The sequence below is a fragment of the Parasteatoda tepidariorum genome, chromosome 11 (genome assembly GCF_982258835.1).
Source record: "Parasteatoda tepidariorum strain Cologne lab strain chromosome 11, Ptep-v5.0, whole genome shotgun sequence".
In the NCBI taxonomy this organism is placed as follows: domain Eukaryota; kingdom Metazoa; phylum Arthropoda; class Arachnida; order Araneae; family Theridiidae; genus Parasteatoda; species Parasteatoda tepidariorum.
Genome location: NC_141765.1, coordinates 41,103,094 through 41,175,182, shown reverse-complemented (window position 1 = coordinate 41,175,182; position 72,089 = coordinate 41,103,094). Strand labels below are relative to the sequence as shown.

Sequence of the window (72,089 nt, the reverse complement as noted above, 5' to 3'; positions counted from 1 at the left end):
TTAAATGCCTGTTTGAAAAAAAATGGGTTAATTTTTATTTTAATAAATATATTTACAATAAAAGTTTATTTTAGTTTGGATTTATAATTGTTTATCGACATTAACTTGTTAATCTCTTCCTCAAAAATGCATATTTTTTATATTTGAATGCTTTTTTTCCCACCTAAGTATGTCTTACAGATCTTTTGTTCACCAAAATATTTCTCACGGATTCGAAGGGGTGCTGAAATATTTTTTTTTAACTTACTCTTCCCACATTGTTGGTCAATAAGTAATAAGGTGTCCACATTCTGGGTAAATTTAGGAAATGGTAAAAGTAGAATGAAGAATCATTAATCGAATTTCTATCGATCACAAAAAATTTGAACTTAAAAGGAGATAAATATAGCTGCTAAAATTCATAAAATTTTCAACAGCTCACTGAAACATTTGTCACCACTTTAAAAAACTTTTCAGACTATGGTCACCCTGACTTATGTTAAGTATGCTTTCTTCAGGCCTAGAAAATATCTAGCAGAAGTATAAATTTGTTTATCTCAAAAAATGTTTCTTTTTTTTTCCTTTTTTGTCCGACAGATAATTTTCTTAGGAAACCTTTCGAATGAATCATTCCTTTCAATATGTAGTGAATAAATCAAGAATGAAAGATAAATCTAAGTTTAAATTAATGAAGTTGAGGATTGCCAAATATGGCCAGTTACAATTCAAAAAATCTGTAAAGCTTCCACCTATATCAGCTAAAACTGGGTCAAATAATCCTAGTCGATTAACACATTGAGCGCCACACATATTTTTAAGGAAATGTCCATCAGACCACATGCGCTGCTTAGAAGCGCTAGTATTGAGGCAAGCAATGTAAAGTAAGTGCACTACTAAGAGATTGAAATAAATAACAATTTGATTTGTAATAAAAATTAAGTAAATTTTAAATAAATTTTCATTAATTACTTAAAACAGTGTACATTTTTAAACATTACGTCATGTTTTGCACTGTCAGACATCAGTGATAGACCCGGCCTAAACGGAAAGTTCAGTGTCACTTACCGATGTCTGGCGTGGCATTCAACGTGTTCAAAGCCTGAAATCAATATCCACATTAAAAAATCCAAGCAATGACCATTTACCCTAAAAACCCTTCATTGCACGGAATACCGGGCAAGTATATACTGGGTGATAAGCCTTAACCTTAAAAAAAAAAATATTAGTATATAGAATACCGGGTTACAATTTTTAACCTTAACAGTTTAGGAATTCTCATATTATATGAGACTCGTCGGTACTATATTAGGCCGATGTTATTTATGCATTGACTAATAGTATATTGCTTTATCAACACATGAAACTTCAGACTTTAACTGACTAGGATTAGTTAGACCTACTTTCAGTAGGACAAAGTAGAAAGCACTAAAGAGTTTTCCAGGTAGGATTGGTTTTCTTCTTTAAATTTAGGTTTACCTTTTATTCTTGCTTCATCCGTCAACATCTTTTTAACCACAATATTCATTAACTTTTCAAAATGACAGTGGCGCATTAATTATAAATTTATTATTTATTAGAGTGGGTATTTCTACCCAAAAAAAAATTTTTTTTAATTATTTATTCTGTATTACTTATCCTTGGAAAAAGCCTCGCAAAAGAGCCACTTAAGATAAAAGCCTCACTTAAAGATTTGCCATTAGACAAGTGAATAAGCCAGTTTGCAGCTGTTCATATTAAATCTTACTATACAGTATAAAATGTAGAGCATTTTTTTCTAAAACTGACGTTTCCTTTAGCTGTTGCTGAATAGATAGTTTTGTTAGTCACAATATAATTTTTTTAACCTCATTTTCATCTCAAGCATAAGATTGGATTAATATAAAAAAAATAAGAAAATCTAAAGTAGAAATGCAGAATGTATTGCAAAATTTTGATGAATGAATCTTACAGAAAATATTAATGTCCAAAAAATTAAGTTTTTACTGTGAAACCCTATTCCCTTAAATATTTCTTGTGATGATAGAATTTCCGTTACATTTTCTTGTAATAACAATTTTAAATAGAAAATGTATGGTGTGCAGCACTATTTAGCAAAATGATTCCCTTTAAAATTACTTATATACAAAACATTTATGTTTTGTATCACAAATTATAAATTTAATTTTTAAACTGTCCTTTGAAAGCTTCACAGTTTACTCACATTTTTATTGAAAATTTTCTTTTGGAAATTATTATAGCCTAAAACCACAGTGAATTATAAAAATTATTTCTATCATTCATTCATTTTAGAAATTATTTCTGTCCGAAAAATATCCATTTCACGTTGCAAATTTGCAAAAATAGTTTCTAAACAGTTCGTTTAAACTTCAAATGATAATTGTATTCTCTTTTAAATTGAAGAGTCGATTAACTATACTTGATAGAATTTAAGTTTAAATACGAAATGTATGACCTCATTTTACAAAATGACTTGTGTATAAAATATTTAATTTGTCAAAAAATATGGATCTGACAATGCAAATTTGTGATATAAATTTCCACATTGTCCCGTGTAGCGTTCATAATTGTTCCTTATAATATTCTCCGGAAAGTGTGGCTTGTGTACTTTTCTTTCATTCAATTCAATTTTTTTTACAAAGATTTTTCCCTTTCAAAAAACTACTAATGATTTCTAAATACTATTTTTAACTTATTGTATCCTAAATATCACGACTAATACCTTAATTTAAATGTATGAAATGTCAATTATATCCCAACCCTTCGAATCAGACGTTTAAAGAAAATTTTCAATTAAGTATGATGTATATTAAATATATATTGTGCAAACTTTTTGTTGATGAATAATTTACCTACAAGAAATGTATATCATGTTTTTAGGTACCTATTTTTTTATTTTTCATAAAACAAAGAAAAACTTTGCCCATCACAATAAATATTGTTGTAAATTGGCCACTCGTAAACCACAAAGGGAATCGAATAGTAATTCGATTAAATACGCGATTTGATTCGAAAAACATTAATCAGGTTATTAAGTTGTTGTTGTTGTTCATTTACGTCGCACTAGAGCTGCACAATGGGCTATTGGCGACGGTCTGGGAAACATCCCTGAGGATAATCAGAAGACATGCCATCAAAATTTTGATCCTCTGCGGAGGGGATGGCACTCCCGCTTCGGTAGCCCGACGACCTGCACGCGAAGTCGAGCACTTTACGGTAGAACAGTTTAACGAGGACCAATACCGCACACCCTCGGTCCCTACGCAGGCTGATCCAAGTGGTCACCCACCCGCTCACTGACAGCCTCAGGTTATTAAGCCCAACTAGATTTAAACAGCATCTTACTTTTTCAAGATTTTAACACTTTATTCTTCTATCACTGTGATCCCTTTTAAACTATATTTAATTATTGTTCCTTGACTCAGTTCACTTAATTGATTCACAAAATATACATAAAATACGTTTCAAAATTTGTTTCGTAATCGCTAATATTTTGAGTGTAAACTTTATTAATACTACCATTTTTAAAAAATATTTTAAATAAATCATGTTTTATACTCTTGAATACCGTACTTTCAGAGGAAAAAACCTGTAGCTTTAAATTTAGTCACGTTATTGTTAGAGAAAAACTCGAGATTCAACTAAACAATTTTAGAAAAGATTGAAACTTAAATTCAAAAAAAATATAGTATTATTTTAAGGATGACTCTCGAAAAGAAACATTAAGATCAAAATTAACAGTTTCATAGTGCGCATTTGAAAAGCAATTAATTAAAAGACGAATATTTTTTCCAAAATATAAGGCCTAAATATATATTAGTTATCAAGGCCTAAGCTTTAGGTCTTAAAAGTAAAAAGGAAAAGTGCTAACTTTAAAATACTCAATCTTCATCTCAGACAGGAAATTCGACAGCCAATTTCAGAAAAAAAATGAAAGCTCAAACGCATAGTTAATGGCTAGTTTTTATGGAATGAAAAAAATCAGATTAAGTCTAAAAAATATTGGTTTCGAGGGGCAAATTTTAGAGATTAATTTCAAAATGTTCAAATATTATATTTTCATCATAATCTTCAGATTGAATGGACATTTTTACAAAATATTAAAGTTCAAATTTACTATGTGTTGCAACATTTTGTATTATAAATTTTGCAGAAATTGTGAGTGCAAATAAATATACGATTTGTGTTGGATTTTTCTGAAATAATTTTTCCTGAAACGGTAAAATTTTAGTAGCGATCTCAACTGAAATTCGAAATTTTACATAAATTAGTTTCTAAATAACAACTAAAATACAATGCTCAAAACAATTAAAGGATATTGAGGTTGTAGGTTGATCTTGCACCTGGAGAATTGTGCGAATGATTGATACATTATCGACAGACGTAGTACGCTATATGAGATAAAAATGACATTTGTTTGGCAGGAAAAAAATTCATTTTATTGAGCATTTAGGTACGAAAGGAAAAAAACAAAATTTGTGCTTATGAGAAAAATAAATTTAAAAAAAGGTATTTCCTAGAAAGAAAATCGTATTTAGTAAGGGGTATGGTAGCCCTAGACGGTCAGCAACGTTGAACACCTTTAAGGCATCGAGTCAATGAGGTTATAAATGGAGGCTGGGGAATTCTGTCCCACTTTTAAAGAAGAGCTCTTTACAGATCTTGGAGAGTTTGTGGGGGTGGTAAGCGTCCAGCAATCAGTCTGCCAAGAATGTCCTGATTGGACTCATGTCCGGAGAACACGCTGGCTAATCCATTCATATGATTCCTTCCTCCAAAAGGAAATCATTAACCTAGTCAGCAAGATGTGGTCTGCAATTGTCGTCCATTAACATGAAGTCATCTCCAATTGCTGCAGCGTAAGGGACTACAATAGGTCTCAGGATCGCATCCCTATATCGGCGACCGGCCTGAGTCAAATGATATGGAGATCGGTGCGCCCATCAATGGAGAAATAGGTCATCCAAAATGGACCGCTGCTCTTACACCGCAAAATCTTACACTTTCAAGCGCGAACGCAGGATTGTTTTTAGTGCCACGTTCCCTCCAGATGAAAATACACCTAATATCAGGATGAACAGAAAAATGGGACTCCTAAGAGAAAAGAATATTGCGCCATTCATTTCTACTCCAGTTCACATGCCCTGTTGCCCACTACCTTGAAGGTGCTTTGCTGTTAACGTGACACACGCCATTGGTCGGTGAGCAAGCAGACGTACAGCATGAAGGCGGTTTCGGACAGTTTGTGTCGAAACTGTGGTTCCAGTAGCCGAGCGAAGGTGCTGTTGAAGATTGTTGTTGTTGCAGTTCATTTACGTCGCACTAGAGCTGCACATTGGGCTATTGACGACGGTCTGGGAAACGTCCTGAGGATGATCTAAAGACATGCCATCAAAATTTTGATCCTCTGCAGAGAGGATGGCTCCCCGCTTCGGTAGCCCGACGACCTGCATGCGAAGTCGAGCACTTTACGGTAGAACAGTCTAACGAGGACTAATACCGCACACCCTCGGTCCCTACGTAGACTGATCCAAGTGGTCACCCACCCGCACACTGACCGCAGCCAGTGATGCTTGACTTCGGTGATCTGCCGGGAACCGTGTCTTAACGATCAGTCCGCCGCAGGTCTGGTGCTGTTGAAGAAAAGTGGCATTCATATTTCGGTGTCTCCGAGTCATTAGCTTTAAATAACGGTCTTCATTTGGGTTTTGTTTCAAGTCTACGTCCTTGCCCTGATCTTCGGCCTGCCTTTCCAGTCTCCAAAAAACGGTTCCAGATCCTGGAAATCACACTTCGTGAAAATCCAATGGCCCCCCTGTAACAGGCTTTTCTGATTCGGTTAAATGACTTCGTTGAAACATCGCACTCATCGAAGCAACGCGCTTACTGAATGTCGATCATACTTTACCGCTTTGTCTATCATTAAGTTGAAAGTCAAATCAAATTCGCTGCCGTTAAAGCGTCATCTTCGACGTCAGACTCAAAATTTGCATACTACAAAATTTAAGAATTCGATAAATTTGCATTTGTGGCTCTCTTTTTCCATTTTATGCAAAAACAAAATTTTCTTATACCGTTATATTACACAAAATTTACAATATCCTTTAATAGTTTTGAGAAGTGTAAAACCATAACGACCTAAACCCTTAAAAGAAAACTGAAAAATGTTCAATTTTCTATAATAAGCAGTAGTCTACAACAAAGAAAATTCGAGAAGTAGTTGCCAATTTGAATGAAAACTGTAAAAGTTATTTGTGACGAAATTATGAAATGGTGCAAAATCGCGCCATCCATCATTCCGACATTAATTTTAGTCCAGCTTCTTGCAAAGAAAATTTTATCAACAATTATTTCCAATTGAATTAATAAATGCTTCATCGGAAGTATACTTATGAAATCTTTTTTATTCTTTTTTTATTAAGTACTTCTAAAAAGATTTTATCAAGAAAGCTTTCGATAGTAAAATTTATACACATCCTCTAGAACGAAAGAACAATTGTTAGCTTAGTAAAAAGCTATCTGTAATGAAAACATTGACACAGACTGAAATAAAAGGAAATTAGTGTAATAAAAATGGAAGAGTACAGATGAAAAACCAGAAATAGCATTTCATGGCACTCCAAGAAAATGTCATTTATTTATGCATTAACTAAATACTTATTGAGTTGAACAATTTTATATTTGCTCAATAATAAATTTACTATTATAAGTATTAATCAAATAATAACTAATTCAGTTTCAATATAATCATAATATTGAATTTATAATAATTTATGTTATTTTAAATGAGTTATTATTAAAGTTAAGATATGGAAGCAGAGAATTTATTTCATTTTTATTTATTTTATTTTTTTCGCAAAAAAAATAGGCAATAAAATTATGGGTGATCATCTACCACCACAATTCACTCAATTTAGCAATACTTCAGGCATACTACAAAATATTCAAATTATTTTTATTTTCGTAATGATATACCTAAAATTACTCCCCAAAATTGTCTTGAAAGTACTCAAATGCTGTGAACAGCATTGATAACTTTATAAATGTGACACGAGATAACTTAAACTCAAACCTATAATTCTAATGCTTATTAAAATATCACAACAAACTTTTAAATAAACATTAAAATACCCTTACCTATAAAATATTAACACGTTGAATGCCCTGTTAATTTTGCATGGCTTGCCCATCTGGCCAAACTGTAAATAACTACAAACTAAATTTGCAATTTTAGACAGATTTTACTAATTTTTTAAAAGTGGTGAATCTGAAAAAAGTGGTGAATTATATAAACCTACGAATTGTTTAGAAATAGTGGTGGATAAAAATCTACTAAATTGAATTTACTAAACCAAGAATCACAATTAATAAACTACCACTTGAAAATATTTATTCGCTGTCCGGAGTAAGTTGACATCTCTGTGTATATAAATAAAACTATTTTTGGGTGTTCTATATTACATTAATTTCTTCAAACCATTTTAGTAACTAAACTCAGTGGCACGACAGCCCATAGAGGGCCAAGGCCTACTGTGCCCATCTCAGTTTCCTTGACCTAAGGCTCTGGGGTGCAGGAGCAGATGTTCCGGTTTAGGTGGTCAGCCGAACGCGGAACCCCCCAGTGTTTAGTTCCCAAGCATGCTTGGTACTCCTTTATCGACCCACTGAAGGGATGAAAGGCTAAGTCAACCTTGCCCGGCCCGAGGATCGAACCCAATACCTGTGGCACGGAAGCGTGAAGCGCTACCACTCAGCCACCGGGCGTCATTTCCGTAGCTATAATAATATAAAAAAATTAAAAAATTACTCGAATTATGTGTTTCTAATAATCTTGGCTTCACCCGTCACCCCCAAGGCATTCAACTAATAAATACTCAAAATTGACTACATTTGGCTTTAATATAGTGATGTAAATTAGTTTCAAAATTTTATGTTTCGATTGCAACTCACCTACTTACATAATGTTTTGTGCAATTTCTTACAAACAAGAAGTTTTTTAGGAATGCCAAAATCTTACGAGCTATTGCTCAAACCTTTTTTCTCAAGAAATGTTCTAGAAAAAATCCAATGCATTCAAGTCAAGCGAAAATTGTGGTCATTTTTATGCTGTAATACAGTCAGGAATGCGCGCTTTGCACCATTTTTTAGTGCCTTCAGCTCAGCGTGATGGAGCGGAATTCTGCAGTCAGTTTCTTTTTGGTTTTCAAGCAACTTTTACGAAAGGAAACTTAGTACCTTCCAAAATAAGTTTGAGATGGGATTTCTTGTTAATATTACATCGGCAAATAAAAGTAGCTATTTCCCACTAGCACTTATCTCACACTAAACCTACAATTTGATGTCATTGATGCAGTTCAATAACGGAAGAAAATCCGTGGAAATCTGCTGACCATACTCCATTATTACGGCCATTATTATTTTATTCAATCGGGAACAGTTTCTCAGCTAGGAAAGTTGATTTCTGGCGTCGATTACTTGCAGCTCATAAAGTTCCTTAACCCTTTCGTTACCAGTGCCGTATTTAGCCAGCATTAGCATGATACAGTTTGAGAACCGGCTCAATTGCTTCATACTTTCACTGGCTAATATTACATTAACCTATAATGGATTAATATCGTAAAAAATATATTGTGAATAGGTTTGATATGTTTTGTTAGACAGAGATTTTCCTTTGGTTTTAAAATCGGTAGAAAAAGCAGAGAGAAAGTACGTCGTTTGCAATGCAAACGACAAAAGATTAAAATCTAAATATGAGTATTAAAACTGTAATGTAGGTTTGTACGTCGATTCTAGTTATACAATTTATCATACCAAAACAAATAAGATCTTTTGAATGATCCTAAATTTCCTTTTTATTCATAATACTTACAAAATTTCCAAATATAGTGTTATGTAACACTTCGAACATCAGCTTATCGACATGCAATGTGCTCATTTCGAGGCACTGTGTACCGTTCAGTGACGTCACTTCAGCGGAGCGGAGTGGATAATTAGACCGGTTATCAAAGGGTTAAATTTGAAAAAATTTATGTGTTCACTTTCGGCTTTAGATCCCAAACCTATACTCTAATCGATCATCAATAAAATTAAATAAGCTATAGCTTCACAAAAAATAAAAGGCAGTCTCGATCTTCACCATAACTTTTTAAATAATTAAATTCTCCTTAAAATGCATAAAATGAAACTAACAAAATAATGCATTTACAAACTAAGTAAAATTTCAAGTTTTCTAGATTCGCAGTATAAAAAGGACTATTTTTAATCATTTCCAGATTCCAGAACATCTGAACATTTATATTGAGAAAATAGCTTCTAATACAATTTTCTTAAATAACTGAAAGTTTCAAGATGAAAGGGAAACTTTCATTATTTCAAATTTCACCATCTATTTTTTTTTCTTAATTTTTAACTATTTCAGGTCAATTCTTGTGTCAAAAATTAAAAATATGGTTCTAGGCGAATTAGAAAGTAAATAATAAAAAATAGTCATAAGAGTGAATAAGAACAGTTTCTTTATAGAAACTAAGCCACTTGCGAAATAATTAAAATATGGATGCGTCTCTTAAGGAGACAAAGGCAAGAAATATTGTAGTTCTAAAATAGTTTCACTGAAAGTACGTCAGGCATGTCAACTTTACCGAATAATAAAATTAGTCATTTAATGTAAGGGCAATTAAGTAGTAATTTAATTTATTACTGACTATTAACAATAATGAAAGAAGACATAATGGAGCAATGCTTAGCTTTAGTTCTTTATATAATGAAACAGTTAAGTGCAGGGTTTTGGATAGGAAATTAATTTTGAAAAGATTTTAGAAGAAAAATATTTAAAAAAAGAAATAAATATGGAAAAGGGAATTTCTGTTCTTAACTTTGCTTCGAACAGTTTATCTTGTAATATAACTTTCAAAGTTTTTTTTTTTAAGCAAAAATAACAAGTGTGAAACGAAAGTTTGTGAGAGTTTGTCACTTTCTGCAATTATTAGCCAAACTCGCTGTGAAAGACCTACAGTAATGCAATTAAACCTGCAAAATTGTAAACATTTATAACCTGACCACTTGTCGCGTTGATCACTGAAATATATATGATTTATTGAATACTGTTATTAAAGGCTACTCTGAACTCTTCATAAGTTGAACAGAAAAAGTATTTTTATGACAGTATGTTAAGAATTACAACTTCTAATACTCAACTTAAAGGCATCTAAGCTAGACCTAAACTCCTTTGGAATTTGACCCTTCCATATGACCATGCAAGTATGGAAAAACTACAAGATATTTTTATATAAAACGCTATAAATTTATAAATAGCTCCAACAACCACAGTCGCAAAAATATTTAAATGAATATAATATGTTTTCCAAATGTATTTGTACTTGTGTACTTATATTTTAAGAAATCCTTCATGTTACTGGCATAGAACATTAACAAGTCTTGCATATTGGTTTGTTTTACTAACTCGTTTAATGCTAAATTTATATAATTACCAGAATGAATTAAAATTTGTTAATCTCATTTATTAAGATATAAAGAGTATTGGTTAAAAACTTTTAAAATCCTGTTAAATTTAACAACATTAATCTGTATTTTGATTGGTAACATAAAGAAAACTTGTTAGAAATAATTTTAAAAAAGAAAAAGAAACTGTGATTCTCCCCCCGCCCCCAATAAGTTAACCACCTATCTAAATCGACTACTAAAGCAATGCCCTACAAGTGGCTAACTTACAGAAGTTTCACTGTTCCTTGCACTTTCGCAAAAGCATTTTTTTTTTAAGTGTAGAGCTTATTGACTCATTGACAAATACATACGATAGTACGTGCTCAAGCAAACAGAATCAAATGAAGTTACAAAGTAAAATTTAAGAAAACTCTAGCAAAAACATAAGGATATAAAGTCACTGGGGTACCTAGGATCGTATAACTATTGTTTATTCAAAGACTTAATAAAGGGAGAGGACAACAAAGAGGCAAGAGTCAACTATTTTTCAAGAAATATAAAATATGACATTTCTGCGAATTAAGAATATTATTTCTAGGACGACCAACAGAGAAAAAAAAAACAATTTGTAGTCTCTCTCGTTATATTTCGAATAAAGTTTCGTAAATGTGCTAAAAGACGAAACTAAATATTATGAAAATTATCCAAATAAACAACAGAAACAATATGGAGAAGAAGAAAAACTTTCAAAGCTTCTATAAAAACAAAAACAGATAAATTTTTAAAAAAATCTAACACTATATTGTTAAGAATTGGATGACCACATAAGAACAATTTGAAGAATAGACGAGATGATTTTTAGAACTGAAATGCTTAAGGTTGAAAAATGTGATTAAACGAACTGGATTGGCTTCAAAACGCAATTAAAGTTTGAAAAAGTTCTTGCTTTCTTTGAAAAAAATTTTTGTTCACAGAATCACTACCAATACAAATGCTTTGTATTGGTTGTGCAACTCCTTCAGAAGAACGAGTTTCGGAATTTATTTCTTACTTTAACACAATATGAGCTTTCGTAAAATGTTAAAAAAAAAAGTTTATTTTTGGAAAAGTTTACAATATGGTCATTGTCTCAAAGATCTAAGTGTAAGGAAAGTATTTCTCAGAAATATATTTTTATAGTGGAATGGAATTTTTCCTACCGTTGGAAAATAACTTGTATATCTCAAATTAAAAACTAAGATTTAAGGAAGAGTTATGAAGCAATAATATTATAAATATAACTCTCTTAAGAAATATTCTTTTTAAAAAAAAACTTACAATTTTATTTTTCAAAAGTTAAAAATTGTTTTCACGAGTTCAAAATAAGTGGTAAAAATTTTATGACTTCTAAAAAAATTTATAAAGAAAAGCTTTTACATCGGTAATGAAACAGGGAGTAAATTAAAAAAGGGGAAAAAATATGCATATATATTTTTATGTTATTACGTATCATACAATTGGAACTAATTATCGTTGTATCGACTCTCAGGTTTGAGATAACAAATTGAGAAAAATAAAATATTTATTTGCAAATAAAAAACATATATTGAATATAAAAGAAAATGAAACATTTCAAATTTTTTGTATCTAAACAGGATCAGTTTAATAAAAACATTTATCAATACCACTAAGGTGCAATTTCAGGTTTTGTGTTCATCTCCTGCAAAACAAAGAATACAACAGAAAATTAATTTATTATCCAGAATTGATTTAATTAATTGCAATAAAAAAGTTCAATTTCAGGAAAAATAAAAATGACAAAAATAAAATAAAACTATGTACTTTAAAGTACAATATACCTTATTACCACCACCGATATACCTTACAAAATTTCAAAAATTTAGTAACAAGTTTCTGTTAATACTGATAACCAAAATGAATAAACACTCTTTAGGAAACCTTAGACATGCTACTCCAAAATATGCTAAAGTTTTGAAGGATAAAATAGCGAACTTTTGTTCATTTTGAGGTAAAGAACTTTAAATTCTAATGATTACTGAAAACTATGTGATTGCAATACTTGTTGCTATAATTTAAAATTTTTTTTTTTTTTTTTTTTTTTTTTGGTTAACTAAATTTCAGTGACGATGAATGAAATAGTAACAAAGGATATGCACCATAGATAAAATTAAATAAAATTCAAAATTTAAGATATGGTTAAATATTATTGTATTGAAAATAGTATTGTATTAATTTTCGTATTAACGAAATTCGTTTGATTTCTATTCGTATGGCCGGATATACTTGGTACCAGATATAACTTCTTACCACAAAATGTTCATGCTTCTAAAATAAAAAGTCGTATTGTAAAATAATAATAGTTACCTTTTTTGAATTTTCAATTAATTTTAAAAACTATGCGGTTCACTCTTACTAAAGAAAGTCTTATTTTTAAAAAAAAAACATTTCTATCACTGTATAGAATATTTACTTTAAAAGCACTTCCTTTATTTTCCTAAGAAATAATTTAACCGAAGTTTTAATTTTTAAGTCCATTTTAAGGTTGTTGAACTCAAGTCAAACTAAACTTAGTACATTCACATTTCTGGATTAATTCCCTTTTAGCGTGATGAACGTTTATCGATCTTTGACCATTATTTTTCCACAAAAGGTTTTTTTTTTATTTCTATTAAAACGCTTTTTTCACTGACAAAATATTTAATGGGAAATATTAAACTTTCATGAATAACAATAGCACACTGCAAAATAGAAAACAAAAACAATTCATTTATTTTTTTCACTTAGATGTTTTATTAATTCGGCAGTTCACGAACAATTTTGATTGAATATTGTAATTTTTTTTATATAATAGCGGTAAAGTAATATTTTTTTATTGCATTATTAGTTTGGGACTAAATGAAATATAAATTTGCATTTTTAAAAATTTCCTTAAGAAAATTGATTATATCATTAAATCAAAAACTATAAACGCAATAAAAAAAACTAAAGAACCGCAGAAAGCTGCATTTATACACAGTGATTAATAGGATTATTTTACCAAGATGTGACACCTGTCGAGAATACCGTTAAGTACAAAAGAATAAAATTTTGTTTAAATTTATAAGGCATGCGCAAAGCGATTATACAACTTTCAAAGTTACAATTTTCAATTTTTTCTCCGAAACATGAACCTTGCAATATAAAAAAAGCGGCACCAGGCAGATATGAAGAAAAAAGTACTTTATAGACTTTCGACGCTTCAACTCTGTGGTTCCTTGGGGTATTCATCCACTTTTCCTTCGAGGTTAATATCTTCCTTACCTGTACTATGCATGATTCTTTATCGCCTTACGAGATCATCGCCAACAAAACCAATTATTTTTATTTTTTGAAATGCCGGATGCTATTTAGGCAAAGTATGAAATAATCGTCCTGATGAGGTTATTATGTAAATGATGTGCATGTTACTGTGAATGACCAAAATCGGCGGCTGTTGACTTTCACCGGTGAATGTTGACAATCAAATTAGTCGCTTTGGTGAATGTCCGAAATATTTATTACATCCGATTTGATATTAATTTATTCGTGGATATAATTACATTTATTCGATATTTTAATACTTACTGACGATAGATTAGAACAAACATCAGTGTTTGGAGTATCGGGCAAATATATACCGGGCAATGGCACTTGACCATAAAAAAACATCAGTGTAGGATATACCTGGCAAATGTATAATGGGCAATGGCACTTAACCAGACCTAATATGACTAGACCTTTGGTAAATGTCCGAAATATATACTAGGTCTAGTGCCATTTTTGCTATAGCTTAAATATTTAAAAAAAATTAAACAAAGCGTTTGAATCAATTTTAAACTGATAACGAAATTATTGCTTTAAAATTAAAAAAATAATAATAAAAACTGCGCCTGTAAAGTATAATTGAAGTAGTTGCTTTATACAGCGCATGTGCGGAAAAAAATTTCAAAAAAAATTATCCAGGTGCATCTAAAAGTGGATGAATATCCCAAGACACTTTACTAAATATATCATTCTAATTTAAAGATTTTTTTTAACATAATAAATTTCGACGGGAAAAAGTGTTGCCATTTGAAAATTTTCAAACTGTCACTTTAACCATATTCGTAGAAGTTCAATAAATGTTGGCACACATCCTTTAATACATTTTCACAAAATTCAATTCCATTCTCCTGTGCAGCATGATTTCTTATGGATCATATGCTGGCAAAGATCAAGTAAAACGGAGTAAAGTAAAACGGAGTAAAGTAAAACGGATCAAAGTTGAAGAAAAGATAAAAAATATTGCTCTGAGAAATCACCATTTAAAATTTACGAAAGCTTTTATTATTAGATTTACACCATTAAACATTAATTTAAACTTATATTTTTAGAGCAATTATCTCTACAGTCAAAAGTAAGTAAAGCATAGATTTTTAAAAAAAATTGCAGTAAGAAAGTTCAGGGAGAAATTATTACCAAGTCTAAATTCCAACTTATAAGTTGTAAAGTTCTGAGGGTAATTTTTTTAAGTTCAATAATTAGTTTTAATTGTTATACAAAAATACTAATTAATGTTCAGTTAATAATAACTATTCCTCTAAAAAATGAGCAAAACTATGAAAACTTTCCCCCTCATAAATTTGATCTCCCCTAGTTGACCACACTGTGATCATTAATAAGAAATAGGTAAATTCTTCACAACATAAGCTCGCATTCATAAATTCCACTTCATAATTCTTTTGGCAAAATTTGCCTTTTTAATACTTACTTTCTGTAATTGGAGAGAACACATTAATCCAAGAAGAGGATTTCTTTCAATTCTGTCAATTTCAAAACAGGGATTTGGGCCGCGACCCTTCATTGATTCTCTCAGTAGCTTCGCGTCTTGATATAACAACTCATCGCTGGTATAGCCCGGTTCATGTAAATCAGTATCGAATCTGTCGACAAACAGGCTTTCAATGGACTGCTCAGACTCATTATCCTTAAATATTTTTTTATATTTTTCTTCATAGTAACCACCTTGGGGTCGAATCTGCAATATTTGGAATTTAAGGTTAGTTAAATATCAACTTTCAGCTTCGTGTGGATTAATTTCGTTAAATCGTGATTTTATTGTTATATGCTTAAGGACATCATGAATAAGTTTTTTTTTTATGATATGAATTTTTAGTTTTGATATTTAAATTATATTTTTTCTAATTTAAATGTAAAACAAGCCGGCGAGGCAACTATCAGAGAAAAAAAATAATAGAAAGTGGTCGCAAAAATAGTAATGTGACTAATGCAACAGGCATAGATTTGATTTCATTTTAATTTTACTATACCTAATCTTTTTTAATTCTAAGTATACTCACATAACTTTTATTTTTGAAAACGAAAAAAAAATAAATAAATAAAACGGGAAAATATAAAGGAAAAAGGGAAAAATTGTGGTCAAATGCTATTTTTTCTTTTCTGAATTGACATCGATAAACACCACAGCATTTCGAATCATGGGTTGCAAAAACTATTTCAATTGATGTTTGTCCTCTTGTCTTCGGATTGGTTTTCAAATCCTGCCTATGTATGTGTTTCAAGACGTCACAAAATACTTTTCCTTCGTCAGTATTCATATTTAGGGGAGGCCCCGCCCATTTAAGGAGTATCGCTTATATTTCTGTATAATATTGAGTAATAATCAATATTTTTGTATGTTTCTATTGTTTTATCATCTAATTAAATAATGCAAAAAGAATAAACCAAAAAAAGAATAGTTTACATTACAAAAATAGAAATTTAAAAAAACATTTTTTCAGCTCTTTTGAAAATGTGTCGGGTAGCCCCACCCAGTTACAAAAATTATGTTTTTTAACTGTTTTTCAGGTGTAAATGAAGATGACCTATGTATTGACAATAGATAAACCTCATTTATCATTTTTACCACAAAATTATTTTATTTATTACATATTTATATACTTTTAGTGAATTCTCTCATTTAATAACAATCATTTAATAACATCAATATTTGTTGTTAAAAATGCATATAACATTCAAATTTGAAGCAATAAAATAATAATCTTTGCAACCGTACATTTATCGACGAAATAAAATTGGGCTGTGATACCCGACATTCATGTGAGAGGGGCTACCCAAAATCCAATTTTTTTGTAAATTTGTAATTACTCGAACAATTTTTCACACATAAATTTCTTTCTTTGTGCAAATTAAACTACATACTTTGATGTTGTATGTATGGAAAAAATTATTTTTTTAGCATTAAAATGAAGTTTAATCGAAACATTCAACCAATTTTCCTTAATTTCATGACTACTGTATTCAACATATTTTCAAAACTATTGTTTACCATGCTACCAGCTGCATAAATGCTTGAAACTTTGAAAATAATCTTTTTTTAATATAACAATTAATGTCCAATGGCCCATTGACTTGAAAAAATATTCTATACATATGAAATTGACAATGGACGGGGGTAGCCGACACTTCCCTATATTAAACTCACCATCAAGATAGTAATTATAAGTTAATAATAAAAAGAATATAAAAATACTTTAAATTATTATTATGTAAATACATTAAAAATGCCTGCTGGTGAAAAAGAAATTCTAAAAAAATTAGCAAACAGCTGTGGCCATAGCAACGCATGCAATGACGACGCATGCGCACTGTTTACTATTACTCTTGAACACAGTTGAAAAGTGTGATGACGTCCAAATAAGGTGTGCACGCCATCAAACCCAAAACAACACCCATTTTGCCAATGGGTGAGGAAAAAAAACAGTGGTGATAGAATATGGTCCAAGCATGTGAACTCGCTAGCAAATAAATTGATAACGAAATAATTTGTTTACTATTTTCTTTTTTTATTTACCTTGAATCTTGCCTACTCGAAAAATAGAAAATTGAATTATGCTACATTTTTTTATCACAATAAGAATTAAGACATTTTAATGTAAATATTTATTATCAACAACAAAAAAAGAAAAAAAATTAGATTTTTGTTTTTTGTTTCTTAATCTAATATATCTAGTTCTTATTAATTTGAATAATATTTTTAGGGACTATAACATGAATAATTAAACCACTTGATTACTAGTTAACCATAAAAGCGCCAATTAAACAAATGGTGAAGTATCGAAACGTTCTTTTGCGAATATTCAGTGCTTTAGCTGGTACCATTTCATAAACTGCATTATATGGTATTCGAAACAAAAAATAAAGAATAAAATGCAAAAGTATGGAATTTCGTAATACATTAATAAGTGCCAATATTTTGATATTTGACAAGAAAGTAATGTTTCGAAATAATTAAAAAAAAGTTTTTCGATAACTTACTTGCATATCGAGCAGTCCTTTGATCATTCCACTAATAGCAAATGGAGAAAACAAAAATCGTTCATTATCTGGCATTGGATCTTGGGCATTTGTAAATGCTTGTAAGCATGCACATAACATAAACAAATATGACGAGAAACTGTAAATAAAACATGAATCATTATAATACATTTAACTCCAATAGACCTATGGAAGACATTAACTTAATCCTTTAATGAAGAATTTTCAATAAACATATTTTTCATGTTTTTTCCACTATTCAGTATTAATTTAGTGCAAAATAGGTGAAATATATATTAAATTTAACATTTTACTAATTTTGGTTTTTGACAATGTCCTTTTTTGTGTTAAAGGTAAAATTTCCCAAACATAGCTCACTTTCAAGCAATTTTTTTTTTAAATTTGCTCTTATTTGCAGTTATTTGGTTCTAAAAAAAACAATAATTAATCATTAAAATTTCTTTAATTTGCAAAATCAATTATTGATTAATTTTTGAATATGAATGCAAATAATTTAAACTTTTTTATTGAATTTTATATTTTACAACAAATATAATTCAGAAAATCTAACCAATTTTTTAGTAACTGTTAAACTTTTTATAATTAAAAATTCCAAAATATAGTTCTACTTGTAATTAGAGCATCAGAAAAAATATATGAAAAGAGCTGGTGTTCCATCTGCGCCAAAGTGTTAAGGACATCGTAAATAATGTTACTTTACTTTTGCGTTGTATAGACAAGTTGTTCACTTTTAACAACGTAAGGTGAGATTGCTTTGTGTTTGCTTGGTATGTTTACCTTCAAAAGACCTTAACTTCAAAAGTCTAACTTCCAAAGCATTAGCAAAGGTCAGCAAGATTTAAGTCTGGGAATCATGGAGGCCAAGCTGTAGGAAAATGACTGATGTCATACAGTAAGGGCTAATAATATGGGAGGATACTTTATAACAATGAAACAGTATTCCAAACTTGTCGAAGGATGTGATGAACGTGACATATTTTAAATGAAATGGAATAGTGTTGGAAAAACTGCTGTAAATGGTCTCTTGAAATTTTATAATTATTAAAAATGCTGACAATATAAAATTTTATCTCAATTTCTCTTGGTAATGAATATTTTCATTGCTGCAATAATTTTATTCCTATCGTACTTTTTCAATCATTTTGAACTTAAGGTATTAAGCTGAACCATTAATCAAGCAAGTATGCAAAACACTGACTACATTATAATTTGAAGAGATTTTGAATTTGAAGAGAGTATTTTTAAAAATATAGCGAATTGGAAACCATTCTAACTACCAGTATTCATAATTAAAGAAATAAAAATTGATATATTACATAATAGAAAATTAAGCATTGTAACACTAACTTCATAAAAATATTTTAAAAAATATTACATTTTCGGCTAAGATCCTTACTTTTTTATTTAAATATCTAGTTTCCAGAAATCAATTGAACAAGTGCTGCGGAATAGTTACTTTTATAACAGCAGCGAAAAGAATTTTAAAAAAAAATAACCGTAGGTTCTAAATATCTCATAATAGTTCAACAAATATATTTCAACAAATATAGTCCAGAAAAGATGTTATTATATTTACTTTGTTGATTTAAAAATATTTCTAACTAACAAAGTAAACATAATAATTAGCATGTTTTCCTTTCAAGTGACATTAAAACGTTAATTAAAGTTTATTAATCTTAAGAAAATAAGTTATTATTTTTACTTTCTGTCACTGCATATAAGGAAAACATAAACGCCCAAAGTCTTTTTGAAATATTGTTCAACAGAAAATAACCACGCCCAAAACGTGTGGGAGTTATCCCAAAGGATTTTATTAGGATTAGTACACGTTTTTGTTTCCAACAGTTTAAATGAAAGTTTTCTATTGGAAGTGCTTTCTGAAATAATTTACTTTCCAAACTTTAATTCAAGAATATTTAAATCAATACTATTATTAAGTTTAAGATCAAAAAAATATTTTATTAAAACTGAAATCCATTAAAAATTTGAACTTCTGTTCTAAGTATTAGTAAAATTTCAACAGAAGGTACAAAAACCCAATTTTAGAAATTAAAGCAATTTAGCAATATAACCCTTTGACTCAGAATTCTTAATAAACACGTTTTTCATTATTTTGTATTAATTAATGTCAAAATAAGGGGAAAATATTTTATTAGGATTTAAATAATTTATGATTTTTAAAGCAGTCTAAGGCCCCGGTGTCTTTTTTTGCGTTTAAAATAAATTTTCCAAACACGGCTCATTTCTAAAAACAATAATTTTTCAAATTTGCACTTATTTGCAGTTATTTATATCTAAAAGAAACGGTCATTCGTCATTGAAATTTCTTTAATTTACAAAAACAATTATTGATAAGTTTTTAAATATAAATGAAAAGAAAATTTCAAAATACATTTTCTTGAATTTTATGTTTTAGTACAAATATATAGTTCTGATAATCTAATAGATTTTTTTAGTAACTAGTACTGTTTTTTATAAATAAAAAATATCAAAATGTATTTTTGCTTGTAATTAGAGCGGAAGAAAAATATAAAAAAGACACCGGTGTCCCATCTACGTCAAAGAGTTAAAATGTCCTTCAATGACATAATAAAATATTATAGATTGGAAACAATCGCTTTTACTCTAAGGTGGAAGGAGTAAGACCACCCTGAGAATTCTCAAAGTCAACAAATGTCAGGAATTGACTGGCTTGGGACAGTATAAATTCACACTTTTTCCATAGGTGACTTTACATCAAACCTTGGTATTTCTTCCACGTAGGTACTTTACAAGTATGCAGAATCTTACTGCTTACACTTTATCTCTAAAAATACAATTAAAAAAGCTCTCTAAACTATGAAAATGTGGTTTAATATAACATTTCCTCAATTTCTTCAATTCTTTTTAATTTGAATATAATAGTGCATTTATTTCAATTTTCCGATTTGTATTATTCAAATTTCGGAAAAAGTGATTTTAAAAAGTATGATCCAGTGATTTCTAAAAAACAATCCGGCTTCAATCTGATCTTTCGTAATCGGTTGAACTATTACAATTTTTACAAACGACAACAGCTCTTAACTTTTTGCAAAGTCGCACTACTTTTTAGAACTTAACCGTCAAAATAAATTTTACATTTTTTGTAACTTTTGACGTCTAACGCATATTTTAACACACTTATCCAATTACCTAAGAGATTTTACAACATAGTACAAAAGTCTTCATAAAATGTTTGAAAACTGTAATAAAAAGCTACTTTGATAATTGGGGTTATTTAAAATAAGTAACAAAGATGATTTTTTTAACGGGGAACAACACTTTGATTTTAAAATATTTTCTAGTAGTATATCTAATTTTATGGATCGCATAGTAAATAAAATCATGAGTATTTATTTTTACATTATTCCCTATGTTTTGAAATTGATTCAAAATGGCTTATAAAATCAGTTGGGAAACGTACGCAGTGATCGATAGTGTAAAACAAAACGGTAACAAAACATTACTGAAATTCAAAGGCAAAAATTCTTCCGGTATCATTTATTACGTTGTGCAGTCATTTTGAAACTTGATGTTTCTACAATTATTTCAAATAAGTAAAAATCCCTGCTCCTTTTATGTACTATAAATACGCCTCAGTATTTAAAATTACTTAGAGGAATGCATTGTATGATTCAAAAACAATTTCAGTCTTTACAAATAAATTTTTTTTCTAAATATTTGTTTTTATTAGTAATATTGATTATTATTACATCAACTCGATTTATGCTTATAATTTGAAAATTCATTTTATGTTTGCTTCCAAAATCTAATGGCTGAGCCTTTCGGTTATTGTCTCGGTTATAGCCTTTTATTCTACCCTGATTAAGTCGAATGGAAAATTTTACCTATATAATAAATTTTATTAATTTACTTATTTAATTTTTGTGTTAAAAAAAAAACACAGTACCTTACAAAATACAAAAAGTAAAAGAAAAGAAAATACCACTTAACGATGGAATGCCTTTATTTGCAGAAATTAGAATTGTAAGGAACTATTTGCAATGCATCTTTTTTTTTTAATTTATATAAATAATGTTTAACACATAATAATACAAAAATAATCATATTACTTGAGATATGTGATAAAAACTTGTAGTATTACTTACACGCATGTTAAATTCATTTTTAAGATTTCTGAGTTACAACTTTAATTACACAACCAAAATTCTCAATGCTGAATTTTCATAAAAGAGTGTGTGCTGAATATGTAAGTTAAAAATTTACTTCTGTTCGTTATATGTTGAAAGTTCAATCGGTGAAAAATGAACGAGTTTTTGGGTTGAATGAAGAAAAGGACTGTTGATGATGATGTGGGGGGGATCTCTGCTACTCGCTTTTATCCCCCTTGCTGTAAGGTGTATTTTTGTGAGTTGAGTTGTTGATGCTGAAGATGAGGTGATGAGAGTGTACGCTGTTCTTGAAGAAGCGAAACAAGTTTACAGTAGAGATCAAAATTAAATATTTTCCAAAACACTTTTGGAGAGGAAGATTAGAAAAAGTTAAAAACTAGCATTTGGTGGTTCCAATACTTTTGGAGAAACACGTTCATCAAAACAAAAAAATAAGAAAAACATACTCTTTTTCCCAGGCGCTCAGAGAGGCTTAAACTAAAACTTAAAAATTAGTGACTGCATTTAATTATGGATTTGAAAACTGGAGGCTAGAAACGCTTAGTTGAAATTAAAAAATCCACTAAATTTTTGAGAAGATTATCGTATTGGTTATAACTAAGAAGACGGTGAAGGGAGAGTGGAAAAACTCCGATTGAGGCGCGCAGTGTTTGTCTCTGATGCTCGAACTTTTTGCATTCAAAGAGGAGGTGGATAGCAGATTCTGGAAGTTGACAATGGTCGCACAAAGGGGAGTCTACGAGCCCTATTTTTGCATAAATTTCGTTAAGTTGGATTGTGTTGCTTCGGAGACGCGAGATTAAGATATCGTATTTTCGGGTTGGGAGTTGATTGAGGGAAGTTTTATTAACAGGGTGATCAAAGGGGAAACGCTTGTGGTATTTTGAATTAGTCCGGAGGTTACTGAGTTCGCGGTTTGAGTCTAAAACTGCTGAATATGACAAGTCTTCAGGTGAGATAAAAGAGATGGCTCGAGGGGCATTGGTGGCGTGTTTGGCCAGCTTATCAGCGGTTTCATTGGGGGGGATGCCAACGTGTGCTGGTGTCCAGGCGATCGTGATTGATTTCACTTTTGCACTTGCTGAAACTATCTTGTTTTGTAAGAGGAGGATGCTGTGAGGGGATTTATGGGTGGCTGAGATGAGGGCAGTGATTGCGGACTTACTGTCCGATAAAATAACGTAATCTAGATACTCGGTAGTGAATTTTGTGACTGCTAACCAAATCGCTAAAACTTCTCCGGTGAAAACTGAGTTAATAGGATGGATTTGAGAGATATAAGACATGTTGTTCCTTGAGTTAATAGCCGCAATACCTGTGTTCGTACTGGATTTTGAGGCATCGGTAGCCAGGATGACAAAGTCTTTCCAAAGGGTGTGGAGGGTTTCCTGATAGAGAGGGAGGATTTCGTTGGGATTTTTCGTAGTTTGAAAAGGAAGATCGTGTACAAAAAGACAGAGGTTCGGGAGATCTGTGAGGAAAACTGGAATGTGGAAGGGGATGATATTGAATTTACTTATGCCTTTTTGGCTGAAGATGTCCTGAAATTTGAGGAAAAGGTGGGGTTTCTTTTTAAGTCTAGTAAAATGGAATTTATGCAAAAGGCGATTTATTGGGGAGTGAGAGCCAAGGGAACAGTGACGGAGGTAGAATTTTTTAGCTGCTAAAACAAGTCTGTGTGAGATTGAGGTAGTGCCGGCTTCTCTGTGGAGGATATGAATTGGAGTCCATCGTGGGAGGCCCGTTGCTGCGCGGAGACTAGAGTTGTAGATTGTTTCAATTACTCGGAGATGTGATTTTGGCGCAGAGAAGAGGATTGGGCTGCCATACTCTAAGATACTTCTGATTGTGGCATTTACAATCTGAATGAGGTGGTAGGTTCGAGACCCCCACTGAGTGCTAGAGATGCAGCGGAGTGCATTAATTTTTTTTAAACATTTCTTTTTTAGGTATTGAAAATGACCGAGGAAAGAAATGTTTGCAGTGTAATGGATGCCGAGAATTTTGATGGAATTAACTTGGGGAATTCGTTCGTTAAAAATTGTTAACTGAATCGTAGGTGACAGACGTTTGTTAGAGAAATTAATAGTTGCACTTTTTGAGGGTGAAATAGCCATTTTCCACTCTGTGCACCAAGCTTGAATGGTGATGATGGCATCTTGAAGTTTAGCAATAACCCTGTCAAAAGATTTTGCAGCATAGTAAATGTAGATGTCATCAGCGAACACAAGAATTTGAACTCCAGTGGGAAGGTGTTTGTGAATGTCTTTAAGGTAAAACATAAAAAGAAGGGGGGAGCGGACACTGCCCTGCGGAAGGCCCTGGGGTTGCTGGAAATCTTTAGACCGGGTGTTGCGCCAAGAGATGTAGAAGGTTCTATCGGAGAGAAAGTTTTGTAAGAAAAGTGCTGTTTTTCCAGATATGCCGACCGAGAGGAGTTTGGTGAGGAGACCATCAATCCATACGTTGTCGTATGCCGAGACTAGATCGAGTGCAACACAAACGATAAATTTTCTCCGTTCACGTGCTTCTCGTATGTCATGGTAGAGTATTGAGTGAGTTGTATTACAGTCACGAAAGGGGAGGAAGCCAGTGTGGGAGGGGGGGAGGATATTTTGCTGAAGGCAAAAATTAAGGAGCCTTTGTAAAAGCATACGTTCGTAGACCTTGGCGAAAGTCGAAGTGAGAGCAATAGGTCAGTAGCTGAGAATTTATGATGGGTTTTTTCCTGGTTTTAAGATCGGAACGATTTTTGCTTGGGTCCATGAACATGGAGGTTGGGCTGTATCTTGAACGACATTAAAAAAGTTAAGGAGCTTAGTTGGGTAACGGGAGTGAATAAATTTAATGAGAGTAGCCGGAATGCGGTCTGGCCCGGGTGCCGTGTTCTTTGTTCGACGAATAGCTGCTTCCAGTTCGGTAGACGAGAAAGGGGTATCCAAGTGGCTGTAGCCTGTACCCCAGAATGAGAAAGGGATTGGACAGGGGCTTTGAGCATGAAAAAGGTGCTCCCCAAAAAGGTTCGCTTGGGCGAGTGGGCAGGTGATAGCTGTCGCTTGGTGGGTTAAAATCAGGTTTTCGGAGGGAGCAGAGGAATTTCGAGTTGAGATACTTTTTAAGATTTTAAAAATGTTTTTTGAGGAACCTAAATTGGAACAAATTTTGTCCCAATAGATTCTTTTTCTGATTTTAATGTATTGGCGGAGTTGAGCGGAGTAGTGTTTGTATTTAAGCCAAAATGAGGATGAGACTTGTTTTTTAGCCTTACGCAAAAATTTGCGCTTTTGACCTAGCAGAAACGCGCATTTTTTATCCCACCACGGGGTCGTGGGATGCGGGGAAAATTTTGTAAATCGGGTATTATCTTTGACTACGGAATTGCAAGTATCTTCTATGTTCTTTGCGTTGAAGTTGTTATTTGACAGAGCTTGAGTGATTTCATTTTGTGCGTTTTGCAAATGGAGGTACGGGCGTGGGATGTTAGGGTTGTTTAAGGAGAATTTAACTTTGGTAATAATTGGAAAATGGTCACTATCAAAAGGGTCTGGGAAGACAGAGTAAGAAGATTTCTGGTAAAGTTCAGGGGAAACTAGGGTAAGATCTAATAATGACTGTTGATGATGTGGGCCGCCAAAGTGGGTGGGAGTATTTGTATTCAAAATAGTAATATTATTTGTTAGGATCCAGTCGAGAAAGATGTCAGCAGTTTGGGAGCAAGAGGCAGAGCCGAGGGCTCGGTGTCTTACGTTAAAATCTCCGACGATGATGAAGGGTTTTTCAATATTGGGAAGGAAATTTTCCAACCATTGTGAGGAGTAATTACCGTCTGGTGAATAGATATTAACTACCGTGATTTGTCTATTGTTAACTTGAATTTTTACACCGAGGGTCTCAATTCGGGAAGGGGGGAGATTATGGAAATAAATTCTTTGAAATGGGATATGTTTTGAAATAGCTAAGAGGGTGCCACCACCTCTATGGTTAGGGGGGTCACGATCTTGTTGGAGAGTAATTTTATTTTTAAAGTTAATTTGATCATCGCTTTGAAGGAAGGTTTCCTGAATTGCGATAATATCGGCTTCTGAAAAGATGTTTTGACTCAGCCAGTAGCGTTTATTTCTAAGACTGCGAGCATTCCATTGCACTATATTAAATATCGGAATTGACATAGTTTATAAGAAATAAAAATAAAAGTTGTTTTTTTTTTTAAAGTTTTTCTAAACGCCTGGGACAGAGTATGTATGTAGTAAGGTAAGAGTTTTTTTTTTTTTTTTTTTTTTTTTTTTTTTTTTTTTTTTAAATTAAAGCCTTTTCTTAAGGCACAAGAGATAATTCATCCTCATCGTTGTTCAACGGTATTAGAGGCATTGATAAGGAGTTGTCCATAGGCATAGGCAGATCTTGGACTATAGGGTGATCAGCTGTTAGGAGAGGATTTGTAGTGAATTGCACATAAGTTGGGGGTGAGTTCGATTTCTTCTTCTTTTTTGCCCGTTCTGGAGAGAAGTCGGACGAGTAGGATGAGATTTTTGTTTCTGTGATTGCACCCTGGGCAGTGGTGCTTCGTTGGATGTTAGTTATCGCGGGGATAAGAATATTATTTATGGAAGCAGTCAAATTCTCAATTTGGGCTGCCAGTATAGAAACTTGTTTTGCGCAGGTATTCTCGACTAGCTGTTGCATGGAACCCGCGAACTTGTTAAGTTCCGATTTTAGCTCTGCTCGGGTAATGTATTCTCCTGGCACAGACTGAGTTATTTCTGCGTATGAGGGCTTTTTCAAATAAGCTATTCTTCTAGCTTCACTCATCGGAACATGATGGGTAGACTTAATTCTCATTAGTTTCTCAAAATTTAAAAATGCAGGACAATCACGCTGAATTGGATTATGGTTGCCGTTACAATTTCTGCAGCACTGGACCCTAGTACACGGGCCCTGATGTTCGGAAGAAAGGCCTCCACAGTTGTGGCATCTGGTTGGGGATTTACAGTATTTATCGGGGTGGCCGAAACTCCAGCAGTTTTTGCATAGGGTAACGCTATCTTGGAAGAGTTTAGTCTCATAGTATTGATACCAGAGACGTATTTTCTCAGGGACAACAGTACCTAAGACATTGAAAAGGATTGTGGTTGTCGGTTTCCCTTGTTTTAAGAACCGACGAATTTCTGGAGCTTGTGTCTTGCTTTCAAAATTGAACTCCCGACTAATGTCCGAAACCGAAGTTTCAACAGGAAAGTTCCTGAGAATGAATTTGGAGGAAATGCATTCTAGAAGGCATTTAACTGCTACAGGAATCTCTAGGATTGTTTTTATCTTTAAGATGTATTTTGCAGTTTCTAAGTCGTCACATTGAATAAGGAGCGACCCGCTTTTTTGGAATCTAATACTTTTAATTTTTTTTGTCGGTACAGAAGCATTTAGGTCTGCTTTAAGGCGTACTGGTGAGGTCTGAGGTATAGCACTAGATTTTTCTTTTGCTTCAATATTAAACCAAAAGTCTACTGAGCCGTTGTTTTTAGCATGAGCCAAAATATCTTCTATGGGCTCCTTGGAGCACCACTGGTAGTCTAGGAGATTGGTCATTTTGACCAGATGGCCCCCAAAAGGTAAAGAGTAAAAGTGGCTTACCTGTTTTTTGGTAATCCTGAAATAAGGAGGGAGATTTTTAACATCTAACTATAAATGCATGGATGTTCGCTTATTATCCAACAAAAAAAAATGATATTCAGAAAATAATAAAAATTCGAAATAGAAACTTAAACGTGGCTTTTCTTTAGTCACATTACTCTCGCTAAAACCTAGTTATTAACCTACTGACTTCATGAAAAAGCTTCGGAAAACATCAATCTCCAATTGAAAACTCCAACTCTAACACTACCTGAAGAAAAGGATCTTTGCTCTTCACTTTTATTCTCTGTGCTGTAAGTTCGCGCGCAGGTCGACGGGCTACCGAAGCGGGGGTGCCATCCCCTCCGCAGGGGATCAAAATTGTGATGGCATGTCTTCGGATCATCCTCCGGGGTGTTTCCCAGACCGTCGCCAATAGCCCATTGTGCAGCTCTAGTGCGACGTAAATTAACAACAACAACATCTGTGCTGTAAGAGTAGTAGTTGTTGTTGTTGTAGTTCATTTGCGTCGCACTAGAGCTGCACAATGGGCTATTGGCGACGGTCTGGGAAACATCCCTGAGGATGATCCGAAGACATGCCATCACAGTTTTGATCCTCTGAAGAGGGAATGGCTCCCTTGCTTTGGTAGCCCGACGACCTGCACGCGAAGTCGAGCACTTTAAGGTAGAACAGTTTACTGTGCTGTAAGAGAGAGAGTTCAAACGAACGAGTTTGATTCAATTGTTGCTAATAATCATAGCACACTTTTTGCATCGACCGCGTATTCTAAAGAAACCCAGTAGGATTCGATGAAAACATGAATTATTCTATTAGAGGAAGGCGCGTGCATGACATAAAAGCGCAGAGGATCTTCAGGGTTACTTCAGGGCACGAGCCTGTGATCCTCGTTCCTCAGTCTGGGACCACAATTTGACAGTCAACCCGGCTTACTAATTCGTTAATGTTTGTTGTCATATATACATATGCAGACTTGTGTGCTCATAATAAAGAACGGATTCTAAGTTAAGTGACCAGCGTCATCAAAAAATTAAAAAATTGGTAACGAAATTTCCAAAAGAACATTCAAAAACTTATCTCCTAATATTTAAAAAAAAAAAAATTCTGTTAGAAAATCTTTGCGAGAGAATTTTGATCTCAGAATATTAAATTGGAAAAGTAAAGCTGTGAGTTTTTAAATATCCGAACATATTTTTACTACCAATTTTTTTTAGCTTTTTTTTTTTTTAGAATGCTGGTTAAGTCCTATAGATTGCACAAGTTAGAGAAGGACCTCTGGAAGATACATAAAGAGTTATAGTAGGATTCGAACCACTCCCTCCACGCTACAGAGCGCTTAACGAGACAGTGAGATCATTCGGCTTGGAAGGGTGCACTTATTGCATACTCAAAATTATAAGAGTAGTTTCAATTCACTAGATCTATCATCTTAATCCCACAGTCGATTGATCTAAGACACAGTTCCCAGTAGATCTCCAAAGACAAACATCACTGGCAGCAGATAGTGAAGGGGTGAGTGACCGCTTTGATCAGCCTGCGAAATGACCAAGGATGCGATGTATTAAATTGTTCTACCATAAAGTGCTCGACTTTGTTCGCAGGTCGTCTGACTACAAAAATGAGGGAGCCATCCCCTTTGCAGAAGATCAAAAGTGTGATGGCATGTCATTAGGTTATCCTCAGAAATGTTTCCCAGACCGTCGCTAATACTCCATTGAGCAGCTCTAAGACGACGTAAATAAAATACTACTGATACTAGTTTTGTCAACTTAATAATTTTTATTGAAAAAGGGGGAATCACTCTGGCCAAATAGTCTTACCGTTTCACCAAACGCTGTGTAGCGTGGATGGTAGTGGGTTCGAATCCCAACGTCAGATGTATCCTTGTAATGTCCTTTTCTAATTTATGCTATATGTTCTTTCAGAGTGACAAGGGTTTATAATCGGTTCCTCGGAGAGTCCTCTACGAAGGAAATATAAATGAATGTAATATAATGTATATAAATGAATAAAAGATGGGACTTTTAAGGCAGAACTTTATCGTCGTCCCACCAAATGCTTTATAGAGTGGAGGTAGCTAGTTCGAATTAACTATTTTTTAACTCCTCGCGGCTAGTGTTCTGATCATACATTCTAAGACGAATATTGATTTATACATATTTTCGATGCTGTTGTTGTTGTAGTTCATTTACGTCGCACTAGAGCTGCACAATGAGCTATTGGTGACGGTCTGGGAAACATCCCTGAGGATGATCCGAAGACATGCCATCACAATTTTGATCCTTTGCTGAGGGGGTGGCACCCCCGCTTCGGTAGCCCGACGACCTGCTCGCGAAGTCGAGCACTTTACGGTAGAATAGTTTAACGAGAATCAATACAGCAATCCCTACGAAGACTGATCTAAGTGGTCACCCACCCGTACACTGACCGCCAGAGAAGTGATTTTGCGGTTCGCAAAATTCGGCGCAGATTCGTGAATCTCTTTTAATATTGACTAAGTAATTACAACAAATTCAAATTTAACAAACACGCACGAAGTTTGTTGTTGTTGTTCACTCACGTCGCACTAGAGCTGCACAATGGGCTATTGGCGACGGTCTGGGAAACATCCCTGAGGATGATCCGAAGACATGCCATTGCAATTTTGATCCTCTGCAGAAGGGATGGCACCCCCGCTTCTGTAGCCCGACGACCTGCACGCGAAGTCGAGCACTTTACGGTAGAACAGTTTAACGAGGACCCATACCGCACACCCTCGGTCCCTACGCAGGCTGATCCAAGTGGTCACCCACCAGCACACTGACCGTAGCCAGTGATTCTTGACTTCGGTGATCTGCTGGGAACCGTGTCTTAACGATCAGTCCACTGCGGGACGTATGAAGTTTTCATTCCAGAGTTCAAAAAGTTCTACCAATAAAGTAATTAATCATGCGCAAAATTTAAACCAAACGTTTTCTGAGTTATTACGATAATTTTGTTGGAATCTCTAAATTTTAGATTTTGGTCGTTCAGAAATTTTGTAATAAGTTTTAAAATTTATGAATAAGCTTTCTAAAAGATTTAATATTTTCAGTTCCCGTGAAATTTAATACATAAAACTAACTTCTAATGTATTAAATTTCATCACTACCTGATTTATTCGTGGATTAAATATCTGCTTGAAAGTTTTTCTGCAAATGTGTTTCCAATTATTTGGAAATGCTTTAAATATTTAATCTCGAACTTTCAAATTTAAATAAATTTCGCATATTTCACTTATGTCAGCTTTTAAACACCTAAATTTTCTAACTACTTTTTGCTCAAATTTTTAATTAAACATCTTAATTTCTTAAACATTTAAATTCTTTTAAGTTAAAGATAATCTTTTGCATTTATTTATGCTATTACTGCCATTATGACGGTATAATTTTTTAAAGCAAATATAATTGTTCTGTAAAACAAAAGTAATATTTTTAGGAACACCAGTTTGTCCCACAGTGGACTGATCGGTAAGACACGGTTCCTATCAGATCACCGAAGTCAAGCATCACTGGCTGCGGTCTGTGTGCGGTTGGGTGACCACTTGGATCAGTCTGCGTAGGGACCGAGGGTGTGCGGCATTGGTCCTCGTTAAACTGTTCGACTTCGCGTGCAGGTCGCCGGGCTACCATCCTCTCTGCAGAGGATCAAAATTGTGATGGCATGTGTTCGGATCAACCTCAGGGATGTTTCCCAAATCGTCGCCAATAGCCCATTGTGTAGCTCTAGTGCGACATAAATGAACTACAACAACAACAGCATAATATGGGTGGCATCCACATAACAGAATCAATAAAAAGTAATTTTGAAACAGATTCAATAAAAAGTAATTTTTTAACTTTTACTTTTAAAGTTATGACTGAACAAACAGCAGCAAAAGTGAATTTATTATGAAGAATAGTTTTTAGTTAGAAATCAATCTTCATTATCACTCCGCAGGAAAATGGGGCATTTGTCGTGACTCTCCATCTCACCCCGTTGATGGGGCCAAATACTTTATTTGTCCATATTTTGTTTAATGTCTTTAATTCATTCATTCATAATAGTTCTGAAACACATCATTTCAGGTCTACCTCTCTTTCGTTTATCTTTTGTTGTTCAGTCTAGCGCATGTTTTACTTGGAATTTTTCCGCTTTTCTGATAGTGTAGAGACTATCGACATTTGCTTTCTCTAATTTCTATTTGTTTTTGTTTACTGATTTTGAATTCATTATTAGATATTTCGTGAAATAATTTTAAGAATTCTTCTGATACATTTGTTGGTAAAAGCTTGTAACTTATTGGCGTTTGTTTTCAAGTTTTTCCAGATACTGACATGTACTATCAAAATATTTGATATTCATTAAACTCGAGCCGAAATAGCTCAGGGGATAGAGCGTTCGTCTTCCAATGAGGTGAACCAGGATCGAATCCCAGTAATGGCCGGTAAATACGAATTCCGCATCCGGCTTGCACCGACCAGAGCTGACGTAAAATATCCTCAGTGGTAGACGGATCAAGGGTTAGAGTCCCATTGCCGTTAGGCTAACAGTGGTAGGTTTTCCTCTCCATGTAACGCACATGCGGGTTAGTTCCAAGAATATAAATTTCTCCCAATACTTGATCCAGAAGTTCCCTTGTCTTTGGGATTGAGTTCAAAATTACAAGGCTACGGAGTTGAACATTGGTAGTACTAGTAAACCCATAATCGGGTCTGCTGTTCAACGACGGTTATAAAATAAAACCTTCATTTAAATTTATAAAATATAATTCCTTATTTTCCAAATCTGTAATTTTATTTTAAATTCAGATTCTACTAATTTCCTTTTACATAGAATATTTATATTGAAATTAATATAAATGCATTAATATATTTTGTTTACATAATTATATATATACATAATTGATTTGCTATAATTCTAAATTTGTAATTTTAATATACTAAAAAAATAATTCAGCCTTTTAATATTAAATGTAATAATTAATTCTGATACAAATATTAAATTGTATGGATGGTGTTTTCTACACTAGGGAACGCTGCAAGCTCGGGACTGCCTAAATTTCCGGGTTACTGTTTCAGTTGTATTTTAAAGTCATTTGGCATCATTGTGTTTTGAGATTCTTGCAAACAATGCATTTGATTACTTATTACTTATGTTTACAATGCTAACAATACTTGTGTTTACAATACTAAAAGTGTTAACACTAACGTAAGATGGTGCACAGCTTGCAACACGAACAAACAGTAATAAACAAATGGAAAGAGGCCAAATCAAGACTGCCAAAAAAGCGAGTTATTCAAAATCTAGCAACCATGTCACCTTTTTTAATAATGAATAACAAAATAACTAAAACACATTTTCACTCCAAACTCCCCAGAATTACATAATAACATTAATATCTTATGAAAGACGGCAGATTTGAGCTCAGAAATTATCTAATTTATTTCTTTTATTGAAAACAAAATTATCCGTTTGAAAACATCGCCTATCAGAATAACATGTAGTAAGCAGCTGCAAACTTTTTAACCGGAACTAGAGTAGGTCCCGAGCTCGAGATTGTTATTGTTTACATTTCTATTGAAAACACCATCCATATTCGAGTTTTAATGAAGCCGTTGTTACCCACTTATTTATGATAGATGGCGCTACTGTTTCAGAAATTATAAAATCTAGAAAACATCGAGCCGTTCCCAAAATACAAATAGAAAACTCGAACTTAGTATCTTTTTCTGTAACCGTCTGAAATTTTTAAATACAATAAATACGTATGTTTCCATTAGATCTATATGCATTCATACAGTGACGGCGAAAGACGTTTGTACGCCTCGGGCTATACTGAAAACGGCGCCCTTAATTCAATTTAAGAAAAGTAATCTGAGTAATAAAAATAACGTATTTTCATCCGTGAATTGATGTAGTATTAACGCTGTAAAAAATTGCTTTTTACCTTTAAGATTACAATATTTCTACAAGAAAATTACCCCTAAATATCAATTAAAAAAACATATGAAAAAGAAAATAACTAACGATTTTAAGGTTAAAAAAGAAAGCGGTTGGTTTAATTAGAATATCATCTCAAATATTCTAATATAAATATCAAGAACAATTAATATTTCTTATGAGCATCATCTTTTGACAATTTATTTTTTCGTGATTCGCAGAGGTAAACAGTTTTGTTGACTTTTAAAATCAAGTTATTTTTGCTGTTTTATTTTCGATGAAAAGTATTGCCAACGAATTTTGACTCTCTTGCGTCATTGTAGACGTTAAATCGGTTTTTATAACTTTTAATTTGATAAAAGAACGTTCACCACCCGCTTCTCCCAGACCACAGTGCTAACGTATAATATTCTAAATGGTAGACAGATCATGAGCTAGAATCCCCTTGCCACCAGACTAACCGTCGGAGGTTTTCCTCCCCATGTATACGCAAATGCGGGTTAGTTTCATCAAAAACTCCTCCGGGGTAGGCAAATTTCTCCCACTACTTGATCTAGGAGTTCCCTTTTCTTCTAGATTGGGTTCAAAATTACAAGGCTGCGGAGGTGAACATTGGTAGTCGTAAACTTAAAATTGGGTCAGCTGTTCAACAATGGTTATAAAATGAAATGCCTGTGTTCTGAGGATTCTGAAAAAAGGTGTTCCTAGAGCAAAGCAAAAAGGAAAAAAAAATCACGCGATAAGGAAAAACCAAGAATTGAAATTCAAATCTACATTTGCAAGTGGATGAGCATGTCCGTGGAGAAAAAGAAAATTTCTCGTTGTTCTTAGTGATGCCATCAGAGCCAAATGCTGAAATGAAATAAACGATGGTAGCGAGGCCGTTGCTTCGCTTCCATCCCACTTTCACCATGGTTCATGGGTACAACTCTAAAAAAAATTTCAAGAATGAACTATTTTTTGACCAATTAATACATTCTAGCATTGTTCACCAGAAATTTATAGCTCACTGACTCCAAAATGTATCTTTCCATAATAATGGCACATATATTAAATCAATAATTAGACTTTTTTTCATTTAGATTTTTTTGATATTGATTTTTTCATAGCAAACAAGATAAAAATAATAGTTAAACTTGTTTTTTGCACTAATCACTGGATAATAATAACCCCTAATTTTTTTCATGAAGCTATTTACTGTCTTATTACTTTTTTTTCACTTCATTATTTATTTCCTGTGTGTCTCTCTCTTTTTAAAATAATACTAATAATCTTAACCTTTTTCTGCATTTCAAAACATTAGGGGAAAATGAAAACTCAACAAATTTAGATACAATAGTACAAATTTCGCTTAAGCAAGCAGATGCTGAAGTTCAATTAATCCCATTCCTTCATTGCGGTGTGACATCATTACTAGATCACTTTGCAATAATTACAAAAATGATATTTTCATTAAAATGTAATATTTGTACAAACTTAACCAGAAAAATATATAGAAAATGTTTGCATGAAATTAACATTTTTAAGGAAAAAAGGACATTTTAATTTAAAGAACAAATGGAAAAGATATTGATAAAATTTAGTCTCATGATTTTTTCTAAAGTATGATTTCAGTCCCCAGGACTGAAGAGAGGCACAAATGTTTCTTGTGATTAGGAGGGGATGGGTGAGTGAAACCATGCTAGTTTTATTTCATTTTACAACCGTCGTTGGATAGCTTATCCAATTTTGAGTGTACGACTACCCATGTTCAACTCTGCGTCCTTGTAATTTTCAACCCAATCCAGAAGACAAGGGAACTCCTGGATCAAGTATTGGGAGACATCTGCCTTTGTGAAGGGCTTTTTTATGGAACTAATGGCATAGAGGAAAACCTCCCACAGGCAGCCTGACAGCAAAGGGATTCTAACCCATGATCCGCCCACCACTGAGGATACTTTACATCAGCACTGTTTCAAACCTTTCTGGTAACCAAAAGGGCTTGAAACAGTGTCACAAATAAAGGCAGTAGACTATGGTACTGTACTTCTAAATTATTTATGACTGCTATTAAAACATCCTTTATACATAAATATGCCATAAATATACATGCTTTATACATTAAAGACCAATTCATTGAAATGTGCAAACAAAAGCAGAATGGCTCTTTGTTTTTAAGTCATTGGATGTATCTAAACATAAACAAAACACAACACGATAGAGTTGATATAATGATAACACTTTAGTTAAGTTTTGGAACACACAGTACCATCTCCAGGCACAAACGAAAAGGAAAAATAGTTTCATACGGATTCACGATTACTTTTTTACAAAGACTAGCCAGAACGAAGCAGCATGTACCTTTCTTCGACAGAAGGAGAGAACCAGCTTTTCTAGAAACATAGTTTTATTCATAGGTTTGTGCTCTAAAGACATAAAACACCTCAGCACTTAAAATAAAAAAACAAACTAGAACTCAATAAAATTACGATAAACTTCAAAATCATATCATACAGTGGAAGGTCGTGATCTATTTTATAAGATGTGTAAGATGTTTTTTAAGAAAATCTCAGTTTTAAGCCTTCCTGACGTGAAGTAAAGTATTTGTTACCTGTTGAAACAGAACTTTTTAGCATATATGAATGATATTATTCTTTAAGTATTTTTAATATTCAGATACTAAATATTTTTTCTGCTAAATTGGTGACCCACTTATAAATTTCTTTGACTAAGAGGTTATCCATAAGGGTCAAAAATTATGATTTCTGTTTCCATGAGAAATTTTATTTATTTTGATTCACTTAGCACATCAATTCACATGTCACGTTCAACAAAATACTATCACATCAATAAATCTTGCTTTCTGATATTACAAGTAAAGTCTCAGATAGCTAAAAAAAAAATAGCAAATAAGATTAATATTAAAATTTTAGATTCATAAACATTCATCTTACAGACTTAGCAAAATATGTACATTGTAATAATTTTAATATCAGAAAAATATATTTCATATCAGATTAAAACAACTTTTCACATTTAAATTTTATTTAATGTTCCTTGTATTCTATAAAACAAAAATCATCAGTATAATATAATGATCAGAGAGATGACTGTTTATGAGTCAACTCTCACGCATGTTTATGAATTTGGGGTTGTGAGTTTGAAGCCAAATATCAGCCCTACAATTTCTGAGAATTTGCAGGCTTTTCTTAGTATATTTAGTAAACATTCCAATAACTAAGTACAGAATAGGGGGAACGCAGAAAATGATCATAAATTGATTTTTTCTGTAAAAATTCGAAAAGATGCTATTATGTCTCATTAAGATTTATAAAATAGATACAATTTATAAATTTTTAAAAAAATTTATTCATCAAGCAACAAAAATAAATAACTATACATTTCAGAAAATTGTGAATTTTTAATCCCAAGTTACAAAAAGCGTTAGACGCATTTAACATCGATTGCACACTGGATTCTATTACAGTTAAAGGCTTTGTTCAACTTTGATAAAAACTTGCATGTTGACATACCTCGAGGCATGAAATTAAATAAGTAAATATAATATAAAGAAAGACAATAACTTGCACTTTCTGTATGCTTTGTACAAGTTTTTAATTGGTTGAAAAGTTTTGTCTTAAAAGATGCATTTAGTAACAAAAATAGTTGTTTAATTTTAATATGAGCATTGTATTAAAAATTAGTATTTATAAAATTCTAGTCTATTTTAAGAACTTCAACTTTTAGAATAAATTTTATAAGCATAGTATCCCAAACCAATTATAAATACAAGACCGATAGAAATCTTGATGAGAGATTTCCGTTTATCCCAAAGGTCTGCTTCCTTTTGTTTCTTTTTAATATTTTGCACAATTGAAGCAGTTTTCTCTTCTCGTTCTTTTCGAGCTCGTTTTCTCACTTCAGATAAACTGTAAAAAAAAAAATATATATATATATATACGCTCATCATATATTATTAAAGTATTAACAGCTAAAACATGCAATTACACACATAATGTTAGATAAATTGGTAAAACTTACTTTAAGCATTTATATAATAATGAAAAATTTATTAAAAGAACTAAACACACGAATGTAAACATTGAAAATATTATGCAACTCAATCTTACAGGTATTATCAAATTCAACAATTTTCAAATCATGTATATTACTTTACAGTTTTATATGTCATACAAATGAGTAGTTCATTGTTAAATTAGTGTAGCTTAATGTTATTAATACACATTTAGTTCACTCTATAAGTGTAGCAACTATAATAATTACATTAAAATCTCCTATTGAACTTCTAAGAGGATAAGGATATATATAAAAAACTTAGAAGGATGTAACATCAAAAAATAAAATGAGTTACCCAAGTTTTTTTTCTTTTTAAGGCAATGTGATGCCTTATCATGCATGCTTCTTAATACTACACTAGAAAGCCATCAGAGATGCAAAGACAATAGCTGATGGCACTTAATACAACAAATCCACAAGTATTGACATATGCAAACTATCTTGATGTTATTGGCACTCTCCTATGAAAGAATCCTACGACACAGCTAAAGTGAGCCATTTTTATTTCACAAGTTGTATTTTAACACTGCTAAGTAATTTTCTGAACTTTATTACTTTACCTTTGAAAATTTGTTTCTTTAACCCTTCATTTCATGAATTAATAATTTTATCATGAAAATTTTTCTACATTAAATTTTAAATAAAAGCTTTAAAATAACAAGTTCTGTGTTTACGAAAACCCTTTATTGCAATATATATAAAAAGTATATTATGTTTCGCATTTATAACATCATAAGTATGCTAAACTAATTGTATGCAAAGACAAAGGTGCAACCTAAATTTATCACATTTAAAATGTGTGTAGCTTTGACAGTTGGGCATTTTGGACCTTTGTGATGTCTGGTGAGACCCATAATGCCAGTTAGACACAAACTGGACTTCATCAAAACAGAAAGGCAAGATTCAAAAATACAACATCATGAACGAGATGGTATATGTCCAGATGGTATATGCATTTATAGTCAAATGCAGATGCATTGAAATTTGTCTTGTATACTTGCAATTGCATGAAATAAAGGGTTAAAAATAGAGCTATAGAATGTAATTATTTTACAAAGTTAGATCTTTAATTTAATAATTACTTGCAGTTATTTAATTTTATATGATAAGGAGAGAAATTATTGTGATCTTTTGTGAAACCCAGAACAAGGAGTATGTTGGATCACTAAAAACTGGGGTAGGTTAGACCATCAAAATAATTCAGAAAATATTTGTTATAAGCATTATTCTAGTTATTTTTTAGAGTTATACAATTGTATACTCTTAATAGCCATTTTAAAAAAATTTAGAAATACAAAACTAATTCCAATATTCTTTTGAAAATCTTCACTGAAATGAAGAAATAACAAAATTTAAAGAAATAAAAGCAAACAAATATTTTATAAAAAGTATTGAAGAAAACTACTTTAAATTCATCTCGTTTGCAAATATGCATTTTATTAAACATTCACAAAACTTACACTAATTTTATTCACCTTATATAATAAAAATTGTCAAAAATGTTGCTTTTCATCGTTTGTTAAACTAGAACAAATTTAAACTATAGTTCTAAAGATAGCTGGGGATAAAAAAAGACATTTTAAACAGAATATCTTGTACCTACTACACTCCTAACAAAACTAAAAAATAATAGTGTATGAAGATTATATATTTTTAATTTTTTCTAAACCACCATTAAAAAATAACAGGCTTTTCATTGCATAGGTATTGTTGAATATGTCTTTTGATTACTTAAATTTGCTACAAATTATTTTAAACAATTACATTTTTGCTTCATTATGCGAAATCACTTAGTGCCAATGTCAAAATTCAATAAATAATTCTCTTCAGTAAGAATGATTATCTTTCATTCTTTAACAATTGAAACTTATTTTATTAATTTAGTTAATATTTAAAAATGCAATTTTCATTTTAAATGCAAAGTAAAAAAATGTGAATACTGTATTCGTATTTGATAACATTTATCATTCAATATTCCTTATGGATATATTTTTGTTACATATTCCAACATGTCCTATCAGGTGGACCACTGTTCAAGTTTTTTTTTTATCAAAAAAAATAAAAATAAATAAAAACATAATTCCAACATATTTTTTTTAAAAATCATGAATAGTGAGAAATTTTATCATTTAATCAATATTATTTACTTCGGGAAAAAAAACTATACAGATTTTTTAATGCAATAAAAGTGGACCAACTAAATCTGTTTTTCCCTATAATACTGAATTTGTACGTTTAAATTTAAATTAATTAATTGGAGTTTTTCGTCAAATTAGAACATGCCATTATTGCCTTCTTAGTAACTGTCATTTGAACTACAAAAAATTTTCTTTCATAGCATTTTAGATTTGGTGTTTTTTCAAGTTCTTTTGCTTTTCTATAAGGGCAAAAGTTTCAGTTGTTATAGTTCAGCAGAAATCAGTTCAATTAAAACAAAATTAAAAATCTTTTAGATGCAGCATCCCTATGCGAAATAAGCTATTAAGTCAAAACCAAAGGAGGTGTAGGAATAATTAATAGAAAAAAACGTTTAATGAACTTTCTAACAACTATCTAAATTAATTTGAACTTTTTTCTTGTACAAGAAAAGCATAATTAAAAAAGGGGACAGTAAGTTCTACAATGTTAAGAGGTTTAGCTTTGTCATAGGACCTTTATATTTTTTCTATATCTTCAAATAAATGTAACTATCCGTCTCATTCAAATAACTACATGCATGACAGTTAATCCTATCTGTAAATTTTTGTGTGATTTTCACTTCTAAATACCTTTTTACAACTTCTGTAAGCATTTTCAATTTTCTTCAAAGTTTAACTAAGCATAAACAGAAAAAAACTTATATAAAAATCAAATGAATAACTTGGAAAACCAAATGAATAACTTGGAAAAGAAATTGAAAATAAAACTATAACGTTTCTTTTAAAACATCTGCTAACAGCCTCCTTCACCCTTAAACTTGATAGCTCATTAAAAGGGGAAAAGATGAGGTTTCATTTTTTTAATTTCCTGTTTCTAAGAAGAAAATTTTTTTCTTGTTTATTGATTTAAAGGAGTCAAAAAGAATTGACATTGATTAATTACAAATAACAAAACTCCTAAACTCACAGGAGTTAAGGGGAAAAAGAACGAATTTTAAACAAAAGTACGGAAGGTACTGAAATTCTCGAAGATAGTAATAATTAGGCATAAATCATAATAGTTTGCACCTCTTCTGCAAATCAAGATGAGCTGTAATTGAGGCAGAAAAAAATGGATGTAAACAGGAATGAAAATAAAATTTATGATCGACTACTAGTTTTTAAAAGAAAAATACTACTCAACATTTTCAGTGCTGTCCAAGAAAATAATGCCTGGCTAATTTTTTTACATGCAACCAATTACATACAATCAATATAAGCAACCAGAAATAGTAAAAGTCATCAAATTGAACCAAACTAGGTATCTAGGTAACTTAGATTGATCAAGGAATAACAACCAGACTAAGCTGTTAACTTCAACAAGTCAGGTGAGAACAGGAAAGACCACCACTGAGATGCCCTGATGATGATGAGAAAAATGTTTAAAATTCGGCAAAAGATAAGTCCATTATTTTGATTTTGTCCCGAAACATTAAAAGTGACTAATATGAAAGAACATTAATTTGACAGACTCTGACTGAAAAAACTTATTTTGCTGTCGACCTGTTCTAGGCTGTAGTGCCAAGAAGAAAAATTAAAAATATTCTTATTGAAACTAAATTATAGTTGCAAAAATTAAAATGCAATAATTATGCAAAATTGGTTAGTAGTAAATGTGAGAAAATATATTTATGCATAAAATAAAATTTCAAAATTTTTAGCATAAAGTTATGACAATTACCAAAAATAAGTTCTACAATTTTGTGAAAAAATATTGCAGATTATTTCATTATTCATATTTAGAAGAAATTTTACTAAGTAGTAATAAATTAATGATTATCAATTAATGATTCCTAAAAATTAAACTGCTTTGCAAATATTGTGATCATAACTATCAATCAATATGATATTATTTACATAAGTTTGCAAAATTGATTTGTCATGATTAGTAAAACAAATTCAATACAAATTTTAAAAACCAATATTAAAGCTTTATACATAGGTGTTGCAACCATTAGAAGAAGAAAAAATTTCAGCGACTACACAAGTCAGAATGTATGATATTATTAGACTTTTTTATTACATACGTATTGGTTTAATGCTTTTAAAACTTCACAACAAAACAAATTTTAAAAGAATGGGGTTTTTTTAAAATAAAAAATGTGAACAAAGATGTAGTTATTTGATGAGAAAAGAAAAAGTATGTAGAGTCAATTACATATGTAATAAATTCATACAAACAAAAAGAAATAACATTAGTCATTTTAACATGCACAAACTATAATAAAAAGAGAACAATACTTACTTTTCTTTTCCAGTGGAATCAGCTGATTGTGCTTCAGTGCCATCACTTGTTTCAGGAATGATTTCTTGCTTGTTAATTTTTGGCTCATTATAGCTTTGGTGGTTTGATACAAGAGAATTAGCATTTTGCTCAGCATTTAGTCCACTGTTAGTAATATCCGATTCAGAATTTATCAGTTCATCACATTTTTCAAGAAAGCTATCTAATACATAGTCTATAGAAGAAATATCATCAGAGCTCCTTGATATTCTAGGTGGTAAAGGAGGAGGAGGAGGAAGTACACCAGACTCACTATCAATTTCATTTGAGTATGACCTTGAATTTTCCATTTGATCAGACAGGTTGTCATGAATCTAAAGAAAAAAAATTCTTAAACATTAAAATAAGTAAATTAATAAAATTTATAAGATGTTTTATGATAAAAATAATAAATGTTAAATTAATAAAATGTTTTATAACCTTAACTATTTATTTAAACATTACCTTTTTGATAAATTTTAAAAAGACCTAAATATTTCATTATAGAGCTCCTTAGCCAAATTTAAACACAGTGTTTTCATTTAACAGCATTAGAATCAATAAGTTTGTTGCACAAAAGCAACTATGAGCAAACATCCACAAAACCCTGAACGGGTAACTGAAAACATTTAAGAAGTTTAAGAAATAAAATAAAGAAAAGCTGCCTGGAAAATATCCGACAAAATTTTAAAAAGAGTAACGGAATACAAAATTAAATTTCCATGCTACATTTTAGAGAATTCAAATGTCTATAATCTCATAAAAACAAAATGAAAAGCAAGTGATAATTCTTCGGACATCTTGAATCTTAGACAAGGTTTAAAAATATTTTCTCTAGAAAAATACATTCGAGCTTGAAGTTAATGTTCTACATACATAAGGTAAAATTATTTTTGTTATAAATCACCATGCAGTATAATTTATATTCAGTTTGGTATTCCAACAACATGGTCAAATTTGCAATTTGGTCGTGCTTAGTGTTATAACTCATAGTTTTAAAAGATAACAAGGAAAGCATTGTTTTTCTAATGTGTTTATATGATACCAACTCTTCAAAGCAATCAAAATTTGAAAACTTTATCTCAAGATATTTTTATATATATACTATTAGCTTTCAAAAAATACAATAAGCAATGTATGGTAATTTATGGATTTCCTCCTAAACGCAATATGCAGAAAATGCATAAATTTAGTAATTTTCACAATGATTTTTTAAATGCAAGAGTACACTATATTCAAGAGAACATTTTTAAATTAAATAAGCAATATTTTTTAGACATCATTTTCTATAAGTATATCCCCCTTGGTACAAAAATTAGAAAAGTATTTTAAATTACTTTAAAAAATGGTCAAATCAGGACAGAGGGTCAAAAAAATTTAATTACTAAAATCAAAATTATTTAACAGTTCAAAATCAATCCTATAATTTTTTCTAAAGAAATATTAAATACCTTAATTAGAATGCTTGCTCAAAAAAGAACCGGTTCAGTTAATTGGCATAGTTAAAATTGAAATATTTTATTTTTTAAAATTACAAAAGAATAGAAAAAAATTTTTAAATAAATGTTACTTCCCTAAATAAACCTGTAAGAGAAAACTGATACCACAAGACATGATAATTTAAAATCATCTAGAAATTTAAAAAATTTTGCAACAATTTAAAAATGCATAGATATAATTAAGTTCTTTTCTACATGCAAAACAAGCTTGAATAATTTACGTTGAATATTTTTCTCTCAGCCTATCATGCAATCATCCAATTTTTTTTTTTAAAAAAAAAGAACATTTTCCTTTTAAGTGAAATTTATATCATAATTGTAGTCGAGAATTCATAACAGAAACAAGATTAACAATCATGGACTCTTTTATTTCTTTCAAAGAATATTTTGCTTTTATCTTTTCTCCAATAGATAAATAAAATTGTGAAAAAAATTTGCCTTACAATGGATTGGATATGCAATGGAAATACAAAATACAATGGAATACCTTTTTACCTCATCTAATATGTAAATTTTCTGCTCCTAATAACTTTATATAGTTTATGTTCCCTTATAATTCTATCATTAAATTAATATTTTCTTAAATAAAGAAATACCCTTCTGAAATACTCATTTCAGAAAACAAATGAAGGCCTAATTTAAATAATAAGTAAACTCCATTTTTAGCTAGAGAGACTTAAAAGTCTAATGAGTTCCTATCTTACCTGATTGACCCTTTGTTTTGCAATAAATGCAAGATAGAGGAGTACAAATTTTAAGATAAGAAAGACTTACATGAAGTGAGACTTATTTCATTTTTTAAAAAGTGGATTTGACTCAAATCAATGACTTCAAATGACTAAAGCATTTGTTAACAATTTTCATGCCCAACCAAACAATTTCTAGGATTGATATAATCAGTAGTTTAAAATGAATATTTAAATTTATTCATTGAAGTCATGTTTCTTATAAATAAAAATGCAAACATAACTCCCCCTTTTTTGTTAGAACTTTTGATAATTTATCCAAGAAAAGTAAGTGATTAGGTCTAAAAATTCTTTAAAAAACATGCAACATTTCTTTAAAATATCCCATGTTAAAAATGTTATTCTAGGCGAAAAGTAATAAAATGAGAAAAAACAACAATATTTAAAAATGCAAGAGTATTAACTTTTAACAAATGTTTGCATAAAATGCATGAAATAAAATTTTAAAAAAGTAAACTTTTAAAATTGCTAACTTGTTCTATGCACAGTTTAATGCTGCAAACAATATCAAAAACAAAATAAATCATATGAAGTATGAGAAAAATAAAAAACATAACATTTATTAGTCTTACTTGGGCAAGATTTTCATTATTCAGCATGAATCTAGATGGCTGTTCCAGTGCTAACACAATTTTAGCACCTTCTATTATAGCTAGGTATGAAAATCTCAACTGATCAGGTGTTTGTATTAAACCCATTCGATAATGACGCATTTCTAATAATTGTTGCCTTGCATTTATGCAGTTGGGATCACGCTTTTTCTCAATCTAAAGTAAACAAGAAAAAAGGAAGAGAGACATTAAACTATTTAAAACTTATGTGCAATATAAAGTTACTAAGTTCTGATTATAAAATTCATGTTACAAGACTACTATAATTATTAACGAGTCACATGGTGACTATAAGTTTTTATAGGCTTTCAAATTTTTATTGCAATTATTCAAAAACTTTTTTATTAAGTTAAAGTAGCAATCATTGAGTATCTCTACAATAAAGATTTTGGAATAATACCATTTTTTTTTCTAACGATCTAAGCCTCTTTTCAAATCCATCATATGGGAACCAAAGGCATTTGCATGGGGACAAAAGGCATCCATTGACATTTTCTGCCAAACCTTCTCAATTACATTTTTGAATATGATCATATTGGTGATTTCAAAATTATTCAGATGAAAGAGCATATATAATCAAACAAAATCATAAAGCAGGTTCATATCAGGGGAGTTGAGGACCATTCGTTCTCCAACAAGAAGTCAGCTAAATGTTTGCTGCACCACACCTGAACAAGTGGAGTAAGAGATGGAGCACCATCTTGTTGGCAGCAGAAATATTCCACCTCATACATATTCCGGACACTTTGTAGTAAATCTTTTACCAAAACTTCAGTTCAATGATTTTGGTCATTGATTTTTACTCCCTTTTTAATGAAAACTAACGGGAGTTGGTCTCTTTCTGAAATAGCCCCCAAAACATCACAGAAAAAGCATTTTTATAACAGGGAACAAAATGCTAGCTCTCAGGGATGTTATCAATAGAAACTAATTATATTTCATGATTTTGGAGGTTGAGACTTTAAACAAATAGTTTTTAGCCTGAAAAGACACATTCATCTTTAGCTTGCCATGCAATAATTTCACCAACCCTCTGCTTCATGCTCATTTTAGTAGACTTTGAAAGTCTCTGAATTTTGCTTTTTCTGTAAGTTCTGCAAAAAAGGCTTTTTCTCAGAATGTTTAAATCGATAATCTCACTATTTTTAGCTCTAGTGCTAGTAATCTTTGTTGGTTTTGTTGTATCTTTTCCTTGACACTTTTTTCCCAGTCTGTTTTGTTTAAATAGACCACGGTCAGACAGATCTTCGTCTGTCATCTGACTGGTTAAACTTTCTGATAGTTAGTTTAAATGAAATATCTCTTCACCACCAGGGCTTTCAAGCTCCTAAAAAAATTTGCTCTGCTGATCTATTTGAGGAATTTATTTATCACAATTTCTCAAAATTTATTTATTCTTCTTAGGTAAAGAAAAATCATAAGTAGTTTAACATTTAAACTTGCAATAGCTCATACATACCTTATACGAAACTGTTTGAAAAGAATTGAGAGTACAGTAACAAACATATAATTTTTTATAGTGTTTCAAAAGTTATACAAAAACTTATTGGTCATAATGTAAATGCTTCTTAAACAAATAAACAACAAAATACTTCAATTAAAAGTAAAACAGTTGCAAATTGAAAATTAACAAGAAAAAAGCAATAAATTATATTTTAAAAAATTATTAACTACAATACAGTTTACTGCTAAAATTAAATGATATTTAAACAAATTTCTTTTCAACATTCTTTAATTTAACCTCAAATCTATTAATAATTAGAAATTTGGATCTAAGAGAGACAAGCTTATCTTTTAAAACTAAAAGTTTTTTAAAAAGCTTTAATTTAAATTTAAAAGAAAATTTTAGCTTCAAGAGCGACTAAACATAATAAGGACCCAAAGAAAAAGTAGAACTTTGAATTTCAATTGTCTTACAAATGTATTCCATCATTTAATTGAAAACTACTGATTCAAGAAGAGTTTTTAATAAAGTTAATATAAGTTCAGAGTACTTTTTTTTTTCATTTCTTATAAATCTGATTGAAATTTCCAAAATTAATGAATGAATGAAGCAATAGAATTTTGTTTGCACTTGGTGTATTGAGCAAAAATAAACAAATACATAATTTAGCAGCAATTACTGGCAAGCAACAATGAGCAAATGGTGAAAGCTCATAACAGGCTTGTATAAAACAATATGCTTAATTTCACTTTCAGTTCCCTTAAATTTTGGAAATTAATATTTTAATAAGTCATTAATAATAACTTGAAATATTAGTTTACATTTCTTTTTATCCATGAGAATTTAAATGACATTTTACTGCCACCAAAAAATAGTTAAATCTAAAATTAAAGATTGCTGAGAAAAAAAAATCAATCTTAGCAATATCAACTTAAAACATGAAAACACAAAAAAAGATTAAGCTAACTGAATTAAAGAATGCTTCAATACCTGATGCAATATAATATTCAAAAGAACTAATTATTTTTTATTATTAGATGTAAGAAAAACTTAAATTCAGAAAATTTTAACAATTCCAAAATATAAAAACTTTTTTTCTTTTTGTATTCAAACTACCTTGCTCAGTTAGAATTTCTACTGTTTTTCATTTATTTATCTTAAATATTAGAATTATTAAACAATAGATGTGATGTGCTTCAAATTATCAAATATTTATTTCATTAAGAATTTGACATTTATTGATATTAAACTGTGAAATACTTTTATAAAAACACTTGTTTGACAACTTAGTGAAGGTGATAAATGAACACTTTCCCAATTTTATTTTTAATTTCCAGCATCCCAAATACTATCCCAATCATTAATTTCTGTAAAAGTTTATATTTTTAATGATAATTAAACTGAAATACTAAACAAATATGGCTGGTTATTTAATAGGGTATACTAAAATTCTTTTATAAAAAGATAAGAAATTTATTCCATCCAAGATAGTGTTTTTCATTGAAAAAAAACTTGCCAAAGTTACCTAGTAACCTATTCTTAAATACACATATGAAACAAAAATTCACTATAATTTTGTAAAATTGACATTGTATTAGAAAACATAGTAAAACGACCACCAAATTATCACTGGTGTGACCGATACATAGCTGTAAAAGAAGTTATGTTCAAATTTATATGACTTATTGAAGTGAAATAGATTTTGAAAGTTTTTAAATAGAAAGCTAACAAATATATATATACAAAAGAAATTTAGAAACAACCATGACTCCTTTAATATGTAACATAAAAAAGAGGAAATGAAAATATAGATTGTCGGCCAACTTACTTAGTCTATACTTGATTCTTTAAGAAATTAAAGTAACTATTAACTATATATATATATATAATATTTAACACATTTTTTTCACTTGACAATGAGTCTATTGTAATATTTTTCTGTAGCCTGATTATATAAATCACCCATTTGCAAAACTAAAAATTGCCATATTTACAATAAGTGCAAATAACTTATTCTGCGAAATTAACAGATAAACACTAACTTAAGCTCTGTACTGTGATTTTTACTAAAAAACTGAATAATTTTCATTAGTCTTTGCAACTAGACTCATAAACAGCAAAGGTAACTTATAAAAATTAACTGAAGTTTTCTAAATCAAAACATACTCATATTTGAACTTACAAGAACTAAGCAAGAATCAACTAAACAAAATGTTCCTGATCTTCCAATTCCAGCACTACAGTGTACAACTGGAGGACCAACATTGTTATTCAAAACTCCAGAATCCCGGACAGCAAAAAGAAAGCTTAAAAAGGCAGCAGGAGATTCTGGAACACCAAAGTCAGGCCAAGTTGTATAGTGAAACTGTATCACTTCCCTGGATTGAGAACTCTAAAGAAGAAATTAAATTCAATAAACAATTTTAATTTTCAAAAGCATTAAATATTAGTTGAGAGAAGATGTTGATTATTTATTTTAAAAATTTTTTAATAAAATAAAAAGAAATTTAATTTTGAGATGGTTCCTGTTTCATAATTTAACAAAAAATATGATTTTAAATGAGAAACAGAAACATGATTTTTGAGCAAATGATTTTACAATTGTTTACAAATTCATAATTTCTACACATGAGCTGTTTTTATGTTTATTTGAAAGCAATGTGCTATTTTATGTAGCATAAGCTTAATCATGCACTTTGCTCATTTTTTAAACAAATACTTTGTTAATTCATAAAATATTTTAAATATTTTTTACCATTCATTTGGGAAAAATTGGGCATTTTTTTCAAATACTTTTATTTACATTTTATAAACAAAAGTAAAAATGAAAGTTGTCTTTCACTTACATATTATTAAATTCTTATTATCAAAATATAGCTAGAACCAAGGATAATATTTTAAGAGACAGTATACAAAATCAACATTAAGTAATAAATTTGTCAATGACGATATTACTTTTAATAGGAGAGAGTGGGGTGAAACTAGTCATCTTGAATTTGACCAAATTAGTTCTGTTTTTAAGCAAACCAACTCTAAATTACATTTTATAAAGTAAAAACAAAGAGCTGCCATATTGGTATATTGTAGGGTCCGTGTAGAAAAGTTTGTTTTACTGTGTCAACTCCTTGATGTTCTTTTGTTTTTAAACTATTCTTATTTATTACACATTGAACTTAAAAAAATCTTTTTAGCCCAGCTTATTATACATTTACAAAGAATTTATACTTTAACAAACAATAAGGATTTAGTCCAGTAACGGCATGAATCTGTTTTGTTTCTATAAACTCTGCTCTTAGGATAAGACCAAGTACATCTAGTTTGTGTATGATGAGGTACTACCATCACCATATAAAGAAGACTCAGAATATCAGGAAAAGAAAAAAAGAACATTTAAAAAAATTTGCTATCATTGAAAACAAATGTGTTTCGCAACAACTAAAAGAAAAAAATGAAAAGGAAACCCTAAAAGCGAAATGGCTGAAAAGAAGAAAAAAAGATATATGAAGAAACAATATAAGAAAACAATTTTATCAAAATAAACCTAAATCCTAGATTAATATTTCTTTCAATGAAGACAAGATAATTACAATAGAAGATAAGATTATTTAGAGTGTAGTGAAGTATTTTCTAATTTTTTAAAAAAAGGAGAAAGGCATCATATTCAATGTGGAAAGTCATTTTGCTGGGCACATGAAAGCTGAAGTGGAGAGGAGGAAGATGTTAGTTACTTTACATAATACTCTTAATTTGTTTTATAAAGTAAAAATGTCACTTTTTCACTGAAGTATAGTATTTCTACACTTTTCATAATGCTTACATATGCCCACTAGAGGGGTAAAATCTGGTGATTTGACGTTTTATTGAAAAAATAATTTATAAAAAGAAATAGTGCATTTTATGACTGTCTCAAAATGATATATTATACACAAACAACTGAACAATAAATATCTTGATTAAATCTGACTGCTCCTGGGACAAACAGTTTAGCTCTAACAAGTATCTAATCTTAGTTATACAGTCTTACCCCACTTTCCTCTAATTACAAAGTTTTTTGTTAAAAACTTATATTTAAAAACTTCATTCAAAATGATCATTAAATTTTTTCTCATCAATAATACTTTGACTGCAATAAATAAATATATACACACCTAAGCAATCTATAGTTTTGCACTATTTTTTTTAATCTAATATTTCAATCAAATGCAAAATAAAATTACTCATAATAAGATTAATTTATATCACTTTCAACAATAGAATTGAAAAATTCACTAGAGTGAGATTATTTGAACTTTTTAAAGAATCAAAAATGTTAATCCTAATGCTATGAATTGTTCATTCTAAGAATGTTTTCATATTTTTTTCTTCGCATTCTTGAGACATCAAAAATGAAACCCTTTCATAAACTGTATTTAAATAATTTTAAGAATTTTGGAAATGCATTTGTATAATTTAAATTTTTCATTTTAACATTTGAAGAAATATTAAATATTTTTATAAATTTTATAATCAATTATAATAGCGATAAAAATAAAAAAAATTATCAAAATTTAACTACATGAATTCCATGTCACATAAAAGTTATATAACATAGATCAAGTGGAATCTCCAATATAAATTGTTATTTAACATAAGAAAAGAGATATTTTGGTTAGTTATAAAACATTTTAATCAGTTTTTATGAGGCTTATAGTTTTAGGCTAAATTTACATTGACACTAAAAAATTTAAAAAAACAAAAAAATTTCACTTGAATTTCAAATAAGTAAAAATAACGAAACTAATTATATCATAAAAAATAAAATTATTACAAAAATGAAAAAAATTGTAGAAAAAAAAGAGAGCATTGTGAAAAGTAAACTCAACCTCCAAATCTGTCAGAGAAAACTTTCGAATACTATAATGCGGCAAATCTTTTTCACTTAGAATTGTAATCTGAAGATTAACATCATTAAGAACTAAAGAATCACTGCCTCCATTTTCTTGTCCAACAGGCCAGTATTGATGGCATTTAACCTGAAATAAATAAGTTAATTAGAGCGTAAGTTAGGGGTGCACAACCTTTTTGAGTAAAGGGCCACTTGCACAGCAGGTTGGCTAACGAAGGGCCGCACATGTATTTAAACATGTTAATGACAAATGTAATAATGTTTATTTAAACATTACGTTCCATTTTTTTTTATCAATAAACTTAGTAATATCAATAACTTAGTACTGTTCCATTAATAGAATTCATTCAAAAATAAAAAAACTTGATAAAATTTTTTTTTTACAAAAAAAAAAGCAAAAACCAATTTTTATCATATGAACAATAGATTTATCAAAATAAATAAACATTGAAGAAAAGAAATTTTTTTTTATCATATCATGCAATATGAAAACTCATTTTAGAATTAAATTCTAATAAATTAAAAAAAACTGCAATGCCCACAGAATGAAAGTAGGAAAAAGTTTAGTCGTAATTAAGTAATATAAATTCAAATTAAATATTTTAATTGAAGAAAATTTATAGGTTTTAAACAAAAACCTAAAATAAAAACAAAACTGTGATAGTTCAAAATAAAATTCAATGCTTATTTTGTAATGTACTTTATTTTATTTTATTAATTATTAGATTTTTTATAACGTAAACATTTTCCTTTTTTTATCGAAAAAGATCACTTAAGCAACAAAAAATTGAAATCTAAACTACAAACAGTGAGCAGTTTAAAAATTCACGTTTTCCGCCATTTTATGAATTTCTCAAGTTGCAATAACATTGCATTTAAATTAGGGAGGGATGTAACGAGTATTTGGCCCTTCTGCGAAAAATTCAGTTGGTTGTCAAATGATCAGTCAAATATTTGGCAGAATATTTTTTAGAAATGTATTTTTCTAAGTTTTTTCTATTTTTGAATTTTTATAGATATTACTTTCTTTTTAAAAATTATAATCAGACAAGTCAATTTTGTCATTTTATTGATACTTTGAGAATTGAGAAGGATCCATTTTTTATAGTTTTTATTATAACCCAGCATTTTAACAGAACGTCTCATACTATTAATTTATTATCACTCTTTCCCTGCAGTGTAATATGAATAACCAGAAACATAGAAAAGTGTGATTTTCAGTATTAAAGTTTTGTTTCAGGAACTAAGAAAAATTCGTTTCTTCTGTTTTTATTTTTTTAGGCATTTTTATCATGACTCAGCATTTTTTTTAAAAATAAAGTTACAAATAAAATTAATTTTATAGCAATTTTTTTTCTTTTAAAATTATGGCTATGAGAAAAATTTAAATTGAGATTTTCGGCATAAGATTTTCACTTAAAAAATTAAGAACTTTTTTTCCATCTTTTTATTTTCTTCAAATAAAAAAAAAAACTTTTTTTAGACGTTTTCATTAAAACGCAGTAGTTTTTAATAGCATTTCTGTTGACTTAATTCTTTTCTCTTGGCTTTCTCTGGTAATTGAAAAACTGAGATGTTCAGCTTAAAAAAAAAATTTCAAAAATTAAGATTGATTTTTATGTTCTCGGTTTCGTTTTTCGACATTTTCAAAAACGTTCTTGATTGGCTTTATTTTTTAGAGTTAATTTATGAATACGTTTTTCCAGGAAATTCTGAGCATTGAAATTTTAGTTTCAGTGTTGCTATACTGCTAAAAGATTTTGCTATTTGGCCCCAAGTGTACGGCGTTCAATAGACATTTTCTTCTTTTTTTGCCGAATATTTGGTTTTTGATCAAATCACAATTCATTACCACATTCGACCAAATCATATTCGTTGCGGAAATAAAAACGAAGGAAAAATAACTAGGATTTACTATAAAACTGTACCATAATACCGTATCAAAAAGTGATTATTTAATTGCGTGGTTAACAATCACGTGTCGTAATAACATCATAGTTAAATAACGGGATCGTCAAAATCACGAGGAAAAGTATAGAAATAATTAGGAAAAAATATATTTATGCTGAACTCAGCACGAATAAAGCTCGTCAAATGCATGATTTAAAATTTGCATGTCGTAACAGAATAATTGGAATTTTTTATAATACGTGGGAACGCATAGCAATAACTGCCGAGAAAAATTTTTGAAAAAAATAGAAAGAATTGCAAAAAAAAGATAAAAAGTCACTTAGATTTAAGATGAAATCGTCACAAATACAGTGCACAAAAAGTGATTATTTAAATTTGCGATCTGAAACTCGCGTCGTAATAAAAATTCGAAATTTTCAAAATCACGTAGAAGAGCGGAAATAACTGTTTAAAAAAAATCATTTATATTTATGATAAATTCGGCTTCAAAAAAGCGCGTTAAACGTACAATTACTAAAGAATCTGTTAAAATTGATTGTGTCAAAACATGATGACTTAAAAGTGCGATTAAAAAAAAATTTTAATTAAATTAAAAATTAAATTTAAAAAAAAAATTTTTTGTGTTTAGAAGCTCTCGCGGGCCGCACTTCAGTAGTTGAAGGGCCGCATTTGGCCCGCGGGCCGCAGGTTGTGCAGCCCTAGCATAAGTAATTTGATTACAAAATTATATTTATAGTTCATTTATCTAACATTAAAATCAAATTGCTAGAAATTAACTAAAGTAAAAACTTAAAATATGAAATAGATTTGAAAAGCATAATTGAACCATACACCTTCAAGACCTATACAATTCTCTGCTTATACAAGCTAATTGAGAAACATGATGTTAAAAAATGCTTTCACAAAAATATGATGGTTAAAAGAATACATTGATAGAAAAAAGGAATAACATGAATAATCATTTAAACTTATGATTAAAATTCAAAGAAATTAGATTAGTAAAATTCAATCAATTTGGAGTTCGATGTTACTGATATACGCTTCAATTACATGATGCCTCAAATCACCTCTTTTCAATCAAAAAATTACAATTGAACTATTGTTAGAAATATTTTCTTTGACTTGCTAACAGATGGTTCCAAATTTAATCGATAATATAAAATACCTCTACAAAGTATGATGTGTTATAATGACTGTGACAATGCGAAGCATCTTACCATATTCAGCTTTTGAAAAAGATAACTGATATGATAGTTTTATAAAGAATTCACAACAGACAATAATATAATCAACCTTAGTCCAAAGTCATAAAGGAATATTAGTTACGTTATTTTCTTAATATTTCACCACATCAAAAGTTGTGTCCCTACATCATTTTGTTCATAACAGGCAACAATGTCTATGTAAAGTACATGTTTAAAAAACTGATAAGAATTTTTTTTTTTATAAGAATATGGTACGTCCTCCAATAACTTTTTTAAACACTAATTACTATCGGTGTTTGATTAAAAGAGTGTCCCCTTTAGGGAGGTGGTTTATTTACAGTATTCATAGGAGACTGACTAGGGTTTTAAAAGCTTTTCACAATGTGAGGTAAACGACCTAGAGAAGTATCATAGAGCAAGGTTTCACTATACAGTATGCTTATAAATCTTAGTATCATTAAAAAACTCCAACTGTTAGAAATTTGTGTTTTTTAAAAATTTAAAACCAGCTGTTATGCATGTAACATATTGTGTTACACCCATTTTTAATTTTTTTTAAATTCTTAAACTAATGAAAGTTACTAAAAATTAGAGTAAGTGCATATGACACAAAGACTTAATTTCAGAAAAAATTATTAAAATACCTTTTTTTTAACTGAGTTATAAACTTTTAAAATATGCTTATATCACATTAAAATCTGTTAACAGTGTATTCATTACAGAAAAAAATGGAAGAGAATTTCTCACCCTTTCTCAAAAACAGGGTGAGATTTCAAAAAGTTAAGTGAGATTTCTAAAAATTATAAAAACACAACTTGGAAAAAAATTATTTCTTTAATTATAATACATTTTTCACATCTTCTAATTGAATATTTTTGCTGCATCATCATATGGAAAATGTTCTATATCTACTTTTTCATCAGCTATTATATTTATTTGGCTGAAAAATATCCATATTAATTTCGACCGTTTCTACTGACATTTGTCCGTTACGGAGTAGAAGATGTCGTCTTAACAAGGTATTTGTCCATCTTACATTCATGCACAAAAAATTTAAACGTCTTACATGAAGAAACCTTACCTACGGTGAACACGTGGTTGCAGAGAAATGTGTTCTGAAAAGGATTCCGTGGTTCGGGGGGTTCTGCTTTTCGCACCGATTCTGAACAATACTGATAAATAGAGAAGATAGATAACAAGGGCCGATGTTCAAAATAATGAAAGATCAGGGAAGAAAAGTGAAACGGATTTTATTCAAAATAGCAAAAGACAAAATTTTTTCCAAAATTTGTGCATTTTGAAATTGATTAATAGAGTGCGCGAACTTCTCGCGTTAATCACTTTTTATTGCGAGAAAAGAATATGCGAGATTCTCGTGCTGTAGTCAAAACACTGGTTAATATGTCATATGGAATAGTCCCATATCATATACTAAAGTAATGATAGAATAACAAAATATTGAAAAACTAACTTACAGCATTTTTTTCAATTACACGATTCAACATTAGAATTCCTTTTGATCCTTGTTCCCAAATCATCAACCAGAAATGACCAATAGTTAATGGCAAAGGTCCCTGAAGGAAATAAACTAATTTAAATCTAAAATTAATGATTATACAAGTTGTTTTAATAAAAACATGTAAGAAACTGTTATAATGTGTACATTATTATTCACAAGGACAGTGAAAGAAATATTTTTACTTAAAATCAACTTAAAACTTAACAATTTGAAGTTAAAAAGTAAGTAATCAAAGATCTTACTTACAAAATTTTACAAATACATATAAAAAATTGTTTGGATTGAAAGAAATATTGAAGAATTTAATTTAAAAATATTAAATAAAGTATACCTAATGTGTAATAATGAGTAAAGGTAAAGGAGTCAGGAACAGAAAACAAGGTAATATAAAATTGTTGATATGCATACTCGGTATCAATGAGTTCAGCACTAGTTTTATTTTGATAGAAAAATACAAATCATCTCTTGAAAATCAAGAACAGGAGCAGACAAAAGAATTTAACTCATTTTACAGTTGCTCTTTTCATATTCTTACATATATATAGATAATTTTTTTTAACATGGGCAATTTTTTTTTCTTTCAAAACAAGAGAAAATGGCACATTGTGTAGAAGGAAAGCATTTTTGAAAGTATAAGGTTAAAATTATCCAACGTATTAAGGATGGTACCAATCAAACTACACAATGTAAAGACATTGTTCTTTCTTATCTAAAGTTTAAAAAAAAAAAAAAAAAAAAAAAAAAAAAAAAAAAAGATGCTGAGGAAGACTTTAAGATGGAGGAAGATGAAAAAGAACAGGAAATTTTTGTGCCATCTAGTCAAGATCAGAAGTGAAATCAGCAGTGAATATACTGAATCTTTTTTTTCCTTCCACGAAAATGTAGATCAGAAAATCCTTAACTCCTTAATGATTGTTGAATGGAAAATTTATGAATTCTACTTAAAATCAAATTGTACTTAATCAAAACTCCCTAATTCTTCAACAGAATGTAAAATTAAAATCTATATTTAGTTAAATAAATATTTTTCCTTTTAATTTTTGATTTATTATTGATTTACTTCATGAAAAATTTATAAACATATTATGCGATATTGCAATCACTATTTATGCACACATGCTAAAAAAATATTATTCAAAGAATTTCGATCGATATAGTGCACCATCATTTATAGTGAACATTTTGTTGAGTCCTTAGACAGTTTGCTATAGTATAGTTTGACTGTACTAAAAAAATTTTATTTTGAGTTTTAAGCAGTATAACCCATTTGGCTATTGAACTTTATATTTAGTCCAACCCAACACCCAACACATTCGAATTTGGATTAAGAACTATTGTTTTTAAAATTACATCCTGCATAAAATAAATGAATAAATATATATTATATTATATATCTATATAATTACATCCTGTTTAATGAAAAATCAAAATTACATGTAATACATGCGTAATTAAGTAAAACATAATTATTTATGTAAAAATGTAATTACATCATGTTTCTAAAATTACATCCTGCATAAAATAAATAAATATATATATATATATATTTAGCATGAGAATTTTCAAAATTATAAGAACAACAAAAATTAACATCAATGATGTATATAATAGAAATTAAGATAAAAATGTTACATATAAATGATAAAAAATTATAAGTTTTGTTATTAACAAGTCATAAGACTAGACCACTGACAATGAATTATATACACAAATGTTTTATTTTGACCAAATATTAGTTAAAATTATTCAAAAGTATAAGACAAATATAAAAAAATATCTATGCCAAAAACAGGCACAGAGTTCAAAATAAAAATCAGATCAAAATACAAAAATTCCACAGTAAATTTATATGATTTAGTCTTTTTTCGACAATTATTGCTACGAATTTTTAAGATTTTAATAACCCAATATTTTTAATTAGATATTACGACATGTAAAATTGGAACCACTCATTTGCTTTTTCTCTTTCTGACATGTCCAAATTGCATGACTTAGTCATAAATCCATATGGTTTGTAGCTGATTTCTTTTTCGGTAGTTATTGCCACAAATTTCACAATGTTTATATCCCATTCTTTAAATATGATTAGGATTTACAAAAGGCAAAAAAGGGAAGATTATGCAACTTATTTTAAATATATAATAATTAAAATTGTAACATAATTATGCAGACCTCAAAAATGTTTTTGCAATTTGTTAATTTTGCATGTTAAGAATAAATATATATATGTGTGTGCGTGTGTAACATAAAAAGCTTCAACTAACCTTTTTATATTATTCCTTTATTTAAATATTTTTCTTAATTTATTATTTCAAACTAAACACTTTCTCAGACTTACTATTCACATGCTGTCTTTTAATCTATTTCTTTAATTACATAAGTTATGCATAATTAACATTGTATTGATTTCCCTTTCACTAACTGTGAGAGACTTTCTTCCTTGACCTATTTAATAGACCAATTATAATTATTAAGATTTCCCTTATTCCTTAAGTTCAAACATTTTACGGATTTATTTTACAAGATTTTCTATAACTTTTATTGAAGAGTGCTAAAATTTTGCATCACTTGGATGATTGTTCTCACTCTAATAATAATTAAATAAATATTGTGCTCACTTTCCCTGCCTGTTTTTATCCTTCTAATTATCCTTCAACTAATCATCTGAGTAAAAAAATTTTACTCAGATAATTATTAGTTATAATGAATTGTGATGAACAAAAATAAAATGAATTTGCAAAAAAATTCATTCTATTTCTGAAATAGAGTCTTGTAAGAATTAATAATTATTTCATAATTTTTTATATAAATGCAGTATAAAAATGTTATATGTTTATTACAGATAGGTAATTAAAATACTAATCTTAGTTTAAAAAATTATTCTAAACAGGCATTATTTTTGGTGCATAAATTACAATCTTGAAATCAAATGTTTGCCCACATAAACATAGAGGATTTTTTTACTTTATCTCAGATTCACCTCTAATACTGTCATGAAACGGATTTCCTGATTATCACTTTAACATCAGAAAAGAGCTTGCTGCATATTTCAAAATAGAAATGTTTAGCATATTTAAATATAACAATTGGATTAGCAATTCGATTATGTATCATTTATGTAATAAAATAACTTGTTGAAATGAAATTTCACAACATAAGACTTTAACAAAGAAACTTACTTGGGTCAAAATATAAGACCTCTCAGCTGATTCCACATTAACCAGACTGGCATTAATATAATCAATTCCATTTCTTTGCAGTCGCACTCTGCTATGATCAACTAAAATTGCAATGAAAGTTGAAAAAAATTTACATTTAAACTAAATAACTTATGGGAATTATAGTATTACAGTAATATATATCACAATAGTTTAATTCAATATATAGTTAATCATATAAAGTTATATAATCCTACAATATGTCATATAGTCTTATATTATGACACTTGAATTTTTATATGAATGGTTTAAGAAATTTTGGGTAGGTAAGGCATATAACAATAATTTTCTGGTGTTAAGGAAGAATTAAAAGAATCATTACTGTTTGTCTACAGTGTTTTCACTACAGCGCGAGAACGCGAGAATCTCGCATATTTTTTTCCTTTCTCGCATTAAAAAATTATTACCGCGAGAAATTCGCGCATTCTATAAATCAATTTCAAAATTCGCGAATTTCTCGCATTTTGGAAAAAGCTTCGAATTACGCCATTTAGAATAAAATCCATTTCACTTTTCTTTCTAGTTTTCTTCTTTCTAGTCGTTATTTTCAACATTTGCCCTGTTATCTAGCTTCCCTATTTACCAGTATTGTTTAGAACCTTTTCGAACAACAGAACACAACCCCTTCGAACCACGGAACCCCTTTCAGAACACATTTCTCTGCAACCACGTGTTTAACGTAGGTAAGGTTTTTTCATGTAAGACGCTCAAATTTTTTATGCACTAAAGTAAGATGGTCAAATACGTAGTTAAGGCAAAATCTTCTATGACGATGCAGCAAAAATATTCAATGCTTTACAAAATAGACGTTAAAAATGTATTATAATAAAATAATTTTTTTTCATGTCTATTGGTATTTTTTTAGTATTTTGAAATCTCACTTAACTTTCTGAAATCTCACCCTGTTTTTGAGAAAGGGTGAGAAATTCTCACCCATTTTTTTTCTATGATGAAAACACTGGTCTACGATAGGTACTCTGACCGCCACAATGTCTGCGGCAGTCTGGTGCTATGGAAACAAGAGGGCATTTTAGGGAGAGTAGCTTCGATGATTGCTTGTATGGGAAGTATACCAGATTGGCTGACTCAGCCACCAGTGGGAGACTTATTTAATCTGATTCAAGAGCTTTAAGATTCGCATGAATATTTCTTTCTTACTTAAAATGATTCTTTCTACTCAATCGGTTGTTATTTTTTAAATACAAAGGAAAAAAAAGTTAACAAATTCTGACATTAAGGATAGTACAGGCTTTTTTAATGTTACTTTTTATTTTACGATATTTATTACGAATGTTCATTGATTGTTAGATGGATTAATTTCTAAACATGCACATTTTTTAAAGCAGTTAATTTCTTTTATAATTTGAATTTTCTGGGAAAAGTGAAGAGCTTAAACTTAACTCCGATTTTAAAAGGAGATAAAACTTTTGCTGAAAATAGAAATGGTTCACGTTATCTGTGCCCGAGAAATATTAAATATCTTCGTTTCTTTTATTTATTTTTTAATTATTTATTTATTTATTTATTTTTTAAACTGAAAGCAAGTTACCGCAACTAGGATGAAATCTAAAACTATCAACGATGATTTTTATCAGCACCCATCAAACCATCTGAAATTATTTAAGTTTTTTTGCTTAAATTACAATTTCTTATTCGTATTTTATTGTAACCTGTATAGTTTTCCTCACTATTTATTAAAAACAGTTTTTATTAGCACATTTATTTTTTTTCTTAATAACCAATTTACTATGCATGATAAATTTATAGATGAGTTATTTATTAATAAAACATTGAGCTGCTTTAAACAATTTTATACAATTTCCATACATATCCTATTTATCAATCATTATTCATAGAAGTAACAATTTCAATTTGTCATTGTATTTGGACAAATAGTATTGATGAAAATCAAAAGAGAGCTGAAACATAAAAAGGAACAATTTATTCAAGTTATTAAATTTAATAATTAATGATTTCCTGAAATTTTGAAAATGTTAGTTACTAATGCTTCTTTTGTGAAAACATGGTAGCTCTTTTAAAACCATTTGAAGGCCAGGAAAAACATCAAAGGGGTTTTTCTTTAAAAGGTTTGAATCAGGGTTGGGTTTTTTATGTCAAAAAGTGGTTTTTGACATGACAATGGTATAATACTGGTTTAAACCGTCAAAAACCCGTCGAAAACGTCAAAAACTGAAGTTTGCCAAGAAAATATATAAACTTCAAAACTACCAACAGTTGCCATGCATTATATGGAAATTTAATTATACTATAGGTAATCAGCAGGTTTTAAAATATTTTTTTATTAAAATTAAGGTAAAATAACAGATTTAAAAATCTCAGAAATTTATATTCAAATGCATGTGCAGAAAAATTTTGCACAAAATTTTTTTAATTATTTATATTTTGAAAAATAAAATTTTTTTTTTGATATTAAAGAAAATTATAAGTTTATTACCATGCATTTTTGACATATAAGGAACATATAACTAATAATTTATATTTATAAGGAACTTACAAGTTATGTTGTATAAATACAAACTTGATACAAGTGTATAAAAAAAAATTTAATGTTAGACCGAATATCTTTATTATCCAGTATGTTAATTTGAATTTAAAAGTAGTTATATTTATGAATAATGATAAATATAATTCATATTGTTTATTATATTTATTTATAATTATTACACTTATCATTTTAAAACAATTTTTATCTTTTAATATTTTTTTCTCCACTTGTATTAAGAATACAAATAATGTATATCTTGAAAGTAAGAAGTAATTATTCAACAGCTGAATATTTAGATATTCAACAAAACTATATAGTATTCAGCAAAATGAAATTCACAAGTATTTGGATAAACTAAATTTTCAGCATAGTAAATGAATAGGCTGAATATACTGTAAATCGACACTAACTATTCTGTGTATTTAACAGAAAGCACTTAAATTTGTATTGTCTTATGTCAACTATGAATTAAAAAAAATTTAAGATTTAAAATTCAGAATTACTGATTTTTCTGAGAAACTAACAACCAATCACAAAAGTCAAACTAAACAGAAGAACATTACAGTAACTGATCCATGAAATATTTAAACAAATTATTATGGAAATTTTTTAATTATCCTAATTAAATACATAATTTTAAAAATTAGAGCATGCATCACACTACGTAATCAAAATGAAAATGATGGAAGTAGAAATTTAATTCAAAATTCAATAGTCTAGTTCATTTGCTCCTCGCAGCATAGGGTAGCACATAAATAGTTTTGAGCATTTTTCCACCACCAAACAAAGTATGTTGAAAGCAGTATGTTATGTATTAATTAAATTTCACATATGAATATAGGTTTTTGACATTTTCAACATTTTTGACAGTGAGGTTTTTGATGTGACGGTTTAAACCGTCAAAAACTGTCGCATGTCAAAAACCTGCCAACCCTGGTTTGAATGTGTGTAAAAATAAATATTCATAATAATAATCAATTTTAATATATTATCTGTCATTCGATAGTTAATATATTATCCGCCAAAGCTCCTTAACTTATTTTTATTTTCTTTACTTACTAATTTGAATTTAAAAATCTTTCAAATGTCTCTTCTATTTCAATACATAAAATAAAAGACTAGCAAATTTTGTTTATTAAATATAAAGAAATTTGGAACTAATATTTTCATATTCAGAGAGAGAAAGAATTAAATTTTAGGTTCAGTAGTTTAAAATTATAATTATTTTTCCTTAAACAATCTCCGTTTTGCTCTGTTTTCAGTTTCTTATTAAAGTATAGTATTGTTTTGTCCAAATTAGTATAGTAGTTTTTTAATTATGACTAATAATTTATTGTATTTTTGCGTCCATTTTTGATTGTTAGGATGTTGATTAACTGTGTAAAATTTAGGTTTCGCAGGTAATTATTAATATGATAGCAGCTATTTGTCATGCTCTTCGAGCTGGTTGATGGAGAGGTAATTTAAGGGCTTTTTCCTTAGCTTAAAACTTCACCTTTTTTAAATTTAAAAGGCATTTCTCAAAATTCAAAAAAGTTAAAAGAGGAAAAATAAAATATAAAATTTCCAACACAAATAAATTTGTTGAATTTTTTTCTCTAAAACAAAAGCTTTTGAAGAAGAGAATAGATTAAAAAAAGGAATCGAACGCTCTAAACGATGTTTCAGGCGCGAATGCTCATTTCTCTTCACTCTAGGGCTAATACAATAGACCGAAGAAAGAAAGTCTCCTTTTCTCCCATCGAAACCAGTCCTAAAGAGGGACCCCGCACCCCTACTTGAAACAATCATACCTCGTAACCATAGTCACTGCCACACCCCCAGACAAATGTCTATCAGAGTACATATCGTAGACAAACAGTAGCAATACTTTAAATTTAAACTAAGAGTATAGATAAAATAAAAGGCACATTTTTAAACTGAAAGGAGTAACACAAAAAAGCATAAAGAATAACAAGTACATGTTGAACATATAGCTGGTTTATTTCTAATACACAAGCATTACTACTAGTGCAAAAAAATAGAAGAAGTAAAATTATAAAATCACTTGCAATTAACACAAGAAATAGTCAAACAAAAATATATAAATAAAAATTTTATAGTAATATTTTGCAATAGTTTATTATTAAAAGTATGGTACTTAATAGTGACCTTAAGTGCTTTTTTTTTCATTGGCAATATCTGAAATAGTAGTAGCAGTAGCAAATAAGTAAATTGGCAACTGTTTTTTTTTTTTTTTTTTTAATGAAATAAAATAAGTGATGTGATTGGGAGAGCAAAAGTGTTTGATGTTGTCTAGAAAACCACTGATCAAATTTTCTAATCAAGTTTGAAGTAATGCACATCATGTACAGAGCACAAAATAAAAAAATCCGACTACCCAGAATAACTTTTGATCTAATAATCGGATCTACACGTTCTAGGACTCAAAGTTTAAGATTTCAGAGGGTGTCCTCAAATATGCTAATTACTTAGTGCAGATATTTTAAATGACGAAATCAGGCACAAAATCGCACTTTCACTGAATAAACATACCCTTTTTTTAAATGGATTCAAATTTCTGACCCCCAAAATATTGGGGGTAGCCAGAATATGGGAAATATGGTCCCTATAGTTTGGTCAGAAGAGTGGTCTAATGTTAGAACCTTTTAATGCAAATTTTCAAAAATACAAATTTTTCCTAATTCGATTTCTCTGGAACTATTCCACCAATTTTGCATTCTGTCATTTAAATAACAATCTTAAAAATTATGTTCTATACCTTACAAATCAAAATTTTTTTGACTATTGCTGAAAAAATAATAAATATTTATTAAAAACTATTTCTTGCATGGATAAATGAATTTCATAATTGTGAGAAAAGCTTTATTCAATTTGTTTAAAAAGTTTTCGAGATACAGCAAAATACACAAAAAATAAAACTAACATTAAGAGATCCAAACTTTAGAATAGGGGTGCTCAACCTGCGGCCCGCGGGCCAAATGCGGCCCGCCAACCCACGATGTGCGGCCCGCGGCCGCAATCTGAACAAAATGAAAAAAAAATGAAATATTTGTTTTTGAAAAATAATAAAAAAAATTCGGTAATTTAAATTTACACTTTTAAGTTTTTGACGCACCCAATCTCAATCAATGTAGTTTTTTGATGGTTAACGCTACGGATTTCAGCATAGTTTTAAAAATCTCAATATTTTTAATACATCATTATTACGATTTACGAACTTTAATTACTACTTTTGACGCTTTTCGTATGTGCCGATTCCAATGACTTTTCGGTAGTTATTGCTACCCATTTTCAAGTAGTTTCTGAAATAGCGATTTTTGAAAGTTATGAAACGCTTTATTTGTGCAAACTTCATGGAAAATCTAAATGACTTTAGATCCTTTCTTCAACAGTTGTTGCTGCACATTTCCGCCCGGTTTTTAAAACTTCGATATTTTAGCACGATATTATTACGAATCGCGAGTAAAGAATCGCTCATTTATATAACCATTTTTTGACATGGCTTATTTGTAACGATTTTATCGCAAATCAAATTATTTTTCAATCTTTATTTTAGAAATTATTGCTACACATTTCTACAAGGTTTTAAAAGTACCGATATTTTTTATACGCTATTGCGTCATTTTAATTTCAAATCCCTCCTTTAAATTTCATAAAATTTTGATGGACTTTATTTACTCCAATTTCATCTGAAATATAAAAGTATTTTGGTTAGTAGTTATTACATTTTCCCCATGATTTAAAAAGATTATGATATTTTTAATACTATGGTTTGACAGCAAGCGAGTTTTGAATCGTGCATTAAAATAATTATTTTTTACGTGCTCTGTTTTGTGCCGATTTTATCATTTGCGTTGTACCGATTTTAACACGCATTTTTTAAGAAGTTTTTCGAACGTGTTTTTTCTTCTTTCCCGTTATTGCTGCATTTTTATTTGTGATTTAGAATATACCTGATATTTTCACACAATATTACAACTCGTGAAATTCGATTCAGTTTAAATTTTTTTTCGTAACTTAAAAAGTAATTACGTATCTAAGCCAAATCAACACCTTCCCAGGAAGAAAAAAAACGAGATGTGTTCAGATTAAACGCGGTCCGTTTTGCAAAAAAAAAAATAATTCAAAACACGGCATAATTCTTTAGTCCCATGAACATGTGCAAGTTTAACAACACACATCGAACCTATTCTTTTTATTGTCACATGTAATTTAAAAGTCATACATCGTAATTTGTATTTACGCTATCTGAAAATTGCGCATCGCATTTCGTATTAACAGTAACGAGATTTAAAAATAATCCATCGCGTTTCGTATTTATGGGATTTAAAATCACATATCGCGATTCGTATATATCATCCGTTGCTACTTTTCTCGCAATTCATATGCACGCGTTTTCAAATCATATATCGCGATTCATATTCATGCATTTTAAAAATCAAGTGCTGTGAGTAGTCCTTTCGCAATTTAAAAGCCACACGATTCGTATTCACGCGATTTGAAAAACAAGCATCGAGTTTTTTATTTACGCAACTTAAAAATCATACATGGCAATTCGTATTCAAGCAATTAAAAAATAACACATAGCAATTCGTATTCAAGCAATTAAAAAATAACGCATCGCTATATGTATATCTTCTATTTAAAAACCCAGAAAGGAAGAACACCATCTAGGACAAATTCCAAAACTGATTATGTTATTTGCTCTAAATTTAATACTACCCACAACAACAGCTTCTGTCGAAAGACTGTTTTCCAGAATGAATTTGGCCTGTTCAAAATTACAGAGTAGTCTTTATATACAATCATTACACTTTCATTTAATGGCTCAAAAAATGTCACATGATCAAGTAGATAAAATTATCACAATATTCAAAAATTTTGCAAATTACAGTATAACCATTAAGAAATTTTTTAAACCATTTTCCACCTTCTTGGAGCATTTTATATCATTTATGATTATATGCTGGGAAATGATTTGTATATCATTAAATTTTAACTGTATAAAAAATTTAATCGAGATAAGTTTCGTAAAGTAATGTAAATTTTATTGATTGTTAATTGATTGTGTATTAATTGTAAATAGTAAACGTCATGTTAAAAATATATTCGTCATAAAAAGTTGTAAACAAGTATCTTAATAGTTTTTTATTATTAAGGAATATAGTTCCTTAAAATTTAATGTGTTTTCTTTCTTTTTCTTCCCTCTCTCAGCCTCTTATTATTAATTTAAAATAAAAATGTCTGAAAGTTAAAGTACATTCCCTAATAAATGCTAAATCTTATTTTCCACTGAAGGGGTTTTGTTTTAATCATTTTTAACCCTATAAACTTTCTTTAAATCAAAGTATTTAACTTGAATTTGTATTAATAACTAGAATATTTATTTATTTGAAATTTAATTCTATGAAAAAAAAATTTCAATTTTTCCATAGTTTTTTAATTATTTCAATTTATCTAAATTTTTTCTGATAAATTGATTCTGATTTTCGAACTCTGTTTTCCTTCTTTAGTAATCAGTTTTGCATTTTCTAATTTTAAACGTTTTAAAGTATTGTATTTTCTGCAAAGAGATTACAAGGTTAACCGACAAAAAGAATTTAGTGTTATATAAACAATGATGTTTATATAACAATCACCGCCAACAATTGCTTTCAATATGTCGGTCTAAACACTTTGGCATGCGGCCCTTCATTGGTCAATCTGCTGTGCATGTGGCCCTTCACTGAAAAAGGTTGTGCATCCCTACTTTAGAATATTCTCCTAACCAAACTATGGGGACCATAATTCCCAGATAGCGGCTACCACCATTTTGGGAGTCAGAAATCAGAAACCATCGAGAAAAAAAAGGTATGTTTGGTCACCGAAAGTAAGTTTTTGAGTCTGATTTCGTAACTTAAAATATCGTTGGCATTAACTAATTAGCATATTCTCAAAGCATTAAGACTAAGTCCTAGAACATGAAGAATTTTTTCTTTTTTTGCACACTGCACATTGTTTAATAAAAGCGTTTTATTTTAATTTGATTGCAAATTGTGTTGTTCATTGCGGAATTAATAAAATTTAGAAATTGCTTGTATGTAAAAAGATTAAATGGCTGCAAAAATGATGAATTGTACTAAGAAGATTTGATTATTGATGTTTTTAAATGTTATTCTATCGGAGTGTTTTTAGGGTTAATTTCTCGTATCAAGTGCAAAAAAAAAAAAAAGAAAACCCGTCTTCATTCATGAAAGAGAAAGTTCAACTTATTCTTTACTTAAATTTTTTTTTTTGCTGTCATACTAAACATTCGTTTTAAATGTCATTTAACGAATGACAAAGCATTACTGCAGAAAATCAATGCAAATTGTTATTTATTACTTTTTTAATTAAGTAACTCACGTTTTGACCTTTGCTTACCTTAAAGACCTATTATATGAAAATTTCTGTTTCCGAGGCTTGCCCAAAGCCTGGACACTGAACTTTTTCCTATACTTATATATGGGTAGCTGTTAATGCATTCAACACAATATTACAATCCCTGTGATCCAAACGAAATTACACGATATGACGTGAGTGCACTATATTGTTATTACATAAAATTAGTGCAAATATTTACTTATACAGTACAGAACCCGTTATCCGGAAATCAGAAAACCGGAACGAAATTCGAAAAATTTTCCCGCCATTTCTTTAACAAAAAAGTTTTTTTCCTCATAAGATTTTGGGATTTTTCTTTCTTTTTTGAAAGATGTTTACCTTACCATCATTTTGGAAATAATCATTAGTGTATTACCTCATTGTTTTTTCTTCTTTTTAAGATTATTTCCAAATATTTTTTTTTTAGTTGGGTTTAACAATAAAAAAACGGTTTTTTGTAGCAATTCAGAAAACCGGAAAAATCAGTTATCCGGAATAGCGATGATCCCGATCGTTCCGGATAATCGGCTCCCTACTGTATTTCATAAATATTGGACTTATTTTGGCAAAAACATGCTACACTTTAAACAGAAGTATCTTTTAATATAGTAAATTAAAGTTTAAAAATCCATTCAAATTTTCTTAAATGACATACTTCAAGATTGTGTATAAACTTTAGCCAAACTTAATACTTTTTTTCTAGATTTTGTTTCATGAGAACAATGTCACAAAATTAGAGCATTTTCTTCTACCTTTAGAATTACATCCTTTTTTTTAATTATCGTAAACAAACTGCTATTCAGGATCTTGGATAATTTAGTAATTTGTGATTGATATTATTCGTTCATCCACCTACTTTCAAGATTTTAATTTCTGCTCTAAGCACATAGCGTTACACTGGTTATGAGAAGTAATTTTAGTAAAATAACATACATTAAGAGAACTGGGCGAAACAAAAATCAAGAATAATGTGAATACTACCACATGTTTTAACCCTAAATAAAACTCTTCATGTGACATTTCACAAAAAGAGCAAATACAATTTTCAAACAAGATAAAAATATGATTGTTGAATATATTGAACTCTTTGAAAAGAAATTTAGAAACGTTATGATATACTGAAAATTCTGATTTCTAAATGATGGGGCAATATCCACTTCAAATTCTCAATTACAGTAAGTAATCAATGTATTACAATTTTCTAGCCCATAGATTTTGCACAGGACCTCTTTTTTGATTTTCTTTATTTTGCTTCTTTATTTTTGGATTTGATTTTCTTTAATACAGCATGCAAATTAATGCATCTTGCTTCAAATTTAGAATTAATTTAGGTAATTTTTTCTTGTCACGTATAGAAAATAAAATTTTGGCATTCTAAATTTTGGAAGTATCAGGATTTTTGTGATAAGTGGATTTCCGGATAATACTGTGCATAATAAAGCATCTTGTAAAATTATTATGAAAGTACATCATTATTTTTACATACAAATTACTATACTTTGTATTTTGTCCCGTAATATTTTTTTAAAAAAAGGACAAGAAAAATATGTTTTATAACTAAAATTATTTTATAAGAATTAAATATTGTAGAATATATCTTACAAAAAATCAATTCTAAAAGTCTTTAATACACAATTTTAATAAACAATTCCTGAAATTACTTACATGGATTTACATCCCGATACCTGTTCAAGTTCTTATTTTCCATTTTTTTGGCATCTTTGATGATATAGGTAAAGTTATTCGATTCATTTCGAATTTCCTTAAAAAGTAATATTAACAGTACACCATTATTAAAGATAACATAAAAAAATTCTATATATTCAATAACAGAATTAATAAACAATTTGATAAAGTGAGGAATAATATAAAAACTTTAGTTTTTTTAATAACAATTATGGATAACTAAGAAAATTTATTATCAGTCAATAAACCCTACTTATGTAGATGGACATTAACATGAACATTTCAGAAAATAATATTGTTATGGATTATGGTAGCTATTATCGTTTTCGATTAGACTAAAACTACATATTGCAACAGAAGCAGTTTGAGAATATTTTCTTATCGATACCTATTCACACCAACTACAATTCTGAGGTTGACAAAGTGATCTTAAACTAGCAAAGATTTAAAAATAATATTAGAGATTTACCTAAGGGTGGCTACGAGTTATTACCTGGGGAGATTTCCCTATTGTAATCTGTGCCAGAATTATCGCCAAGTCATGTCAACTTCCGGGCGGTGGTTCACGAGAAACTAAAAAAAACACATCACAGAGAGGGACCAACTCGAAAGATATAACTTGCAGCCAACCCCCGGGCAAACATCTACATGCTTTTTTTTTTAAATTTGTAAGTTTAAAAATTTGTTTGGCACCTTGGTGATTGCAATTGGTGCAACAGATCACAATACAGAAATATCCACATAAGATAATTATAAACTGTAGCAAAAATATCAACAAGAATTTTACATATTTATAGTAAATTAACAAAAAAAAACTATAAATAATTATCTTGCAAAAGCATGCAAGCATCTATGATACAATAGTAAAAAAAAATTCTTTCACTGAACACATTCTTTATTTTCCTTTTTATACATTTCAATATTAGTCAACTTATAAAATGCATGTAAAGAACTTGTAAAAAACTGCTTTTTATTTATATCAAATAAACACGAATTCTAAAATTACCGATTATGGTATAATATTCTTCATTCAAATGAATATTAGGATATTTGATTTGTCGGTACATCTAGAGATTCGTTTTGCTTATGGCCAAGTATTATGTATTTTTAATTCTGTTTTCGGTGCCTCCTTAGACTCAACATAGAAAATCTTAATAAAAAACATAACACAAAGATATGTTTCAGATTTACAAATGCGACAATTTTTTAAGATAAATAAAAATTAACTTACAATACCTTTAAATTAAGATATAAGTAAATACAAAAATATCCGTGTAAGAATAAAAGCTTAATATTATTTTAACAACAAATGACAAACCTGAAAAATACTATTCCAGGCATTTCTCCTATCTATGTCCAAAAATTCTACCTCCATTAGGGGAGTAACTAAAGAAAATTTTAAATTTCTTACAACAGGGCCATAGAAATATAAGAGTTGGTTGTACTAATTTAACATACAAAAACTTAAGTGTAAACAACCATCATTCAAAAACCAAAAGGGAAGTCAAATAATGTAACATTGAGTTGTAGATCATAAATCTTCATTCATATAAATCCTTCAAAAACTTACTGCAGGTTACGACATACTATAGCCTCAGAAAATTCACACTGCTAATGCGAAACTGCAAATGCGTTACATTGTATGAATTTCTCCTTAATTTTGTGGACCCGAAGTGGAGTGATCGTAAAGACATCGTTCCCAGTAAATCACCGAAGTCAAGCATCACTGGCTGCTGTCAGTAAGCGAATATTAGCATTTTGTGTCCAATTCACAGGAAAGGAGATCCTAGGACCTGTGTCAACTATCGTGGCATTAGTCTTCTTTGTATAACTTATAAAATTCTATCTAGAATTTGTCCCGTAGTGGACTGATCACTAAAAAACGGTTCCCAGAAGATCACCGAAGTCAAGCATCACTGGCTGCGGTCAGTGTGCGGGTGGGAGACCACTTGGATCAGTCTGTGTAGGGACCGAGGGTGTGCGGTATGGATCCTTTTAAACTGTTCTATAATAAAGTGCTCGACTTCACATGCAGGTCGTCGGGCTACCGAAGCGGGGGTGCCACTCCCTCAGCAAAGGATCGAAATTGTTATGGCATGTCTTCAGATCATCCTCAGGGATGTTTCCCAGACCGTCACAGTGCGCCCATTGTGCAGCTCTAGTGCGATGTAAATTAACTACAACAACAACTATCTAGAATTTTATTTCTCAGGCTGTTACCTTTTATTGACTCAGGCTATTGGTATCAGGCTATTTTATAGGCTATTGGCGACGGTCTGGGAAACATCCCTGAGGATGATCCGAAGACATGCCATCACAATTTTGATCCTCTGCGGAGGGGATGGCACCCCCGCTTCGGTAGCCCAACGACCTGCACGCGAAGTTGAGCACTTTACGGTAGCACAGTTTAACGAGGACCAATACCGCACACCCTCGGTCCCTACGCAGACTGATCTAAGTGGGTCAC

At 30.0% G+C, this 72,089-nt stretch overlaps 3 protein-coding genes across 3 annotated transcripts; all 3 read right to left on the bottom strand.

The window, feature by feature from the left end:
- Positions 1-11,959: 11,959 nt before the first annotated feature.
- Positions 11,960-22,119, bottom strand: LOC107453251 (uncharacterized). The gene is made up of 4 exons (XM_016070012.3): positions 21,900-22,119; positions 17,752-17,890; positions 15,185-15,451; positions 11,960-12,115 (listed from the first exon to the last, which is right to left on the bottom strand). The coding sequence occupies exons 1-4, from the start codon at positions 21,914-21,916 to the stop codon at positions 12,083-12,085; spliced, it is 456 nt and encodes a 151-aa protein (XP_015925498.1). The 5' UTR covers positions 21,917-22,119; the 3' UTR covers positions 11,960-12,082.
- A 334-nt stretch (positions 22,120-22,453) lies between these two features.
- Positions 22,454-24,577, bottom strand: LOC147801363 (uncharacterized). Its single transcript, XM_087154480.1, has one exon. It carries the CDS (start codon positions 24,575-24,577, stop codon positions 22,454-22,456), a length of 2,124 nt encoding a protein of 707 aa, XP_087010606.1.
- Positions 24,578-36,815: 12,238 nt separating this feature from the next.
- Positions 36,816-71,172, bottom strand: LOC107453316 (tyrosine-protein phosphatase non-receptor type 1). Its single transcript, XM_016070096.3, has 9 exons — positions 70,941-71,172; positions 69,602-69,698; positions 58,987-59,087; positions 55,764-55,862; positions 51,150-51,299; positions 48,470-48,679; positions 44,805-44,999; positions 41,970-42,322; positions 36,816-37,399 (listed from the first exon to the last, which is right to left on the bottom strand). The coding sequence occupies exons 1-9, from the start codon at positions 70,995-70,997 to the stop codon at positions 37,207-37,209; spliced, it is 1,455 nt and encodes a 484-aa protein (XP_015925582.1). The 5' UTR covers positions 70,998-71,172; the 3' UTR covers positions 36,816-37,206.
- Between the last annotated feature and the right edge of the window lie 917 nt (positions 71,173-72,089).

Excerpts from the sequence above, each read along its gene's own strand:
- LOC107453316 (XM_016070096.3), bottom strand. The coding sequence starts at position 70,997 with ATGGAGGTAGAATTTTTGGACATAGATAGGAGAAATGCCTGGAATAGT. Across the intron at positions 69,699-70,940 it reads CCTGGAATAGTATTTTTCAG|GAAATTCGAAATGAATCGAA; the intron begins GTTTGTCATTTG and ends TTACTTTTTAAG. Across the intron at positions 51,300-55,763 it reads GTGTAATTGAAAAAAATGCT|GTTAAATGCCATCAATACTG; the intron begins GTAAGTTAGTTT and ends TATTTATTTCAG.
- LOC147801363 (XM_087154480.1), bottom strand. The coding sequence starts at position 24,577 with ATGCTTTTACAAAGGCTCCTTAATTTTTGCCTTCAGCAAAATATCCTC.
- LOC107453251 (XM_016070012.3), bottom strand. Across the intron at positions 15,452-17,751 it reads AAGGACTGCTCGATATGCAA|ATTCGACCCCAAGGTGGTTA; the intron begins GTAAGTTATCGA and ends CAAATATTGCAG. Across the intron at positions 12,116-15,184 it reads GTTCTCTCCAATTACAGAAA|GAGATGAACACAAAACCTGA; the intron begins GTAAGTATTAAA and ends TTTGTTTTGCAG.